The sequence below is a fragment of the Xiphophorus couchianus genome, chromosome 7 (genome assembly GCF_001444195.1).
Source record: "Xiphophorus couchianus chromosome 7, X_couchianus-1.0, whole genome shotgun sequence".
Lineage (NCBI taxonomy): Eukaryota > Metazoa > Chordata > Actinopteri > Cyprinodontiformes > Poeciliidae > Xiphophorus > Xiphophorus couchianus.
In genome coordinates, this window is record NC_040234.1 from 1132149 (window position 1) to 1193096 (window position 60948).

Genomic DNA, 60948 nt, shown 5'->3' on the forward strand with positions numbered 1-60948 from the left:
TTTCTCTGGTTTTCTGGTCACCAGACCACAGCCTTGACATCTCACGCCTGAATTCATCATCCACGGATATCTAGCAAAGCTCCACAAACTCTCTGCCTGCATTCTTTCCATCAACCTTCCATCGCCTCTGAAATCAACAAACCTCATGAGAACCATCCAGCCACCCACACCAAACTTACCTTGTCCTCCAGGATCCAGCCATCCTCATCTTAGCAGACCCACTCCACCCAACAGGAAGAAAATAAACTTAGACCTGTAAACACCATCTTTCTCTGCGATGCTTACATCATTAACTTCTTACTTTCCATCCAGACACTGCTGCTGTGCTGGAGCTCTGCACCAGAGCATATTTCTAGTCCCTTTTGTAAATAAATCAATGAAGTTGCAGTCATCCATCCATCCATCCATCCATTTTCTTCCGCTTATCCGGGGTCGGGTCACGGGGGTAGCAGCTTCAGAAGGGAGGCCCAGACTTCCCTCTCCCCGGCCACTTCTTCTAGCTCTTCCGGGGGAATCCCGAGGCGTTCCCAGGCCAGCCGAGAGACATAGTCCCTCCAGTGTGTCCTGGGTCTTCCCCGGGGCCTCCTCCCGGTGGGACGTGCCCAGAACACCTCAGCAGGGAGGTGTCCAGGAGGCATCCTGACCAGATGCCCGAGCCACCTCAACTGGCTCCTCTCGATGTGAAGGAGCAGCGGCTCTACTCTGAGTCCCTCCTGGATGACTGAGCTTCTCACTCTATCTCTAAGGGAGAGCCCAGCCACCCTACGGAGAAAACCCATTTCGGCCGCTTGTATCCGCGATCTCATTCTTTCGGTCATGACCCAAAGCTCATGACCATAGATGAGGGTGGGAACGTAGATCGACCGGTAAATCGAGAGCTTTGCTTTATGGCTCAGCTCTCTCTTCACCACGACGGACTGGTACAGCGCCCGCTTGACGGCAGACGCTGCGCCAATCCGCCTGTCTCCCGCTCCCTTCTTCCCCCATTCGTGAACAAGATCCCGAGATACTTGAACTCCTCCACCTGGGGCTGGACACCCCCCCTGACCCAGAGAAGGCACTCTACCCTTTTGCAGCATGTAATATATTTATTAAAACTGTCACTATGTTGTGACATCATAACATCAGATAAATAATCGTTGAAAAAAACTACTCTCCCAGTCAGAAACAACCAGAGTGTCTTAGCGCTGTCAATTATGCTCATGTATGCATTGTTAACGGTGGAGAAACAACTTACTGTAGTTACCAGAAAACTGTTTATTTACCATTTTGTGTGGCTATGCTTGTTAGCTTGAGCATTCACAGCAGGCCCCATTGTGGGGAAGGAGCTGTAGCAGAGCAGAGAAAAAGGGCAAGGGTGTGAGCAGCATGTAAATGAAGGTGATTGACAGCACTCAGACCCTCCTTCTGGCTCTTATTGGTTGTTTTGATTGGCAGCTGTGTATTTCTGCAGATTGATTTTTTTCATAGATTATGTGTCTCATACTGTCACTACATGGTGACACTTTTTAAAAAAGCATATTGCTTACCTAAATTGGTAACACTTTATTTTAAGGGGTGTACATAAGACCGACGTGACACTGTCATAAATATGAGAGGTGTTATGTTGAAGGAGTCTTTATGTTTATAACTATTGTCATGAAGTGCCATTTGGTAAATAATGACAGTACTAATTCAAAGTTGCATTATAAAGTGTATTGAAAGTTAAAGTGTGAATTTTGCATTATTCAGACAATAATGACCCTTTTATTGCAAAGTTCTGTTAAAATTTGCATTAAAAGTCGAGTAAAAGTGTCAACTTTGCAATAAACGTTTCATTATTTACCAAATGACATGTCATGACAACGGTCACAAACATTCATGAAGACTCCTTCATGGTCATGACAGTGTCATGTCAGTCTTATGCACAACTTCTCGAAAAAAGTGTTACCTAAAAGTTACCCACATTCAACATTTGCATGTGGGTCAGAAAAACTCCCTCCGATTGTGACACTAAAAACCAACCCTTCTCCATTTCTCTTGTGATAATTACTGTCTAAGGAAATTATCTAAATAATAAATATATATTTTAATAATGTTATCAGATTATAGTGCTCTTACTCTCCACTTTTTATGTCTAGGAAATTTATATGCAAGTAGTAAATCTCTGTCCTTCATAAGACAAATTGTCTGCTATATAATTAACCACTATTTTGTAATTGCTGCTAGCGGTAGTGACACACATCACCTCTTAGCAATGCAGATTAAAGTGAAGAGCACTGGCAAGGGGTGGTTCTGGTTGTGCTGTAGGGCAGACAGGTGGGGCAGAGTTCAGCATCAGGGCCAGGTTAGTCCGCTCCAAACTGCTGTGGGGCTTCATTAACCAGACTCACTTTCTTTATCTGTAGCAGTGTCCGGGGGTCCTGGATTGCCCCGACAGACAGCCCACAGCCAGCCATTGTGCAACCAGAAAGTATTCTGGCTGCTTACCAGCTGCAGCTCATCCAGTATTAAATATTATTTGTTTGAACCAGGGATACTGAGAAAGCAAAGTGTCTGTGCAACAAAAGCTTAGGTATGGGTTATTTTTTTAGCAAAATGAGTGCAAACGAATGCTCTGCAATGCGACGTCAAGGCTGTCTCTTTGTGTGTTCATGGAGAGAAACGAACAAATCACAGCTACCTAAACATAGGTATATGCCTAGAATAACACCACTAAACCACTATTCAGTTTAGAATCCATAGCTCAACATATTAGGCAGTTTCTAAATATAAACACAGTATTAAGAGTTTTACATTTTGCAACAGACAAAAGTTTTTCACTTGAACAATGTAAGAACCCCAAGCATGCCAGAGTTAAAAGAACACTTCTAGTTGCCAGGGTCTACTGGAAATCCCACTTTAACCTGGTGCCTATCTCCAGCTACGTTCCAGGCGGGGTACACCCTGGACAGGTCGCCAGTCTGTCACAGTGCAAAGACATACAGGACAAACAACCATTCACACACACACACCTAGGGAGAATTTAGAGAGACCAATTAACCTAACAGTCATGTTTTTGGACTGTGGGAGGAAGCCGGAGTACCCGGAGAGAACCCACGCATGCACAGGGAGAACATGCAAATTCCATGCAGAAAGACCCAGGCCGGGAATCGAACCCAGGACCTTCTTGCTGCAAGGCAACAGTGGTACCAACTGCGCCACTGTGCAGCCGCCTGATGATCAGTCTTTGCCTAATTTGTAGCCCACTTTGTAGTACAGCCTCCATTTGTTTTTTTTCTTGTTACTTTCTCCAGATTAACTGTTCTTTGTAGAAATTAATTTTGCATGTAATCTGATTTAGCTCAGCTCAGCCTGACCCCTTGTGTTACCCCTGTAAGTTGAAGTTCAAGCTGGTTTTCACACCTGATATGTTGAGCTAGTGCTTTAAGTGGGGGAGAATGTACTGCTACTCTGTTAATGTCATAAAAACATGGGGCAGAAGAACATATGTAATAATTTTATATAGATCTGTCTATTAATCTATAAATCAGCATTGTACAAAAATGACAAAGAACGTCAATTCTTAATCAAATTCACATGAGACAAATTCAAGTGTCTTGGCGCACATAGTCATTAATTATTTTTACCAGCAAGTAGCCCATCTACCTGCCGACACCAGATCTTCAGCTACAGAACAGTGGCTAACCAGAGCCGTACAGACCCACTTGAACCCACCTTCGGCCTGAGATGAAACTGTGCTGCTGACACCCTGGGCTATCAGAATCGAATCATTGAACATTCTACACTGACAATGAGGACAGCCTACCAAGTGTTAGCCAGCTAATATGACCCAAACAAAGGGATGCTTGGACCAAAGGCATGACCCCGACTAGTTGGACCAAAGGGATGACCCCGACTGGTTATGCGGCAAAACTAATGGTGTATGAGGGCCGTACTGGGTTATCTCGGGAATCTCAACTGTCCGACACATGCTTTGATACCGCTTCTTCAGGCCGCTTCTTTGTTCAGTCACAATCATCAATTTATTCCACTTTGATTGTCATACTTCAGACTTTACACAGACTGACATTTACTGACCAGGCCAAACAATGAAATGGTGCCAACAATAAATGGTGTTACAGCAGGGTCAACAGAAATTTTGACCACCCCAGCGCACCTGCTTCCTCATACACACAAAGCCAGCGCGAAAGTAACCTTCCCATTCATACCTTGGTGACAGCCACGCCCACATCGACACACCCACCATCCAAGTGTCAAAACCATGTGCTCCTGTCACACCAATAGCTTATTTCATTTATATGGCTCTTACACCGACCTACCTCCTGCCCTCTGAGAAGCATAGGAAACCTGGGAGAGCGAGCTAAAACATCTAAACAACGTACCCATTCATCGATGTTATTTACCACTCACCGATAAAGGTATAGATACAAAGTGTGACCGTCACATATTTTGTGATGCCTTGAAGTAGCTTACCTGACAGTTGATGCAGGAGACACCATCCATATCTCCTTTGTGATGGCCAGGTCCAGGGTTTCTCCAAAACGGCAACAGTCCATAACCCGCTTAGAACTTTGCGCAGCATTAGCTGGAGCTCAACTGTCCAAGTTCATACAAACTGAGATGATGCTTCCCATCTGACAAAGAGTTCTTTGGTCAGACTCCATCACAGTATTGGAATGGATTCAATCAGATTCTTGTCGTTATAAGGTCTTTGTTGGAACATGTGTGTCGGAGACCCAAGAAGTAACTGACCGTCAAGCTTGGCGGTACATTGACAGTCCAAACAATTCTGCAGATTATATAACAAGGGGAAAACCACTGCTGGAACTAACAGGACCTGGTCGCTGGTGCCAAGGACCTACATTTCTTAAACAGAAAGCTGAAAACTGGTCAAACAAACTAGAGCAAACAGCAACAGTGGACTTATCTCAATTGAAAGGTATCACTTTCTGCTGTTTGACAGCTATAGGGCCCAACAGCATCATCCCTGATGTTACATACTACAACTCATGGAAGGAACTAGTGGAAGTCATGCGACAAGCAACAGAACGGGTCCATAACCAGATCATTAGCCACCGAGATGAAGAAGTCTTATTGCAGAGAAGATGCCAAGCACATAGCTTCCCAAGAGAAGTTTTAAAGGACAAAAACCTGTACCAAGTAACAATAATCTGCTCAACCTTGTTCCAGAGTGGGATGTAACAACATGTCTCATCTGTGTGGGTGGAAGGCTACACAGTTTGGAGAACCCAAGCGTTGTAGGGACCCATCCAATTGTGCTTGATCCAAGGCACCCGGCAGTAAAACTTCTCATTAAAGACATGGATGAACATTTATTACACCCAGGCACAGAGTAAGTCTATGCTGAATTAAAGAAACAGTACTGGATTTTGGGGTACGATAGGTAATTCAACACCACCAACTCAACTGCTCCACCTGCCAACCCTGAAGGGTTCAAACAATGGTGGCGATTTGGACCCCATCACTTCAAGCATCTTCCAGCAAGTATCGGGCGGCATACATGGCAACACTGTCAGGAACTAGTGGATCAGTTTTGGCTTCAATTCATAAAGAACTACTTACCAAACCTCCAGACTTGTCAGAAGTGGCAAACTGTGCTCCTCTACTGCGCATGCGGGTCACTGTCAGGTTGTTTGCCCATTCAGAGTGCAGAACATATGCAGGTTGCATATGTGTGGCAGTGTGAATGCCCCAGGCAAAAAAATCCGATTTGACAAAAAATCGGAATTGGGTCACTTCAGCCTGCAGTGTGAACGCAGCCTTAGAGATTAATTCCAGGTACTATTCTGCGTCATTTAAATTTAAACAGCACTTATGACAAAGGGAATTAATGCTGATGTTTAGGTCTATTTACTCACTTGTGTTGATTTTTAGATTTACTTTATCACAATAGTAAGTTAGAACTTTATTTCTTATTTCTGTATTTCGGGAACTGCTTCATTATATATGCACTGTTGTAAACTGCAGTTCTTCAGTAAAGCCCCTTAAAACATTTGATGACTAGCGTGCTTTCTGACCGAAGCCCTGTAGCGGTCAATTAAGCAAATCCAGCAACAGAGGTCAAATCCTCAACAATTACCATGAAGTATCTCTACTCTTCCTTGAATAAAAGTTCTGAATAGTCTACGGTGAGTCACTTCACTAACTGAAGAACAAACATGTTTTAATCTGGCAACAGATCTCCTTTTCTATTGCAGGGTTAAAACATGTTTGAGACATGAGACAGAACCTTGGAAGACGCCGGAAGATCGTGAAGACTGGAAGACTGGAGGGCAAAACCTGCGAAGAGGCTCTGGAGATCAGTCGTGAGGACTGCTGTAATTCACTACTTAAGAAGGTAAAATTGTGAATTATGCTTTCATTTACAACATGACTATCTGTTTTATATGCCCTTAAGCCTACATCCTAATCAGGGATTAGCATCTATTCAGAGTTTTGTTCGAAATGTTACAGTTAATTAAGGCTTTTACAATTGACACGTGTGAAATAGTAATGAACCCATCTGGGGTGAACAGATGCATTCATCTGTTTGAAGACAAAAAACTTTCTTGAATGGAACAAAATCTCTTTGAAAAGGCCTCATTTAACTCTTCTATGCATATGTTAAAAACGGTTTCTCATTAAATTTTCAACCCTTAGAAAATGGCTCAATTTAAGACTCATCTGTAGTAGCTGCTTGATTGTGGGAGAGTTGAGCAGTTCTGTGAAGATGCCAGTCAATAACTGTTTCAGAGTCAAAGTGCAAGTAAGATAACTGACTCATAAACATCTGCTGTTGAGCTTTCCTCCTTCTTCTGTCGCCTGTTGATGTGTTTTTCCTCTCTCTGCAGACTTCACTTCAGTTTTGATGCAACAATAACAAGCAATCCAGTCACATGGCAGAAAGGCTAAAGGGGCTGAAGGTTCTCTGTTTATGGCAAGTGACTTTTAAAGCAATTTGGATTTTAAAGGTTTTGAAATGTATCAGTGACTTTTTGGTAGAAGATTATTTTTGAGGGAGGCAGTATTGTTTTTATTGCAAGGTAATCGTGCCTTGTCATGCTCATTGCTGCAGAAAGGATATCTGAACTGGGCTCAGCACTTACATGTTACTGAAGAACAAAATAAAGAACTTACTGAACTGTTTATCATGTCAGCACTCTGACAGGTCTGCCAAACAGATGTGTTCACATGGTCACAGTTTAATTCAGCTCTGTATGTTGCTGTATTTTCAGTGGATAGGTCAAATTCAAGAAGCATCTAAAATAAATACTGCTGATTGACTTTCTGACTGATGCTGCATACATAATGGGAAATTTAACATTCTTTCTAATTAATTGAATGAACCAAGAAGTACAAAAAGGATCAAACTCATGCTGTTCAATGTGCTAATGGCAGAGAAACAACTAACAACAGGAAAACTGTTTATCCACCGTCATCAGTGGTCATGGTAACTAGCCTGAGTATTTATTTCAGGCTTTGCTGTCAGGGAGAAGCTGTAGCGCAGCAGAGAGCAAGGGGGAAGATGCAAGCAGCACATATACACTCATGATTGATAACTCTAAGACCCTCATTCTGGCTCTGATTGATTGTGTCCGGCTGAGCTGTGTATTTGTTAGTACTGCACTCTATCTGGTTGTGGAAAAAAATGAGGCGCTCAATTTCTTTCCAGATTGTCTTTCTCCTATTATACTGCTATGAAAAAGTGACAGTTTTAACAAATATATATATATATATGTTATACACTGCAGCTTTAACTAAGAAGTTGTTCTGAAAGCACACTGCATGTCGTGCTTTACAGGATTTTGACGTGGCAATTTTTAAATCCTAATATGAAACATATAAAGACGTTATTGATAATATGGGAATTTCAAGCATGAGCTTCTTTGTGCACACACTTTTATTGGTTGTGCACAAGGGACTCCTTTCACAGTGGAGCTTCATAGAAACTGGCTACTAAGAGGAAGACAGGTATTAGAAAGTACTAATTCAGAAACAAGCTGAACTGAAACGTATCCGGGGCAGAAAACCTTGAGTTGAAAATCCTAAATGAATGAGGCATTGTAATATTATTACCAAATCTCCTTTCTCATAGGATGCGGCAGGCACTATGCTCCACTTCTAAACCTGTAGCTAATAAAGCTATTGTATTGATCTGACATTAAACATGGTAGTATGTATGATAATTGTGCCAGGATCTGTAGGATGTTGATCTCAGTTTGGTCATCTTGGTCCTTTTGACTGGTTTACAAGTAGCTTACTCCTTTCTTTCAAGTAAACCTACTGATCTGTATTGATACACAATTCACTCTGTTGGTAAAATTCTATTTTTTTTTCATGGTTGTTTATACTACTAACTAAGTACGACTACAATGAGACTTCTGCGTAAACGGTTTAAGACCGCTGTTACGCCCCCCAAGGTCTAGGGGTTCAGGGACGGTAACATAAAATGTGTCCAGAGAAAAAGGGGAATGAAAATATGATTTATTACAAAATGAAAGTTTTCACAGAACCAAAACACAATACAACTTAACCCAATTAAACAAAAGTAAAGGACCAACAAATGCAGAAATCACTGAGTGCAAATTAAATAACAAGATGTGCAAACACATCAGTCTAAAGTAACTCAAAACAACCAAAAAGATAGGACAAAAGGGAGAACCGAAACCTCCCAAACACAAGCCTCTAGGTTGTTCAAGATTTACCTAAAGCAGCTTCAAACCACTTAGCGAAATAAGCGAGAACAAAATTGTTCAAACTGTCCAAAACAGTCACCAAACACGGAAGGTGGGGGTCAGCTGTACAAACCTCTTCCTGCTAGCTGCCCCACTGGAGGAATGAACTCAGACGTCTTTTATACGGTGCAGGTGGCTCTCATCAACGCCTGATTGGCTTTGCTGCTCCAATGTGGTGGCTGCTCTCCTGCAGCTTCTAGGCAGCCAATCAGAAAGCTGTGCCCGCACAGCTGATCCTGCATAATAGAAAAAAAACAAAGAGCCTGCACAGCCTCAAGAGGCCAGGGGCCGTAACACCGCAAAGCAACCTAAAGCGCAGAGGAACTTTGTTGACATCACACAACTGCGCTCTGTTTACAGAAGTACTTATGGATGCTACCATCTATGGATTGTTTTTAAAGTTATTCAGCAATGGGAGCTAACAGTATTATAACAATATCATAATAAGAGAAAGGAAGATAGTAAAAGGAAAGCACAATCAACAGCAATGGTCTTCAATGCTCCTCTACAGAAGTTGGTGTCAACTTCTGTAGAGAAGTTTGTCTGGGTGTGTATTCAGAGCCAGGAGAGTTGTGATATGATGCATTTCACTTCATTCATAATTTCAAACCTATAATTTTCAGCCATTGTTTATGTCTGGATTTACTGCGTCTGGCTTCTGGTGCAGAAATATGATGCATGCCTCATTTTGATGAGATAAAAGCTGGATAAAACATGATATGGCCATTCACACTGCAGATGTTTTGAAAAATAAGTGATATGTATCTGATTTAGCTCCACACATGGAAGTGGAACAAATCAGATGTTTCTCGGTGAAGTGATTGGAGCCGGGTGGTTCAGTATGCCATGAAAAGTCATATGTAGGTTACAGTAAATATGACTTTGGAATTTCAGAGACCAGTGGCAACAGTGTCATCAGTTTGGAGTTCTGTAGAAGTAATGGAATTTATTCCCTTTTCAAGAAATATCTATAAAACATCCTACTGTTGTGGAAGATGTCTCAACTGTACCGATCTGTTGATACACTCAGAATGAACTCATGCTTTTATGCTGCTTCCACCGAATTCTGATCCTACCATCTGAATGTTGCAGCTGAAATCAAGACTCACCTGAACAGGCAACTATTTACTAATCTGTTATTGTTGGATGTTAGTGAGCCTGACTATTCTGCAAATCTTGGTTGCAGTGAGTGGTGGAAGTACTGTTATCTGGCATTTGAAACCAGTTGACCATTTTCCTGTGACCTTTGGCATCAACAAGGTAACTGCTGCTTAATGGTTGTTTTTTTAAGCCATTTTATGTAAATCACAAATGATTGTGTATGAACATCCAAATAAATCAACAGTTTCTAAAATACTTAAACCAGCCCATTTTGAACCAACCATGACAGACTAAAAGTAACTAAAATGTCCCTTCTTCTCTATTCAGATGTTTGGTTTGAACACTAAAAAAAGTCATCTTCAAAGAACTTGCTGGTTATGTCAACTGGAGGTTGACATAACCCAGTGTTTCTCAATTATTTTCTGTCAAGCTCCCCCTAGGGATCATAATTTTTTCCATAACCCCTAGTGCCCTTCCCTCCCCAGAATTGAAATACTATTTCAAATCTGTTCATATTTAATAATTTATCTGTACAAACTACCGGCTCCAGCATTGTATGACCTTATTGTCAAAACCGCTGTTTTATTGTTCATTAGTTTCAAAATAATTTCCAAAATCAGTATATTAAGTGAATCAGTAACATTTAATCAACACTACTCAGTTTAAAGAGAAAAAGTGCAAATCATTCACTGGGATGTGAATATTTAGACTTAATACAGTAAAACCTTTTACATCTATCAGCATTGGTTACTTGTCAGCTTCTTCAATTTAGTTTTTCACAAGGTATGTAATTTTTAACATTTATAGTGGAAGAATTTGCAGCAATATTGCAAATTGCAATATTGCAAATATTCTCTTCTCTTGTCAGAAGAGCTTGTCAGCTTATCTGACAAGCTCTTCTCAGCAACAGTTTGTCATATGAGAAGAGATGAAACCTTTAAATACAAAATTGGACAAACAAAGTTGTAATTTTATTATAACGTTTCACTATACTGCACTAAATTGAGGAATACTGAGGGTCTTGTAAGGTTACAGTTGGTATTTGTTCAACAAATGAGTAAATACTAAATGTTTTAGCAAATCAGAAGCAAGTTTTCAGCCCCAGGACTTTGAGACGACTGTCTAAACAACTTTTTTTTATTTAATAGAAAGAACCAGACTTGCTGAGCGGGTCACGTTATATATCTCTCTATAGAAGCTTTTTCATTTAACGACTTTCTTCCAGCAATAATGCGAATTTATTCTGCCAATAAATGATTCTGCTAATAGGACTTGGTTCTTGTAGTATGATGACTGTATTATTGTACTTGAAAATAAAAATCTCTTACCCTGGCCATAAAACTCCGTCATACTTGCTTTACTTACATCTGCTGCCGTTTTTCTTTTCACTGTCAAACTCCATCTCTCCTCTATGATGGTAGATATATTTCAAAAGATCCTCCATTGTATCCCCCCCCGCTCCGATTACAACGGTGCTGTAGAGTTACTTCTACTGGCTTGAACAGGCAGCCTGTTGATTAATTTGAACACTGCTGCCACCTCGTGACTGGAGGCTTGTTTATCAGGTAAACATGAATAAAGACAACTATAAAGTCCTGCTTCTCGCGCCTCCACCCCCTTTGACACTTCGCCACAACCCCCCGGGGGGAAGGCGCCCCACTATTTGAGAAGTACTGCCATAATCCATTCAGTTGCTACCGTGTGATTGGATGGCTTACTATTTGTGTTATCAAACAATTACACATGTGAACTAATTTGTTGTTAACCCTCTATTAATGTCCATGGAATGGACTACCAGCATACTTTAGAGACAGAGAAAACTACACATGTCTTTATAAAGAACCTAAAGCATTGGCTGAACGCAAAGCAGTTGCTTACCCAGTCATAATGTCTTCTGCTGCTTATTGTTGAGGACTTTACATATTGTTTTTACATCATTTCTGTCTGTTTGTTATACTGTTGTTATTCTTGTGTAAATGTTGTTTTTGCTTCTTTTAACAGATTATGTGTACTTTGTTCTGTCCTGTGAATTGCATAGTGAGGTGTTTTATTTTTTTTGTGCTTATTTGTCTTAGGAAAAGGATGAAATTTAGCTAGTATGTGAATTCCTGTATATTTACAGTGACATGAGTAGTAATGTTGATTAATTTACACCATCCTAATCAAATCAAATAACATTAAACAATAACCCTACAATGGTCACTGGTGGTAACAACATTTTTGTCCACAGCTGTACTCAGTGATATGCATACAACACTTTGAGCCTTTCAAAATCTGGAAGAATGTGTTTCTATAGGAATGTGGAACTTGCTTTCATGCAGAGGAAGCATGTATTACCCTAAAATGTCATTAGATCAAAAGAGCAATGTTAGAAAAATTATCTAAGTTCATTTACTTGTAAGTTTATTTGAAAGGTTATGTTTTCATATTATTATTTTGTGTGTTGTTTCCTTGACTTATTTTCTTCCGTGACACACTATTAACCAGAGGTGTGACCAAGTCACTGTGTTGCAAGTCTCAAGTAAGTCTCAAGTCTCTGTCCTCAAGTCCGAGTCAAGTCTCAAGTAAAGACAGGCAAAAGTCGAGTCAAGTCTCAAGTCAGGAACCTTTAATTTCAAGTCATTTCGAGTCGTTTTTATTTTATATTTTTTTTATAATTTGCAATTATACATAAAATTCCAATAATAGACCATTTGTTCGTTTTAAAATATGTATTGTTAAGGAAATATGGCTATTTTTGATTGTTTAATATAGTTAAGCTAATCCCATGTGCGTTTAAGTAGATCAACATTCCTATTTGGACAAGCTGATGCAAGGTAAAAAAATCAGAGATAAACATTCTCCTGGCAGGGCTGTAACTTAGAGCAGCCATAAAATACTATGCTCTTGAAAGGCTTTAAATTAGTAGGCCATAAAGAATATCTTCCCCGGCTCACAGGTCAGAGGTCGGGGGTTTCCCAGGAGCTCAGAGTTGCATCTGGAGTTGATCACAGCTTAGGAATCTTGGAAACACTTAAGGTTTAATTTCTGATACACCTTTTAATATTGGTAGCAATAGTGTGTTAGATTAAAATATATTACCCAAGCTACAAGTACTAATCTAGTAAATGGAATGTATTTGAAAATGTACTAACTATGACAATATCGGAATCAAAAGGGAATGATTTGAATGTTATGTTTCACAGGTTGGAAAAGACTTCTATCTCATTATTGTTTGTGATAAGGCAAAAATTCAAATCTTTGGAGAAGCTGACTGCAGAGGAGCAAGATAGGTTTTGTGAAAATAACTTATAACTTTAATAACTAAAATGACTCTTGATATTTGTCATTAAAACTCAGGGGAAGGTCTAAGTTTTTTCCAAGGTAGCTCTTGGTTGGTCAAAACAGAGGTACGCCCTATTTGCATATATTAACAAAGAGAAACGCCTTCACTAGAAAAGGGAATGCGCAACAATAAAAATTCAGACAACTGCCCTGTTTTGCTTTTAAGCAACCAGCTGTCTCCAAAGGCGCCTTTGTTCTTTTTAATTCTTTTGTCTCAGGTAAAGAATGTACTTTTTGTACTCTGAAGTTTCTTGTTAAATTCATACGGTGTTTTCTATTGAATTAAACTCTGTATCTCTGTGACGTCATCGAGCCTCGCCGTCTGTTTTGCCTCAGCCGTGACGGCATCCGCTCGGGACCCGGGCTAACAGGAGGAAAAGAGAGCCATGCTTTTTCCAAATCTTAAGCTAACCTAATAAATTTCCTCCTTAATAGTATTTATCTCAAATGATAGAACATGTGTAGCTGAACACAAAGTATAAAAAACATTTTTAAATTGGACCACTTTATTGCCCAGTTCTGTTAAACTTGATATTCAATAAAAAAAGAGGAAAATGCTGACATTTCCACAGCACAATACAAAGAACCATAACAGCAGTTTTTTTCCTCTTTTCTCTCACCTGTCAAAACAATATATTGTCAATATAATTTCCCAACGTAGATGTCTTCAAATACACCAACCATCCTTAGATGATACTAGACCCGGCTCATCATCATGATGGGACAGAGAGACTCTGTTCCCTGTGTTCAGGTCCAGAATCTGCTTTCTGTTCCGGAGCCCCACTCACTATCCACCGGCTTCCTGAGCTAACACGGTGCACATTATTTGTGGAGGCATTTGACGGACCGGATTTATGGTAAACAATCACCAATTTAACCCGGAGTACACATGCTAACACAAAGTTAGCTAAAGTCAACTATCTTACAGCAAAAGAAAAGTGCCACCTACCGATCTTTGTGAAGCTTCAAATGCCGGACAAAGTTGGACGTCGTGGCATCTCCATCCGATATTCTCTTCTTGCATGTTTTACAAGTTGCAGTTCGTTTTTTAGTCGAAAGTTCATAACCTACGTAGCCAAAAGAAATTACTCGCGGAAGCATATTCGAGCGGTTATTTCGTATTTCGTTCCCTGAGCTCTGTAGCTTTGCCGCGTTTTTTTAAACGTCCGAATCCTGTTAATTTGATTGGTTGTGCTGCAGCTACGTACACATACATACATAAGGAGAGAGGAAAACCATAGTGACGGTCTGCGCATATTGATGCGGAATGAGTGACATTAATTAATGACGCCACTTTATAAATAATGTGTTTTAAATTTTAAGACTTTGAGTAAAAAATATCAAGTCTTTTCAAGTAAACAGCTTCAAGTCGAGTCAAGTCCCAAGTCAATGGCATGAAAGTCAAAGTCAAGTCCGAGTCTTTGAGCATTTTTTCAAGTCAAGTCTCAAGTCGTGATTTTAACGACTCGAGTCTGACTCGAGTCCAAGTCATGTGACTCGAGTCCCCACCTCTGCTATTAACTATTTTTAGGATGTTTGCCTGGAGGCTAAAAACGTTTACACATTCCTGTGTTAACAGCTTTCTGTGAAACTGATTGGTTGCGGTCAGCCTCATACCCTTATAAGGGCATGTCCACAGAAGGTTCCAGAACATCCTGTAGTAAAGGTCATTGGTCAATTCTTTGTGTGACTGTGTGAAAAAGCCCAACCTCCTTCTTTGTTTTTTCTAATAAAAGGCAGTTGGGGACAAAGAGCTGACAGAGTTGATCCCAGACAGTGTTTGACGGCGGTTCTCTGCATCTGGCTCAGTTCTCCTCTTCTGCAGAAAAGTAATTTGTGTCTCTGGTTGATTCCTTGCAGGTTAGGAACTAAAATAGACATATCAAGCAAAATAAACTACACATATGTTTTACTTGAACTGGAAGTTATTTGCACTGATTTAAGCTATTTGTGATTTTTTTATATATTGGTATGAACATGTAATAAAGTAGTCAGAAGATTAGTTTAACACTGGTGAGTGACAACACATCAACTAAAAGTTATCTTTGTTAAACTGAAGGTTCACACCATTCAGGCCAACACTATGGCTTATTTCCACAAATATTCATATATTGTAAATATCTTGAAATATTAATTGTTTTTGAAACTCAGCAGCATTCTGTGACACAAATACATCAGTCTGTGCCAGCAGAACATGCTTGAGGAAGATGAAAGCATTGCTGCTTTTTCTGTTTAATGGCACGTCTTGACGGAGCAATATAGAATATTATCAGCCTCGTGCCTTAATGAGGGGATCAGAGATTGCTTAATGAGGGAACACTTTCTCTACAAATAAAGAGATTCCTTGTAGATACATTCATTCGATTCACAACTTCTCAGAGACTATCCGCCCTTTTCCTGCCCACAGCTGAGCTCCTCAACCGGCACATTGTGAGGTGTTGTCACAGCGTTTAATCTCGACATTATTAAATGTGAATTATTTTATTTATTTTATGTGAGTTTATTGTCTGAGGATAAATGTGGTTCAGTTTCACCGTTTATGTTTAAACAATAAAATATTAAAATCATTAAAAAAAACATTGGGTTTGTGGCTTCTTGGTCTAAATAACACTAAATGTAGTAAGATTTCAGTGTATTTAAGTGAGTTTTGATGCTTTGTAGTTTGATATTGTTCACAGAAAACGTTTGCATGGCTGCCGTACATTTTCACGCTAGGGAAAAAGCGTGCTTATATTTATGCAAACTTTGAAGCAAAGTTCATTTTTATACATGCTGACTTGAGCGTAAAATATGACAATGCACAGTTTGGTGCGTACACATGCCTTATACTTGAGGCCATTGATGTTTTTGTTTTTGAAGAGACTAACCTGGCACTTGAAATTTGTACCCAAAAATGCACATTTTGGGGGTAAATGATGCTCTCCTTAGAACATTCTTATTTGCTAAAGAACTTACTTTACTTAGAAGTTGACATAAACCAGTGTATCTCAATTATTTTCTGTCATGCCCCCCATGGGTCATAATTTTTTTCATGACCCCTAGTGCCTTTCCCTCAGCAGAATTGAAATACTATTTCAAATCTGTTTAATCTGTACAATCGACTGGCTCCAGCATTGTATGACGTTATTATCAAAACCACTGTTTTATTGTTCTGAGTTTCAAAATAATTTCCAAAATCAGTTTATTAAATGAATCAGTAACATATAATCAACATTTTCACTGTCAAACTCCATCTCTTCTCTATGACAGAGGAGAGATGGAGATATATTTCAAAAGATCCTCAATTGTATCATTCGCTTGCTTTTTTCCGATTACAACGGAGCTACTTCTACTGTCTTGAACAGGCAGCCTGTTGATTAATTTGAACACTGCTGCCACCAAATGACTGGAGGCTTGTTTATCAGGTAAGCATGAATAAAGATAATTATAAAGTCCTGCTTCTCGCGCCCCCCTTTCCCCGTTGATACTTGTACAAAAATTAACTTTGCGTCAAAGTTTGCGTATATATAGCCACACTTTTTCGCTGGCGTGAAAATGTGCGGCAGCATCGCAAATTTTTCTGTGGACAGTATCAAACTACAAAGTGTCAAAACTCACCTAAGTACACTAAAATCTAACTGCATTCAGTGTTATTTAGACTAAGAAGCATCGAACCTGATACTTTTGTTTTTTCATGATTTTAATATTTTATTATTTAAAGTAAACAATGAAACTGAACCACATTTATCCTCAGACAATAACCTAACACCCACACAAAATAAAGAAAGCAAAAATAAAAGGAAGCAAAAACCTCACTAGAATGTAAAAAATACATTTTCTCAGTTTTTGTCTCATAAAGATGTAACGCAGTGTTCTGTTTGCCGAAGCGATTGAAATGCATCTATGCAGTAATTTCATTCTCACTAAAAAAAATAAAACATGGTTGGATCAGCAGATTAACTCCAAACAGGTTTGATTATTTTTAAAGTGATGGAGGTATGTGGACAATCACACGTATTTAAGTAGCTGCATAAAAGTGAGCCGCTTTGGCTCTGATGGAGAACATCACCAAGGGAAGGATTCAGAGGGAGCGATTGATCATATTGATCTGCTGGGAAATGTTGATGATGGTTTATTAGTTTTTAGATTAATCCAGACTGATTATCCTTTAGCTCTGAGCAGAACTTATAGAAGGAGCCGTGCGGTACCGGTACTGGTCCAGCTGCAGTCATCCTTTCGTGGAGCCGCCATTTTTGTGAATGCGCCTTTCTGGACAGAAAGCATCTCTATTCTGTAAATGTACAACCTATGCACATGATTCCACTATTTATAATAAACGTCCATTTTACCCACTCAAAGGACTCTCTGACTCTGTCTGTCTTTTAATCCCAGTTGAACGCTCTGATGTTCAAACAGGCATTTGCACAATCTCTTTATTTTCTTTTATTATTATTACTTGAATTTTTTTCTTTCTGTAACAGGTGGCACCATTAGGTGTCGCGCTCTCTCCAGTCTGTGCCTCCATAAAAGGGAAGTTGGAAGGGTGGTGGCCAGGTGTCAATTTCCCGTGTGTTAGACCAACTGTGTGTTGGGCTCACGCTGTTTGCTGGCTGTGGTAGGTTGGGGGAAACCGTTTTAAAGTTGTGCTGATGTGGTGTTTTTATACAGGACTGTATTGTTGATGGTGTTCGGCTGGTAGCGTTACCTGGGTGTTCGACGCCGCAGGTAGGTTTTATACATTGATCTTTTTTAATTAGAATGAATTGTATGTTTATATATTGTTTTATTTGCCAGGTTTGCACCAGATCGGCTACACAAAGGTTTGATCTGGGAGTGTTGATTTATGCAATGCAGGTAGGCAGTGTTTTAATGTTTTAGGTTGATTTGATTAAAATAATTTAATAAGCATTCAGTAATTTTTGTGTCTTTGTCTTACAGTTTTTGCACTGCCTCCTGCTGTCCTTTTAGCGTTTGGTTTTTTCTTTTTTGTTAGTCCGCCCAGTTAGGATCATTTTTCTGCTTGCAGTATTTGTGAGGGCGGGCTAACAATTTTTTCATTCATTTTGTTTGTTTTGTTTTTTGTTTATTTTGTGGCACTTCCCTGAATTTTTCCATCCTGTTTGGTGTGATCCCCATGTTGGGTTGGCAACGAACGGATAAAGCTAGCGGGGAATCCTTCATGTATTCAACAATAAATATCAATAATTAACTTAATTCCTGTTGTTGATTATTACGCTTTGGCTTGCCCAAGCTATAACATTTCTTTAAAATGTATTATTTGTATTTTTGTAAGATTACCTTATGTTTCCTGAAATTACCTTTTAAATAATATATATAATTATTATTATTATAAATACTTACACTGCTACAAACAAGGACGTTGCCATGGTTATTGCTTCACGTGGTGGCAGACTTTCGGGTATTTATACTAATTTACTTATGTATTTATGGAGGCGACAGGGCGGACCAGCAGCTGCGCTCTGTTTCTCGCAAATTTTGATGTATAAAAGAAAGGTGAGCAGACGTATATGTGCGCACGGCTTTATACAGCCAAATTTTTTCCATACTTTTCTAAATTTTTCCGTACGCTAAGTTTTAGTGTGAAAACTGTGCACTCTTTTATGCATGAGGCCTAGGTGATTTAGTCATATTCCATCAGTTATTATCAAAGGATAGATTTTAAAATGCTACTGTTGTCTATAAAGAACTAGATGACTCTAAACTCCCTTAAGAGCTGAGATGTGCTGAAAATGTTCATTCCTTTAAATCAAGACCAAACACATTGTTTATAGCTTTTGATCAAACAATTAACCTAATCAATCTAATGAACTGTTGGATTGTGAGACTGAAGGCTAGTCAAAGGTGGGACTTATGTAAAATTAAACTTCAATCAGAAGTCAGGCTTAAACTTCCTTTCATTATATGTATATTAAAATGTACTTATTTATGTAATGCTCTTACTTGTAGGATTTGTTATCTATCTCCCCTTTGATTTCCACCAAAGCATTTGGATTCTCTTCTGTGTGAAACTGTGCTATTGAAATAAACTCCCAGTGCCTTGCCTACAATCAACATAAATTCTTACCATGAATAATTATTGGATTGACGGAATTCTTCTGCCTCTTAACGAGAAACATCAATCATCCTTTTGCACATAATGTAGATTTGACCAGTTACATAATGAATTGCCTGAAGCATACGAACCTAAGCATCTTATCTTATCAACACAGTATTATTCAATTCCTCAGCTGTATGATGATATTTGATCAACATGATACAAACACTTTATTCACATCATGTTAAATATTTTAAATGTGATTCAAGACAGATTAACAACCCTGTAATGTCTCTTTAGCCATCAATAGTCACATTCAAAGTGTGTATAGTTGCTGGCCATTTTAAAGATCCAGGTCAAGTGCACCTTCCTTCCAGACAGGATGTCACTTTCCTTCAGAATTTTACAGTATTTGATGATACCTGATACATAATGTGGGATTGTATACTCCAAGAAAGCAACCATTGAAAAACACAAAACCTACTATGTGAAGTCTTTACTGGTGTTGAAGGTGTTCTGAATATTTTCAGTGCTTATTTTTTCCTACTCCAGATTATTTTATTATTTCACAGAAAAGCAACCAAAACATAGATGGCTTGTTCCTTCTGTGGCTATTTTGTTTAGTAATTATACTACAAATTAAATAATTACATTCCCATGTATTTTTCTTAACTCGACACATTTTAGTGCTAATGGAAGTCAGATGTTTCTTCTTGACACCACCTTGTCTCTTGTTAATTTGTGTTTCGGAGATATTAAAAATTGTGCACTAATTTAGGTCTAAGTTGGATGTTTAGTGTAATTGATATGCTTTTGCATTCAATTGAATTACATCTATGAAACTGTTGGTTTTGAGAAAATGGTGAAAGTATTTTCTGTAGTATTTTCAGTAGGGACATTGAATTACATATTGAAAGACAAACCACTTCATGCCTTTTGGGACATGTAGCAATTCAATCAATAATATCAGTGATCTCACTATACTTCAGTACCTGCATGAGAAAGTATTCTATAATTATAAGTTATGATGAATGCAGCTAAAACAATATATCTAAATAATTGATCTCACTACACAATTCGTTTATGTTCAGGAGACATTGGACTCTTTTTGTTTTTTTGCGACCCTCATGGTCACTGTCACATGAAATATCATTTTCTTGCTCATAATCCCTCCTGCCTGCAGCTGCCATCAAACTAGCTGCATCCCCTGCAGATCCTCCTTTTAAAACAACAATGCCTTAAAGCTCTAACTTGTATCAAATATCACAGATTGAGCTAAAGCTCTTCTTTGACTTGACCTACTTAAAAAGCAAAATTGGAGATTTCCCTGACCTGCTAACTAGACTGGAATGTCACATGTTGTTATGAGTTCTTCGTTCTTCGTTCTTTTATTTAATAATTACTGAATGAGCTCCAGATTTCCAGTTCATGTAAATCTGAGTGAAAGATCTAAAACTCTTCCATCCATGTTATGGCTATCACATCTGCATCATGCTGTGTGGCTGTCTGTATCAGAAACTGAACCTTTCACTCTGGAGTCACCATGTGGTCGCAGCATGACTTTGGTCTGGCTCCATTTTTTCCAGCGTGGAAAAACAGAAATTTGATAACAATGCTGACAAAAAGCCTGTAATTATGAGGATTAAATCCAACAGGTTGGATAAGATTGACCACTGTATCAGCTGTGCGGAAGATTACAGGGCAGATGACAAGTACCAGATGATTTAAAGGCTCCAGTTGAAGCGTTTCATATTGATGAGGCTGAAAATAGACAATTTGACAACTCCACATTTGGCTGTGTATTATTTCAAATTTGGTATTCAGATTTAATTATATTAGCATAAGTGGCATGGAGCCAGGGAACAGCTTGTATTTGTATTCACGGCACAGTGGCCAAAATGCAAAACACAGTCTGTCAGGGTGAGTATGACAACCAGGTCGAACTTTCAAAAACATTTCCTGAAAATGTGACAGGAGTATTCAACAGAGTTCAGGACAAAAGCATAGTAATACAATAAATTATAGATTACTCAAAGCTGACTCTTAAACTGGGCTAAGCATCTAAAGAATTCAGAGCAGACACAATGCTGACAGGTTTGCATTATTCAAGCCTCTCTCTCTATCTCTCGCTATCTCTCTCCAGAGCGCACATGGACACACACATTTACACATTTCTTTGAATGGTCAGTAACATAGTTGAAACAGATGGATGAAAACTTTTTTATTACTAAAGACCAGCTGATGCGCTTAAAAAATTATTTATTGAAATAAGAGCAACAGCATCACCTCCAAGTCAACCACACTTTTACTGCACTCTCTGGAAGGCTTCGGAGCACAAAACTCAGTATGAAATTAAGGAGACAATACTTAGTTTCTGTTTTTCACTCTGCTTTAGAAGGAAAAGCCATCTTCAGAGACAAAGTGAAGTTTACACATAGTTTAAGTAATTACCACATGCTATTGTGCAATAGCCAGCCCCGCTCTAAACCTCACAACTCCCATGGACTGACTACTGGCCAGCTCTCCATCTAACGGGTCTGGAAAATCTCTAAAACCATCGAGTCTTACCCTGAGACAGGTCTAGGAGAGATAATCTGTCTAAGCTGGTGTCAAGAGAGACTCATCTAGACTTTAACTACCTACATTACAAAAGTTATGACCACTCTATTAATTTCACTGTCCACAAATCTCATTAGAAATTTAATGCATCTTTATTAAGCAAGCTTTTAGCATGGGTAAGTGACAGACAGGTTAATTATCAATGATTACAAATTAAGAATAAAAATTTAAAATGATTAAAATCACCTTCATACTTTCCTACCCTCTTTCCCTACACTGTGTCACTAATTTACTGAGCAAGGCTTTGGGGTGCAGATCAACTGATACCCAGATGATGGATGATCTCGGCAACAGAAGGCTTTGATGTCCTTGGTTAGAGTCTTGCCTTTGTATGGCAAAATCCTGTTCTGAATATTAGCAAAGCAGAACTGGTTGTTGTCTTCCGAACACTGAGATCTTCATCACTCAGTGACCTTTGTCCATTCACCAAGTCTATTGCAGCAGCCTTGAGATCTTTGGGTTGAGCGCAGAGCGGCGGTCGAATCAGGAACCAGGATTGAGGGTCGATGGGTGTTATCCCCTTCTACAGTTCGGAGTCTTCACCTCCCCTTGGTTCCAGGGTGTGGTCCTCTGCTGATCTTCTATCTCAGTCTTCTTGTTGGCTTGACTTCAGCACCGGAGATTAAGAACACTTGTTCCTCCTTTCATGGGTTTTTATACTTTCTCACCCCATAGTTGTGTATGAGGTGATGGCTTATATGACTTCTTGAATGTTCGATGGCTTTGCGGAAAGCAACAAACCTTTCCACGTCGGTCAATGCCTTGTTCACTTCTCCTTTTTTGATGTTTGTCAACTGACCATCTGGTTTCACTTCCTTATTCTGGTTCGGAGAAAACCTTCCAGTTCCTTTTTGGAGTTCCCCTGCCTTCCTGCTCAGCCCAGACCCTTTACTGGCCCTGACCTCTGCTCTAATTATAACACAGTCTGAGAATTACATGTCAATATACTTCACACAATATATGCTTACTTCAGTTACAATTCTATATATGTTGTATGATCATCATAAATCATTAAACACTTTCATCTTTTTAATTTAATTCTTCAAACATAACTTCTTTTAATAATCATCTGAGTTTAATTCTATTTACCATTTTATTAATCATTTTTTTCATTTCTTGATCTGATTTTTATTACATCAAACTCTTTGTATAATCATCAATAAATCAAAATACAAGATTACTTATTTTATAACCATCAATAAGTCAGAATACAAGATTACTTATTTTATAATTATCAATAAATCAAAATACAAGATTACTTATGTCTTTCAGGCTTTTATGATCTGTTTTCTGCGTTGACCTGGAAAGATCTCACCACTTTATGCCAGTTTTCACTACACACTTAATTACTAATGAAAACCTCCCCAGTGGTGTCTTAAGATGTTTTCATTACCAACAAAGTGACTACAAGGAAGAAATCTTTTATCTTGTGACAGTGAATTTATTTGTAATTGACAATGAAAATGTTGTGGTTTGATTAATGAAAACATTTCAGTGCATGTGCCTTAAGCAATTCCAACATTATTAATAGTTGTTAATATGCCATAAGGGTGCTTCTTTTTTCTCTCTGTCTAAAAATGGAAAATGTGAAAATAACACACATGCACACACATTTAAAGTGTTTTTTTAAATTAAATGAATAATTTTATACATTATGGAAATATTCTCAAAAACATGAAAGGAATTATAGAGGGAGCATAAAAACCTGTAGAACTATCTGTCCTTTTAAATACCAAAGAATTCCTGTTTGATGTCAAAATTTATTTAGAGTATTTTCTTTCACTTTTGGTGATTTTTGCTCATTAATTTCTTGACATTTCCTTTATTTTTGTTGGGCTTGGTTTAGATTTTTCTCTTGCTTGTTTTATTGTTTCCTCTTTGTATTCTCTTCCTTTACTCACCGACAAGACCAGAAGTTGGTGTCCTGTGTAGGAACAGTTCCCCTGGTCCCTCAAACAGCATCTTACCCTGAAACTGATGTCACAGTGTCATTATTTTTGGCTGGTTATGCACAGCTCAATGTTTGTGAGGAAGATGTTCTATTGTATGTATAGAAGGTAAATAAAGACAGAACCTGTTGGTGTGGGGGTGAATCTCTCACAGGTGGCCAATTATTTTCACAGCACCGAATTTGTCAGGGCCATATGTCTAAATATTAACCATGTCTAACTGACTCATTGTTTTCTGATCAGAGTGAGCGCTGACTGAACAGATAAGGCTCCAGGCTTAACTAAGCCTGGCTGCTAACCTTGTATGGAGCAGGTTAGTTTATTCCAGTCATTGTGGTGAGACAGCGCCCTTGTGCCCTCTATTGCCCAAACACTATTGATTAGTTCCCTTGTCCATGCAGGAGGAAGAGTTGGAATCATCCCATAATTCACTCCAAAACCTTGGAGTGTGTGAGCTACCATTGTTACAGCTGGGGTGCCCACACTGTACTACATGCAAGACTGCATGATAGGTGACAAGAGCAAAACTGCAAATTTACCATGTTTGAGCACCCCTGGACAGTTTACATATTGATATTCTTGGGACATTCCCTGTGTCCAGCACTGGGAGCAAATACATTCTCATTATTATTGATCAGTTCACAAAATTGGTTGGAGTTTTTCTGTCCCTGACCAAAGAGCCAAAATGACTGCAAAGAAGCAGGTCTACTACTCTATTGCCAGGTTTGGAGCCCACCAGATCAAGGTTGTACTTTTGTTGGGTCTCTGATTTTCGTAATGTTAGCTCCTGCAGATCACCAAGACCATCATACCACCCTTCCTCCAACAGGCAAGTAGAACGGTTCAATAGAACCGTGTTGTAGATATTTCAATGTTATGTTAATTAGGACCAAAACAACTGGGATGAACAACTTTCTCTGCTCACAATGGCACTGAAGTGACAGGGCTCACATTCAACAGGCTTATGCTTGGCAGGGAAGTCTGTCAACCACATGATTTTCAGTCTGGTCCTGCAAAACTGAAGGATGATGCACTGGAAGCTGCAGATTTCCTCTACAATTTGGAAGACAGCCTAAAAGAAGTACATTACCTGGCAAGAGATTATACTCACACTGGACAAAAGTGGCAGAACAAGGTGCATGACCTTCAGGGCAAAGAACACACCAACAATGTAGGAAACCTGGTGTTTGTCAAAGATGATGTAAAGAAGAAAAGGCTAAGACCTAAGTTTCAGATATAATGCAGAGGACTAAGACTGCAGCCCGCCATGGTCCTATATACTGTACAAATCCTAGATTCCAAGCACAGGACAGTGATGCACCATGACTGGCTTAAACCATTTGAAAGTGATGTGATACCAGTTTTACACCACAGAAGTAAACTGTTGCAGCAGTGTCAAGACACAGAATTACAGTCAAATAAAGAGGACATTCTCTGGGATTCAAGTAAGTAAATTTAATGAAAGAAATCCTTTTCTTGTCGTGTGTCTTCCCACCTCCATTGCACCAGAAGGCAAAACATGGCAATACTACAAAACAAAACATTTTTGGGAGTGAAGGCCTAACTATAAACTGTTAAACAGAAGAGCCATTGCTTGTGACTGCGTTCAAGTGACACTTTCCTTACTCCTTAACTAATGTTTTTAAAACAAAGGTTTGTGCTCATGTGTTTCCTCATTGAGAGTTTTATAGGACAATCAATGGCACTCTCATGTGTGCCAGATAAACAGCTTGTTAATTTAGCTTCGCTAAAAGGTAATCGGGGAAACAGCTTGCATGTGCAAAGAGAAGCCCGTCCGCCCACCGGCCCTCTGAAGCTCACTAATCACCGTATTTCTTTGCTTCCTTCTATCCACACAAACCCAGAGCATAAAACAGCATCTTACCAGTTAACAGAAGTTATGTATCCAAAGATTTCTTACTCAGGACTAGTTGCTAGGCAACCGGCTTCAGGCAAACACTGTATTACCCTTATAATTCAAAGTTTTGCTTTAATCAATGGTTGGGCATTGTTTACCATTCATAAAGTTTTGACTCATAGGTGATCTGAACACCCACAGCTCGGCCACCCTGGACCATGTCACTGGTGACTTCTCTGTCTGATGGCTCCTACCAAGATGGACTGAACAGGTTATTGGAAAAACTTTCTGCAGCCAATTTATTCTTCCAGGCATCTGCTCAGTGGAGCAGCAGTGCCAGTGTCTTCCAAGACATTTCGCACATGAGCAGAGCAGCTTGGATTCAGTCTGCCATCACTGGCATATGTGGGTCAGGAAGGACAGAGGAAAGTAGAGCGGTGCTGAGGACATGGGAAAGATAAGATGTATGAAATTAACCTTCTACGCATTGTTCCTATGAAATAAAAAAATGGGGAACAAAATCTTTATGACAGTCTCAGCAGTAAGATAAAAAAATTACTCCATTTCTTTTCTCATTTAAATACGACAAATTGTGAAATAAATATTAGATTAAAAAATAATGTGAGAAAATGATGATTTAAGTAAATGATGAGAAAACACATTCCTAACCAACTTGGCCTTGAGTGATAAAGTAAATAGAAGAGCTCTAAACCTAATAATTGATTCTGCCACCCTTCTTGGTATCAGTTGCCAATAAGAGTTTGAGGTAACTGGCAACTAGTGTTTTACTAGTTGCCAGTAAACTAGTACTTGTACATTTAGTAAATTTGCAAATTTACAAATTTGCAGTGTAAATTTGCAGTGCAATTTACACTGCAATTTTTTTTACACTAAAATTTGCAGTGTAAATTTTAGTCCTCTTTTTATCTGGAGAACTGTTTTAAATTGAGCCATATTAAAAGATCTCTGAGCATTATCTACTTACTTAAGATCATGCCACACATCATTTCAATTGATTTTAAGTCCAGACTTTGACTAAGCCACAACAGTATCCTCATTGAGATGTTTTTATATTTTTTGTTGAACCATTCACAAATGAACTAGATGGTCTTGCTGTAGGAAGGCACTGGGATCTTTCTGCATGGAGTTTCCATGTTCTCCCTGTGCATGCATGCATTCTCTCTGGGTACTCTGGCTCAGACCTGAACCTTCAGAAACACATAAAGACAGTTACAATGTCAGCCTTATGTTACCTGAAGAACATTTCCAGGATTAAAAGAATAATGCTCCGGTGAGATCTAGAGAAACCCATCCATATGTCTACCTTTAGGTGCATTGATTACTGCAACAGTGTCTTCACAGGGCTGCCTAAAAGAAACAGTCCTCCAGCTGCAGCTGGTCCATAACGCTGCTGCTGGTGTTCTCACTAAAACCACTATTTGTCTTGTAGTAAAAGTAACTTGCATCCAACTGTAGTCACCATGTGGAGGATTATTTTGTGTGGCCAGCATCCAGTATCAGCTCAGGGGTCTCCATTAGGGGACCTTAGTGGTTACAGTAAGTAAATGAATAAGAAGTATTTGGGAGGTGGCTGCCCTTTGCGTGTTAACATGCACTCAATATTATAGATGGTAAGATGAAGGTCTATTGACATACTGAAGCAAGTAGCAATGATACACTTTCAGCTGACTGTGAGCAGGGAGAGCTACACTCTTAACTGCTATAGCTCTGCTTGAGCTATAGCTGCTATTATACTGTACATTATATAATTCCATTTTATAACATATTTGGAAAAATGTATATATCTGTAAATTGAATTCTTCACTTTGTTATACAGTACATGAGTGTGTCTGCAAATGATGCTTCCTCATTTTGAGAAGAGCCAACTGTTACTAACACTGATTCACACTAATCAAGTTTACAAGAAAAGCAGATAATTACTTTTGGAACAGATTTATTCTGGAGAATTGTGGAGCATTCTTAGTCAATTTAGAAATATTTCTAGTAGAAGGTTAATAATTACATTAGATATTGAATTAAAACATTTATTTGCACTGAGTTTCTGAGCCTTGACTTCTGCACATAACTAATTATGAGGAGAAATAAATGAAAAGTTTAAAATTTCATAACTAAAATGAATATAAGTATATAAATGCATATATAATAGAAAAAATATTGATATTTTCTCTTTTTCTCCACATTTTCTTGAGAAAAAAACATATTTTATAGCCACCTTTGAAGGAACCACTGCATGCCACACCATCCCTCTACGCTATTGTTGGAGACTGATCCTATTCCTATTAGTCAGCTTTTATTAGCCCTCTGTAATGCACTTTCAATCACTTTTAAAGTCATGTATGACCCTGACAGTTGGTTTAAAATGTATTCACTGAAAAGTTTGGAAGTTTTACACCAAAGTAATAAAACATTTTTGGAAATTTTGACATTTTTACTCACAAAACTAACATTACGTAAGTCCTTGACTAAGGCACATTTTTATTACATTTTTCTGGCATTCCTAGTAATTACCAACAGGAGTTTAAAAACGTAACAACTTTGTTTTAATCAGTAGCTTGCCATTATTTACACAATTTTGTTGACCCAAGGTGAAAAACTCTCTGAGAAGGAAGTTATTCCAATAACAAGGTTTGATCTACAATTATGCATTTGAATGTGTGAAGGAGCCAAATATCTAATTAGACGTCTGGGAGGACAGCTTGGGACAGGAGAATTCAATTAAGTTCAATCCAATGCTACTTTATTAATCATAGAAGTAAATAAAATGTTGTAACTCATATTCTCTATTCTTCATAGAGTTATTGCAGATGGTGATGACAGTTGGCAGGAAGAATCTCTTGTATCAGAATCAGAAAAACTTTTATTGAAATTGCCATTAAAGAAGTTCACAGCCCAGGAAATAGTTTTGATTTACTGATGCAAAAATTAAAAATAGAATAAAATATGACTGTGAAAAAGAATGAGATATATGCATGTGCAGGGTAGCAGGTGGATAAAAAGGTTGTGTTATGCCAGAGTCAAATAACAATTGTTCATCAGTCTAATGGCTGACTGAAAGAAACTGCTCTAGTTGAGGAAAGTTCTTGTCCAGATGGACCATAGTGTCTTGCCTGAGGGGACGAGCAAAAGTGGCTGTGTCTATGGTGATAAAGGTCAGCCACAATTCGACTTGCATGACCCAAAGTCCTGGAGGAGTACAAGCCCTCTAAAGGTCAGAGGTTGTAGCTGATCACCTTATCAGCAGTGCACATGATGTCCCTGCTTGTGGCCCCAGTGTACCATTGATAGAGGAGGTGAGGTTGGACTCCAGGATGGCTGTGTAAAACTATTCACCAACAGCTCAGTTGGCAGCTTGAGTTTTCTCAGCTGCTGTAGGAAGAACATCCTGTACTGGGCCTTCATGATAAGGCCTTCACTTGAGCCTTCACTTGAGGTTCTGGTGATGGTGGTGCCCAGGAAGAGGAAGGAGTCCAGAATGGAGATGGAAAGGTCACCGAGGACAAGAGGGGATGGAGGTCTGCGACTTTTCTAAAGTCCACAATTCACTCCACTATCTTCTGGGTGTTGAGCTCCAGGTTCTTACAGCTGCACCTGGTCACCAGCTGATCTACCTATGTCCTATAGACAGACTCGTCTCTGTCTGAAATTAGGCAGATGAGAGTGGTGTCGTCTGCAAATTTGATGAGTTTCACAGATTGCTCGAAGTGCAGCAGTTGCTGTACAGGGAGCAGAGCAGAGGTGAAAGTACAAACCCCTGAGGAGAACCAATGCTGATGGTCTGAGTCTCCCAAGGTGTTCTGCCCCAGCCGCATGTACTGCCTCCTGTCTGTCAGTAAGTTGGTGATCCACCTATAGCAGTCAATATTACATCGTATCTGAAGAAGCCTCTGATTGAAGACACTCAGTTTTTCTATAACAATCCTATGAAGAGGATGCTCACGATTGTCCATAATTTCTTGATTTTATGAACAATCCTTCTTTGCATCATCATCTCCAGAGGTTCCACAGTCGTTCTCAGAACAGAACCAGCCTTTTTATCAGGTTATTGAACCTTTTTAAATCCCTGACTCTAATGCTGATGAACCAGCAGATGACAGCAGAAAGAAACTGCTCTAGTGGAGGAAATCTTATATAAGTTTGTCCTCAACAAACATAGAAGATCTGCAACATCTTGCTTGCAAACCTTGAAGGATCTTAACTTCCTCAACAAGTCCAGTCTGCTCTGTTCCTTCTTATAGATTTTTCACTGTTGCGTCTCTAGTCCAGTCTGTTGTCCAGATGAACACCAAAGTATTTATATTCCTCAGCCACTTGCACTTCTTTCCCCATGATGAAAATGGTGTTTGAAATCTACAATCATCTCCTTTGTTTTGTTCACATTCAAGATGAGATGATTGTTCCCACACCATGACACAAAGCAGTCCACCAGATCTCTGTACTCAGCCTCTTGTCCATCTCTGATAAACCCAATAACTGGAGAGTCATCTGAGTATTTCTGTAGATGACAGAAGTCAGACTTGTCCTGGAAGTCTGAAGTGTAGAGAGTGAAAAGGAGTGGTTAGAGTACAGAGCTCTTTGGTGGTCACATGCTGCGGACAACCTGGTTAGATACATCACTCTTCAGTCTCACAAAGAGTAAGACTGAATTTCAAAATCTGTGTTAGGGAAAATAGTGGCTTGTTCTCAGAAAGATGTAAATGTTCAAAAAATACTGTTTAAAGTGAACAGATCCTGTAGATAGGGTTCTTTTCAAAGAGTCATAAATTCTATTCTTATAGTGATTGGTCGCTCTTAGATCTACCATTATTTGCCGATTATTTTTAATGAGTCAAAACTCTCAAACTGCAGTCTTCAAGGTCTGGTTTTCTTCAGCTTTTAGTTGTTTTTCTGCTTCAGCACGCCAGGAAGAGGAAGGAGTCCAGAATGGATATGGAAAGGTCTGCTAATGAGCTAATACTAACTCATTAGCAGAATTCTGTATAGAACTAGACTGCATGCTAGTGAGGTAGTTTAGCCATTTAACTCAAGTGTGTAGGACAAGGGACATGTCTAGAAGTTGCAGGACTCTGCCCCTCAAGGAATGCAGTTTGACACCACAGATTTAGAACATGTATGATGATCAAGTAAATTGTTATTCTTCAGCTCAAAGTTATTTTCATCATTAATGAGGACCTTCAATCCTGAAGAATGCCAGCTGAACCTTCCAGATAATGATAGAGTCTCCTTTACTGGGCTGTGTAGAAAACCCCTGCAATGGAATTTCCTTTGTGACATTGAGCCATCAGGACCATCAATTTTAAACTTTTGCATCCATCCATCCATTTTCTGTACATCCTTGTCCTTAGTGTGGTCGGGAAGGGTGCTGGTGCCTATTTCCAGCAAACGTGTCAGGTGAGAGGCGGGGTCACCCTGGGCAGGTTGCTAGTCTGTCGCAGGGCAACACAGAGACAGACAGGACAAACAACCATGCACACACTCACACCTAGGGAGAATTTAGGGAGACCAATTAACCTAACAGTCATGTTTTTTGGACTGTGGGAGGAAGCCGGAGTACACGGAGAGAACCCACGCATGCACAGGGAGAACATGCAAACTCCATGCAGAAAGACCCCAGGCTGGGAATCGAACAAAGGACGTCCTTGCTGCAAGGCAACAGTGCTGCCTACAGCCTAAAGTCTAAAATCTCAGACTTTTCCTGTCTTTCTCACCTTCTTTGATGAGACAAATTTAACATTAAATAAGGGACATGTTGCTGCAATATGGCTGAATATTATTGATTATTCAGCAGTTTCGACTCTCTTCCTTTTGACAGAAACATCTTTTTATGTCTGTCACCACAGAGAGATAAAATGATATAACCTGGCACAACCCACTTTCTGTGCCAAATTATGTGTGTAATTTGAACACGTTAGGTTGGAGATTTTTCATTCATGTCAACTTTAACATTCAATTTAACTACTTGGAGGCATGCTATAAAATGGTTTATAATGCTTTGTGTAACAGGAAAAAATCTCAAGAAGCCAAAAGAAAAATTCCTCTTGGTCCAATGCAAAAAATTAGCAACAAAAAAAGAAAATGTGCTGTGCTTAGACCCTTTGCACAAATAGCAGTGTGGGAGGCACTCTGCGTGATAGAACATCTAGCTGGGAAGAACATGCTAATTTAATGAGCTTGTTGGGAGAGCAAGTTCTAAGGTCTTTTGGCTGCACTTCAAATATAAAATGTAATTGCCTTGCGGTCAAAGAGTCTTGGCATTTTGTTTAGCGATGATTAGTGAAAAGTCCACAACAAAACACAGTTTTGGAGCCAAATTTATTCAAGTTGATGAGTCTTAGTAAATGTAACAGGAATACCCCTCCTCCAAGCCCACAAAGACACACATGCACACACACCCCTGCAAACACATCCACACCCCTTCCCCACTGCAGTAATCTGGAGGCTAAATCTGTCTCCAAGGTTGACTCAAAGATGGACAAATCTGTATGAGCCTTTTTTTCTTGGATTTTGAAGCAGATCCATGAATTATGACTATGTGTCATTCCTTACTTAGACTTTAGATTTTGAACAACAAACTGTGCTCCGTCTGTACTGTTACAATCAAATGAGTTGCAGAAATGGCAGGTTGATATTAGATTTAGCTTGTTAGCAGTAAAAAACAGTTTTAGAGAATAAACTTAACTACTGTTCATTTCTACAGTTGTCTACACTACTGTACCTTAAATCACTTCTTCTGTAAGATATGTTAGTGTTTTATTTTTGGAGGATAAAAATAAATATTTAGAAAAAAATGCTAAAACATTAATATGAGCTGAAGTGGTAAATGGCCTGCATTTTACACTACATTCACTTATTCACACACGGATGGTGGTAAGCTACACTGTGGTCACATTTGCCTTGGAGCAGAGTGACAAAAGCGAGGCTGCCACCGGCCCCTCTGACCAGGGGAGAGTGGACGCCCTGGAACAGCGTCCACTCTCATCTCAAACCCCACCCACCATTTCAAGGGTTTTCAACCAACCATACCACATCATTTACATTTTCACCGGAAACTTTGAAAAATATGGAAGTTATGATGTAGCACAGGTTTATGGGGTGTTAAACTGAAGCAGAAAATAAAGGTGCCATGGTTGCTGTTACACAGTGTTAAAAGGTTAAGGAAATATTTTAAATCTGTATGACATTGGTAAATATCGGCTATCGACCCAGAAACCACATTTTCATATCGTTGCATTTGTATTTAACACTTTAATACTTAAATTTCAAATTTCCGCCTGGATATTTTTGCTTATTTTAATTGTATGCAGTTCTTTAAATGTCCTGTGAGTAATTATATTTGCCTATTTATCCATAACAACAGGAACTTTCAATATCTAGCTAGTTATTTTTGTAATTTACCGTCTATTAAGAGTGCCCCTCAGATTAGTTTCACTTCCTGCTACAGTGGGCTGAAATTACCTTAATAGCCCAATATTTGCTGGAAAGCACAACATCTCCCCTTTCCCAAACCCTTGGAATTTTTCAGAAGTGTGGCGAAATTAAGATACTGCAAATTTGGCTGGATTGGCCTTTTTCCTAGATATTTGTAACATTTCAAATAACTGCATCTTTAATTAACTTCATATACTGTAGCTTATAGTTATAAGACACCTTTGCATGTCCACTTTCCTCAGATTGTTTCTGTTTTTGGGAGTGGTCACAAGTAGGTTTTGGTTTTTTTTACATGACACATTTTTTTTAAATCAGTTTCTTGATGTGGTTCATCAGCACCTTCCTGATCACAACTGGCTCCTTGTTCCTGAGTTAACAAGTCTTCATGCAGAGTGTGTGCAAACTGAAATGTCTCAGAGTTTAGTGCAGCCACATATGTCTAATTGTAGTCATACTGGTTTCGTCTATATGTGCCTGCATGGCCCAGTGTGCTCATACAGGGCAGCTACGTTTCCCTGTGTGACGCAGCTCTGCAGCAACGACCCAGAGACCCACAGCCTCACATAGCTTCACACACTCCAGGGAGCAGCTTGCTTACTGACGCACTGCCTCTCCATGCCTTTGACAGTGTTACACAGAGATTATTTTTTTTATTGTTCAAAGAGATCTATTATTGCCATCAGGGTTTCTGTCTCATCACAGAAAGATATCAAAGGGAACAAAAGCATCTTACTTCTGGAGGAAACCAGCAATGTCTCTTGGGCCACTTTGAGAAAATTTTCCTGATCTTGTTTTTAAAGGTTTTGTGTGGGTGTGAGCTTGTGTGTGTGTGATGCCAAAGGGTGTGTGCTCACAATAGAAAAAAAGGAGCATGCATTTCTTTGATGGGTGTAGTAATGGTGTTTCACCAGTAGGTGGCGCATGGAGGCTCTGAGCTGCCTGTTGCTCTACTGTTTCTCATAAGCTGAGAGAAATCGGAGTAACACAGACTGCGTCTCCCGTGTGCTCATGCGTCAAAGTGTAAAGATATCGAAAGAGTTTTGTTGTATTTCGGAGCCAGCAGTGGCTAGAGGGAGTAGCTAACATGCCGTGATGCTAGTTGGTTAGCACACTGTAGCGGCAGATAATAGCAGGATATGTAGATCAGGCTCCAGGGTTTATTTGTGTTCTAAACAATGTTGAAAGGTTAAATTGTGATGTAATGCATTCACTTAATTAAAGTAGTTTGAATCCTAATATAGTTATGCCAGTTTACAATAACTTTAAGATACATGCCCATTAAATATGTCACTGTGTGTGATTAAATATGCATATAAAGTGCAGTGAATTGAAGGTACATGTTACCTGAGGGAATTGGGACAAAATATGAGGTTTTTTGATTATTTAAGGAAAGCGAATGTTGATGTTTATGTCAATGATGGAATATGTCTAATATGTACAGTAAATTACTGAGTTATAAATTGGGCTGTATTGACAGTTAAATGAGCTGGTTTGTTCAATAAATAAGCTGAGAGAAATTGGAGTAACACAGACTGCGTCTCCCATGTGCTCATTTCCATTTCCATTTTTCAGCTTCATCTGCTGCTGACGGGTCCGGAACCCTGGTACCCATTACATGTGCTTTTGGTGGGTGAGGGCACATGCCTGGAGTTGTTGTGTACTACAAAAATAACTGTACAAACAAATGACCAATTCCCATACAGCAGCTGTGATGGGGTCAGTCTTCCAACAGAATTCTGTTGATTCCAGGAAACACCATTTTCTAGGTGTTTCTGGAATCATGCTAAGGAAACAGAACAGCTGTGTTGGAGCAGGGACATCTAAAACATGATGGCCCATCACCAGCTACAAAGGACATGAGTTGGATACCTCTGTTCCACAGAAACTATTTTTTGCATTTATTTCCAGGAAACCTCAAGTGTAGCTTTGCTAATCCCAATAACTGTAACCAAACGTTCCATGCAGCACCAGCCTAAAGACGGATATTCATTTTCAGAAGCTTCTCATGAAGCATTTCATGAAAATGAACCACAATCTTCAATCATGATAATCATGAGGTTTGTAACTCTTTCTCTTACCGCAAAACATAAAATCATTGTATCTATCAACTTTATTTCTACAGCGCATTTAAATAACAAGGCAGTTCAAATTGCTTTACACCATAAAAAAACACAAAAATAAAATCTCATACAAGCAGCATACAGTCAACAATTGAGAAACCAGTGACAAACATTATATTTTGTTGAGTGTCATCATCAAAACACATCAAATATATTTGTCAATGTTTGATTTATTATGGTTCAAAAGGAACTCTAAACAGGTGGGTCTTAGCCTTAATTTAAAAGGAACTGTGTTTCAGGTGTTTTGCAGTTTTCTGGAAGTTGTTCCAGAAGCTGAAAGCTGTTTGGTTCTGGTTCTGGGGATGCAGAGCAGACCAGAACTAGAAGACCTGAGAGGTCTTAAAAGTTGAGACAACACCAGCAGATCTTCAATGTATTCTGGTGCTAAGCCATTCAGTGATTTATAAACTAACAACAATATTTTATTAAACTTTCTGATCTCCAGGGAGCAAATGGAAGGACTTTAAAACTGGGTGATCTGCTCTGTCTTCATGGTTTTAATCAGAACATCAGCAGCAGAATTCTGGATCAGCTGCAAATGGAGGACTGATTATTTTAGACAAACCTGTGAAGACACTGTTGCAGTAATCAATGCAACTAACAATAAAAGCATGGAAGAGTTTCTCTAGATCTTGCTGAGACATTATTCCTAAAATCCTGGAAATGTTCTTCAGGTAATAAACTTTGACTTTGTAACTGTCTTTATGTGGCTCTGAATGTTCAGATCAGAGTTCAGCCTGATCTCTAGTTGCCAGTTGTAATAACTGAAGCTGTGCGTTGTCTCTAGATCTGTAACTCTAGATTGTTCCTTGTTAGGTCTAAAGATAATAACTTCAGTTTTGTTTCTGTTCAGCTGGAGAAAGTTTGGGCACATCCACACATTGATTTGTTCTAAGCATCTATTCTGTGCATGTATGGGTTCAGTCACCTGGTATTGCAATGTAGAGCTGGCTATCATTCTCATAGTTATGGTAACTAATCTTATTTTCTGAGCTAGTGGGAGTATATAGTAATTGAATAAGAGGGGTCCTTAAAGTTCCAAAGATAATTTCTCTCATAAATCCTGCCTCTGAAGGTTTAGGACATCTGGAAAACCATTTATGTTGAGGCAAAGGATGAGAGCCATGAGTCATGTATTACGAACAGTAAAGCTCCTGATACCATCCTTGTGTGGGGTTGCTCCCAATCCAAAGAACTGGATGTATTCCCAATTCTGTCCAAGAACACTGTTGTGAATAAAGAGTGAGATTAAAATGTCTTCTGTCTCTTCTTCAACAAACCAGGAGCATTTGATGATTAGCTCTGTGTTTTCCAGCATATTTGAGCGCCACGTCTCAGGACAAAAAGCACAATGAGGCTCAAGGATCAAAATATTGAGAACCTGGACTGACAAACTATAGTCAGTTGTCTAAAAGCAGATGGAGAAAAAATGTTAGCAAACTATGATCAACTCTGAGCATCAAGAAAGAACACTGAGCATTCCTGTTTGAGCCCAGATTAACAGCTTTTTGACACTTATGACACTCAAAGCAAGTTTCTGCTGTCTTGCATCTTCTATGCCAACAACAAGCTACAGTAAAATTTGCCTAGTGCAGCACATCATATAGAATAAAACAGAGTCCAAAATGTTTTCACCATCCAACAACTCTGAACAGTGTGAGACAGAATAAATCTGACAGCAGATCTTAGTTTTTAAGCAGAAAATGCACTGATCAGATCAAACAAAAAATCAATCACCTGCTTTGTGCATAAAATAGGTCAGCAGATCAGATGTATGTATGTGAATTAAGCTCATCGGTTATTGTCATGGCCTTAAAAGCATTTCAACACCTGACAATTTCTTGCATCAGTTCTTTCAGTCCGAATTGTGACTTTATTGCTCCTCTATTATAGAGGAGCAAAGGTTTTTGCTCCTCTATAATAACAAATACAACCTGCTTTCCTATGAATGATCAATGTTCTTTTTTTAAGTATTTGTATTTTTAATTCGTTTCTTATTTTAAAACTAATGTCCTTTAAACCAGTGGTCTCCAACATTTTTAGTACCGCGAACCGGTCAAGTCTTCGAAAATTCGCTGTGGACGGGGGGGTACCAATTGGTCCACGGACCGGTACCGGTCCGCGGCCCGGGGGTTTTGGACCACTGCTCTAAACTATAGAAGCATCAAATGACATGTGCCATCATGTGAATGTAGAGCCTGGCCACACAGGAATGATACCTGCTGTGATATAGCTGTTATCTCCAGGTGGAGTTTTAGTTCCAGTAAACCAGTCTATCCAAATAACCTTTCTTTGCAATATATTCCTCTGGAGAAACAAATCAAGACGGCTCGACTAGAACAGTATTTGCTCACTTTCATTCTCTGAATGCACAAACAGCCACTGAATTCACCAAAAAGAAATGAAAGAACTAAAATACAGAGTGTATTTAAGAGATTCCAGGCCCAAATCAAACATGGGGCTTCTGCACAGGAGACACTTTGAAACTTTCACTATGAACAAAAACATCTATTCTAAGTTTCAAATTACTGTCATTATGTGTATTAAGTTCACATGTGCCATTGCACTTTATTACATATAACCTATTTTATGGACTGTGGTTTAATCTGTTTGCACATGTGGATTTCTTGGATTTTTACCAACATCTGTTGCTGTTCTTTTCAGTTTTAACTCCTCGCTGCATATGACTACAAACAAGTCCATGTTTTTCTACTTTGTTTATTTCTTTTTATGCCAGAGATGATCAAACCTGTTTGTGTAGTTCCCACACAGTTTCACACTTGCCTTTGATTTGTTTTGTGCTTTTGGTGTGTAGGGTGAAATTGTAGCTGACGGTCGTCTCTGTGAAGGTGTAAACACCTGAGAAAAGCAAACATGTTTGTGAATAAGAACAGTAGCTGTTATAGATTGGCTGTATAGAGAAAAGTATCTGATTCATACCTGTAGATGGATGTCAGAAATGCATCATAAGTAACAAAGAAGAGATTTGATGCTCTGACATTTTTACCAACAGCGTGTTAATCTGTTAACACACTGCTCAAAGCAAACCTGTGGCGGTAAATTAAATTAAGCCTCATCTTGAGCAAATGCTACTTTGCAAACAACCTGTGCTTGACTCACTGAATGTTTCATTGTCTTACTACTGACTGTGTGATGATTTTCTATAGCAAAGGTGCATTTGCCCTAATGAAAACAGGCATCTATTTAGACAACTCGTATAGGCATCACTGATGATTTGGTAGTAGATAATTACATTCAGGTTAAAGCCATTTGTCTGCACAGAGCTTTTATTGGCAAAATCACACTTTTAGACATTTACAGTCACAACCACGCCTTGTGGGAATGAGGTTTTGCTTTCTGCAGCATTAACAGATTGTAGGTGGTGATATATCAGATTAGAGATGTCCTCAGGCAGCCAGAACACACATTAATCCTGTAATGACCCCCGTGCTAAGCTGAACATCATTATTTTTCACATGACATGGAGCAAAAGTTGGCACTGTGTCGGATTGCTCTATCAGGTGTTCACATCTAAAGTGTTATGCCTCAGTATGGCGGCTTGGAACACTGAGATCTGAGGGAGTTTTTGTAGTTGCATAACCTCAAAGTCACGACTTTAAAAATATTTTACACAAAGTGGACAACAGGGCTGAGAACAGAGACCAGATAATAATTTTCACTTTTAAACATTAGAATTTAGAGTAAATCTTATGTTAAATAAAAAATTTCAACAATACATCTGATGAAGAGTAATTATATTCTTAAAAGTAAAGTAATTTAATTAGCGAGGGAAAGAATGAAGAAAGCACAGCAAAGCTTTTAACTGACATCACAAAATCTTGTGCCAGATAAATACATCCATCTTCCATATCTGCTTAATCTTTTTAGTGCCATAGAGGGGCTGCTATCGGTTTCCTGCAGTAAGAGGCTGAGAGGCGAAACACCCTGTGGACGGATAACAGGTCCACTGCAGAAACACAACCATGCATCCACACCAAGCATAAAAAGCATCAAAAGTAAAAAAAAAACAAAGTCAATTCACTCTAATCACAAACATACTTATCAACTAATCCCATTTATCAAACAATAAAGTCAAGTTCAGTTTATTGTTAAAAGTGATTGAACAGCTTTCTATCCCAAGGAAAAGATACAATTATAGTAAAATCTAGACTTATTCAGTATAATCAGCCATCTGCTACAACCAACTGAACATTTGAGAAGACAGAGCATACACGCAAAAAAGAAACAGTGACACTGATCCAGGAGTGCTGTCTATGTTTGAGAAAGAGAAGAAGTTAATGACTGGAGGAGCTCCTTTAGCAGCATTGTCTGGGAGAAAAAAAAACACATCTTCACAGATAAACTAGGATGTAGGATGAATGAGAGCAAATACTGTACAGTTAGTTAAAGAAAAGGCTCAGCTATTATGTGTCTATGTGATAGTCAGGTTTGAACTCTGTAAGAAAACGCCAAGTGCATCACCTATAGAACGACAATATTAAGTTATTAGCAGCAGTAGCTCAGCTGATACCTCTCCCTAGGGAGGTGTCACAACTAAATAGAACACCAGAGCAGATGAAAATGCATACTTCACAGATGTGAAACATAATTCTCATGCTTAGACCCACAGATTGTGTGTTTGTTTTTAAATGGCACCATTCAAGGCAACGTAGGATCAATGTATGACTGTAGCTTTAGATTTGAGTAAGAGAGGGCAGGAAGGAAGGCAGAAAGGAAAATAATAAGATTTTAAATGTATAACTACTGTCATCTCTCTTACAAACAAACAAAACTCATTCTACATTTTTATTATTATTTAAGTATAATTTCATTGTTCAGAATTCAACTTCTTCATTTAAGACATACAACACAGGTAAAGCATAGCCGACAACTATTTTTCTAACCCCCCGCCCAAAAAAATGCAATGTTATTACAGAAAGCTGATTATGTGACTTGATTTTAAATATCATGTATGAAAATGCAGAAGATTTTTTTTTATCAATCCCTGTAAAAAAGTCTTGGAGGATTTATGCCAACAAGAGAAAATCTATGAACTCTTCAAAGACGGTTTGGAAATTGCATATTTTCATATTTCCATATGTTTTCCTCTGCATAATGCCATCATATCAGTCAAGGAATCTGCAAGAATTTCAATGTGCAAAGAGCAAGAGAGGCAGACACATTCTCTAATCCTGACACAACTTCATGTCCCATTCAACAGTGTTTGATGTATTTGTAGGAAGAACTCATCAAAATAACATCTGGAACATCCATCCATCCATAATCATAAGCTATGGCAAGTGACTAAAATAATAAAATGTCACGATACCACAACAGGCTTCTCTGACTGGCGGCAAGAATATAAAACTATGAATGCAGAAAAGAAATCTGAGAATCTGCAATTTCACAACATGTTGACACTATCTTGATTCTTGTCTGACTTGGGTTATAAAAACTTCTTCCATACAGCCAGCAAATATTACAGAGCTGGTTTATTTATGCTGCTTCACTGCATTTTAATGAGAGTTCACTCCTCATCTTGTCTGCACAGTTTTACAGGCGTTGACATGTCTGATAGGTGGAGCTACTGACAGGAGCTTTTGCCAGGGGCAGCTGTACAGGATCATTACACTGAGTGAAGTCTCAAGAAATATCTTTCATGGCTGCTGGATTGTTGCAGAACTCTGAACACTGCCAATGCCTGTGGTAAATCTGCTCCCAGAAAGCATGATGGGAATTGGTGAAGGCCACTCATAAACACTTTGCAAGCCCTTCTTGATGAAAGTGACAGACTTTGGATAAAAAAGCATCTTTGTCAGAGGAAAAATTCAAGCTGATGGAGAAGGAAAATTATGAAACAAGAGCATCTTGAGAGATGTGTGAACTGAGTCATTGAGCTGGCACCATGAAGATATAAAACTCCATGGCTACTTCCATGAATCATTTTTTTAACAGTTGCCCATCTGACCTGTGTGCTTGAGGAACCACCACTTTCACAACTTTCATTTCCCTGTTGTGTTTATCTGTGGCATTTAAAATAAGAAAATATGTAGTTCAGGTAACATATGTCAAAACTGCAATGTCAGATGTTAAACCCATTCTAGTCTAGATTGCCTGTTGTATGAAATTTAATTTGTCTCCTTGGGATATCATAGAGTTTGACTGCATATTTCAGTTCAGGTTCATGCATAGTCCTTCAACTAGGTCAGCAACTGGTAGTTATTTAATTTTAAGTTTAGTTTAATTTCATTAAATCTTGTTATTCATGCTAAATTAAACAGATTAATAAATAGTGTCATGAAGTAATCATTTTCTAATTTATTTGGCTTTTATTTATTGGCCTGCTGGGCAGAGGAACTGCTGGCTAGCTGGATTTTATTAATTTTATGCCCTGTGATGGACTGCTGACCTGTCCATGGTCTACCTCACCTCTCACCCAATCAATCCTTGACATAGATCCGACTCCTCCCCGACCTTCATAAATTATGAGCAAGGAACCTGGGAGATGATGGATAGATGGATGAATTGTTTTTTGATTTGAAAACAAGAAATCAACAACAATATTTTCATTACAGATGTAGACTATGAAACTGACATGGACCCAAAGGTTTGCTGAAACTAATCACCACAATTTATCAGTTCTGATAGTTAGATGATATTGTTAAGTTTAAAGTGAAGACATCTGGGTTAATAATAGTTAATAATAGGTACCCATAAGTGTCTGACTGCCTGAATTGTGCCCATGTACACCTGAACACTGCAGTCAACAAGCTCTTGCTCTTTAGTCAGAGTTACAACTGAGAGGTCCAAAACTGCTTTCTACGAGAGAAGTCCAAAAACTAGAACGTGAGGATTTTCAAGTCTCTGTATTATATGTTCAACCTTATTTACTATCTAACACCCCAGAATGCTGAAGATGAACAGTTCTAGTGGTTTGAAACAAGAAACAAGTGTAAATATTGTATATAAGTATATAATAGATAAATACATAAATATTTATATAATATAAGTATTTAAGGGGAAATGTTGTACATCTTTGCTGCAGATATGTCTTCAGTTCCTTTTCATTGTATCAATCAGAATTACTGTCTGAGTGTCAAGGACAATCTAACGGATTTACATTAACAAGTGAACCAGGGTTAGCTTAAATGCTCCACATGAGATAATCTTAGTGTTTATCTCAAATGCAATATAGAGGGACAGGAACCTCCAGAGTCTGCTATGCTCCCCTTGTCCTGTTTTCAGTTCAGGTAGAGAGAAATACTTTCAAAGTTTGTAGTTCTGCTTTTCTCCTTCCTTTCCTCTTTAATACCCAAATAATAAAACTCATGATAATATAACTTTACAACATAGACTTGCTTGCAACAGCGGAGCCTACGAGCTTCACCACCACAGAGATCGACTGTGTCATTGTGAAGTCCATCAAACAGACATGACAAACAGACAAACCAAAACAACAAAAATATCAGAGTAAAAGTATTACTGATTAAGCTTTAAAAATTATGTAGCTTTATGTTATTAAAGCTAAAGTTTAATCAGTAATACTTTTATAACAAATTTATGTCAGATCATAATTTCTTGGTTAATGTCAAGTTGTCATAACGAAGACATTTTGAATAATGTCAACTTTGCATTAAAAGTGTCATGATTTACTGATCATTTCACACTTTATGACAACAGTCATAAATATTCATGAACACTTACTCATGTTCATGACAGGTGTTATGTCATGTTTATGACGGTGTCATGACAGTCTTATTCACAACCCGTCAAATAAAGTGTTACTGTAATATTTCACAGACTGTGAACTCTCACACCGACTCTGCTTAGATCTGCAGTAACTTAAAAACAAAAGATTTTACATAGGTATTAAAATTTTTGCTGTCCTAACATAAGACAGATAATCTCTGAAATTTTTTTTTTTACTCCTCTGCCTCCTCCTGGCATTCTGCAGAATTACTCCGCTCAGTCTGAAATATCTGAGCCAGCACAAAATAATGCCAGGCTCTGTTTTGTGCTGGCTCAAAACAGAGCCTGGCTCTAAACAAATACAGGATTGTTTATTTTGATGCAACCTGTATTTGACTTTGAATGAATGTTTCCTTTTTTTCTTGACATTATTTGATATATGTAGTGTTGTGAGATTTATTTGACTCAAGTATAATTTAGGGTACAGGCAACCTTACTGTTAAATATTATTTTACTAATTGCAGGTTTTTAGTAGTCCTTTTGACTGAATAGCTGCTGTATTTTGCCTGCAAGTATTTTGCATGTTTTGTCTAAATTAGGTGAATTTATTACCAGATCATTTCTTAAATTCTGCCAGTTCACATAGTAGCATTTGTACCTAAATCTAAAAATTAACAGCCAATCCAGGTGATTGGCAAAGATTTCTGATCGGCAGTGATCAGCCCTCATGGGTGATCGGTATCGGAATTGACATCAAAAAACCTGATCGGACCATCCCTAGTCTATATTTTTTTATCAGTAAACAGAGTTTTTCACATAACAGACTGGTTCAGGAAAGCATCAAGCTCAAAACTAAAAAAGGAAAAAACAAAAGCACAATTTTATGGACTGTGGAAACTAGAAGACATGACAGGACCTGAATTTCAGGTAACACAAGAAAAGCAAAAAATATTGCGGGTAAAATTTGACAAGAATGGGGAAGGAGATGTAAACTCTTCTCGAGGGAAAGAAAGCAATATTTAAATAATCAAAGCAGTGATTTTACCTGTGTTTTTACTGACCTGTTCTGTTTTTATTCCTTCTAGAAGAGTGATTTTAGAGCTGCAACAAGCCATTTTTTACTTCTTGTGGGGAACCAAATGGGAAAGACTGAGAGGAAACATCTTGACACAACCAAAGGAGAAGGGAGGCAGGATTTCCCTGAGAAAACTTGCTAAGCCCGGTGATCGGGGCGCCGAGAATTTCCACTGGCGGTTCACCGTGTTTTTGTATTAAAAGACGTTAAGTAAACAGGAAATGTAAAAATATTACTGGATAATGATATGTTATGGGAAAACATTGCCAGCGAGATGCTATTTAAACCTACAACTAGTCTTAAAACAACAAATCAAAAAATCCAATTAAAATGAATATTAATTATTTGCACTTCTGTTTAATCCAGATTAAGTCAACTCCATAAAGCCCCAGAAATGCTCATATTGTAACACAGATATATAAATGTAACATTTGTTTATTGAAATTATCAATGCTGCTAAATTTAATTTTATGGTCTCAGCATACATAAATTAAAAGATTTTAAATTGTTTAACATTTTAATGTAAGATTTTTAAGGAGCTGGCAAGTTTACTTTGTAAAAGTTCAAAGAACAATATTCATAGTTAGACTGTTTTGTTACCATAACTACAATCTGATGCTATGAGTTTAATCTTTGAGTTTGAGCTCTGTTTGTTCACAAATACAAATTAGTAAACTGCAGTTATAACTGATTGCTTTTTAGGCTGGCCATTTAAACTGCTCCCCTTCTCCCAGATTTCACTAAATCTAACAAAGAAGCTGTTAGAGGTGCTGATGTTTTTAGCAGCAAGAGGGGCCCCTAAGTCAGATTCTGCTCAAGGCGTAAAACAGCCTTGGACCGGCCCTACATGATGAAATCTGCTGCACTGCACAGAAATGTGCAACAAACGGGAGATTTAATTTAATGCTGCTGATGTGGCTTTAGTAGCTCTTCCATTTTGTGACTGTTGAGTTTTTAATATGAGTCACAGAAACTGTTTTGGTTGCTGGAGTTTATGGGAGAAGATTTTCAGATATACGCGTAGTCACACTCATTACCTCTGGCTGACTAAGTGGAAAAAGCATTTCATATGGTTTGTTGCATCGTGTAACCGGAAAAATAATACCAAAAAATTATAAAATAATATAAAACTAGCATGAAGCATGACTACGAGGAGAGCGTGAAAGCTCCTCAACAGGCTGAACCTGAATGGTGAGTCGCAGTTAGCGCTGGTTCATTAACCACCAACGCACCGGCCAACCGGGAACACATGTAACTTTACAGGGAAGTCAGAGCCACACTCTGGGCAGCGTGTTGATATGTAAATGCCCCACATAATTCTTTGTTCACAAAGATAAGTCATTCTCCCAGCTCCCTCAACGCACCTCTGAAAGCGCAACTACAAGTTATTACTGCGGTTCACATAGAGCTGCGCAACCAGAGCTAACGAGGTAGATTTTAAACGCTTACCTTGATTTCTCCAAAGAAACATAATTTCTCACAGGAAATTGATGTAAATATCTATACAGGTGAGCCTGTGTCCAGTTTGAGTGAAAGGAGGCGCGCGATCCGCGCTGAGTGTGAATGCCTTTGCAATTAACTAAATGGTTTAATTTGCAAGGAGGCCAAACATCTAGGTGTTGCAGTATTTGACATGTTCTAAGGAATTATGTAATTTTCACAATAAAGCATAGAGACAGCTTCCTGAGCAGTTTAAACTGGGCATGTCAGCTCATAGAACTCTGAGACTGTGTGGCTCTAAGGACAGCCTGCATGCTGAGGAACAGCTTTGTAAAACCATGACCTGACCTCTGCTTTAACACACTGGATTCAGATGAATGTAGTGCAGCAAAAGCCTGTTAATCAGCAACAGCTTTTACACTGTAAACAAGATAAGATAATAATTCCTTCAAAGAGTAGGAGGATGACCTCATGAAATGGAGCCTGACTATATATGCATATTACACATGATATGACAAATCAGTGGGTGAATGTGCTCTTTGAGATTTCAATATAATGAACATTATTAACAAAATTGATTATTATTATTATATGTTAGCATATTTAGCTACTTTGTCAATTGCTACGGAGAGAGAATAGAGATAGAAACATAACTAAATTTTATTACATGGGAATTACGCTATAAGTTCCAAATAGAACTAATTCTACAGTCTCAGAAAAAGGTGGATAAATTAGGATCCTGCATTTAAAATACATGGCAACTAAAAGTTAATAGTGTTTATATGAACCATTAAAACAGTTTAGTTAACTGATATAAAGGAAACAAAATAGCCCACTGTAGTATTCACATGTGACTCCATAGAAGAGCAGTTTGTAGCAGTCTGTAGGTTGAAGAAGTTTCTCATTCTGAGGCATTCAGTAGGGAATAATTACAGTGGGGATGATAGTGAGAATGTAATTGTAAGGAAAGAGCTTTTGTTTTGTCTCAGCAGAAAGAGAGCTTTGGTTATGAGGAGGATGTTTGATATGCCAGTGTCAGCTGGCTGTGGTGAAGAATCCCCAGTTGGGAGCTTAGCTCTCAATTAAATCCACAGCCGAGCACTTTGATGGTGGAGGGCTGCACTGTGAATTAGCCTCTGTGTGAAGCTTATGTAGCTCTGCCACTGGCTAAGTGCACTTCCAATGACCTCCCTTCTGTCCTTAAACAGAGACGGAGAAAATTAGAATGAAAAGCAGCAGTGTCAGTTTTTAAAACTATCATAGAAGTCTGCAAAAGCGCCGAAAATTACAGGATCCTTCATTCCTTTATCAAGTCTTAATACCGTACATCTGAAAACTTGTCATCAGCGAGTCAGCCTGACGGACCATTTCCTGCTGTGATGAGATTGAGACTCTCTCCCTGTAAAGTCATGGCAACATAACATAGCCTCCTAGTCACAGTCACACATTCTCTGTGTGTGTACTGTATTTCTACTTTCAGAGCCAATCCTTTACCTCTGTGGGAATAAACATCGCCATACATGACCTTTGCAGTCCTTGACCGAAATGTATTCTATCACAGCCAAGCTTTTGAAAACAACATAGCACAATAATAGCTGCTATCAAAGCAATAAATGCTTTATTAAGACACTGCTATTGATTTGTGGAAGACTTTGACTGTGTTGGTTCTTTATTGTTGGCCTTTGCTGGGGATCTGAGTTGGTTTTCAAATTACTTTTCAGCAGGAAGAGCCCACCTCTCTCTTTCCCTCCCTGTATGAAAAGACATGCCAAATGCTTCCAGCCTTAAATTACACCTGCTTGAACCTGGTTTGACAGGAAAGTCTGAGGTAGACTAAAACACAAATACTTTTCACAATTCTTGTATTTGGTTTGAGCTGCCTTTGTGTCAGGCCCAGTGTGACTTTCAAAAACATGAATTTCTCAGCAGTCAATGTGCTGAAAGAAAAATGATTCTTAACATAAAACAGATATTGAGACAGTATCCCCCAATACTTTTCCCAATTAATATATCTTCAAACTATGCAGAACAAAAAAGGAGAGAGTAAAATCTAAACCAGAGGAATTTGTACCATTTGGTTTTTTGCCATTAAAAGATGTCTTGTTATTGTAATGTTTTTAGAACTTGTTTTAAAAACAAGTTAATAAGATTGCTTCTGTAATCACATAAAAATAAACTTAAAGGTTCTTAGATCTTGTTCACATAAAAATAATGGTGACTTTTCTGGAACACTTCCAAAAGTCTTCTTGAGAAACAGAACATTGTTTTTTGAAATATCTTGATTTATACAAAGGAAAGAACCCAAAACTGTAATGTAACAATGTCTGGCCTGTATGCCGTGGTATATAGCAATCACTAAAATAAATCAAAAACAACAGATGAACCATGAAGCTTGCCATTCAGGGTGAATTCAAACCTACTAATACCACTCACCCATGAAGCCAAACCATGTTTTGTTTCAATGTCCACTTTAGGGTTGATTTTCATTGTGTTCTTGTCGTTGTACGTCCAAAACTTTTGATTTTACAAACAAATAAATTGTTTCGTTTTAAAAAAAAGAGGAATCAATGTCGGCCATGGACACAATATCACCGAAGTTAAGTTAGAAAAACACCAGAACAAATCATTATAATTTTTTTAAAAATCAAATATCAATATTTGACACATTGTGCATTTAAATAAACTGGTTAATTATAATATCAGCAAATGAACATTATTGATTCAAATTCTAATGATGTGCAGCAATTTCTACCTTGACATAGAGAGAATCAGAATGTTGGACTGTAGATCCCACATTGGTGAAATATTATAGCAGCATACACAAAGGAGTAACGTGCCTCTGAATGACACATGGTAAAATTCCATTAATGAGAGTGCAGAATAATGGCTTTCCTTTCATGCTTTGCTTCATCTATTCATGCAGATCAAGATGCTACTACATTTACCATGTAAGCAAATCAGTAGCTCTATGAATATTACTCTTCCACAGCATGTACCTACACCTACAAGTACAGTATTGGCTCACCTGCCTTGACTCACACATGAGCTTAAGTGACATCCCATTCCTAATCCATTGGGTTCAATGACATTGGTCCACCCTTTTTTAGCTAGAACAGCTTCAACTCTTCTGGGAATGATGTCAACAAGGTTTAGGATTGCGTTTATGAGGATTTTTGACCATTCCTCCAGAAGCGCATAGTGAGGTCACATGATAATATTGGACAAGAAAACCTGGCTCTCAGTCTCCGTTCTAATTCATCCCAAAGGTGTTTTATCAGGGTAAAGTCAGAACCCTGTGCAGGCCAGTCCAATTCATCCACCCCAGTCTTTGTCATCCATGTCTTTATAGACCTTGTTTTGTGCACTGGTGCACAGTCATGTTGAAAGAGGAAGGGGTCAGCTCCAAACTGTTCTCACAAAGTTGAGAACATGGAATTGTCCTAAATGTCTTGGAATGTTGAAGCATTCAGAGTTCCTTTTACTGGCATTAAGGGGTCAAGCCCAGCTCATGAAAAACAATCTCACACCTTAATCCACCCTCTACCAAACTTTACACTCGGTACAATGCAGTCAGACTGGTACCGTTCTCCTGACAACCGCCAAACCCAGACTCATCAGATGGAGAAGCACAATTCATTACTCCAGAGAATGTGCCTCCACTGCTCTAGAGTCCAGTGGTGGCTTGCTTTACACCACGCTCTGCATTGCACTTTGTGATGTATGACTTGGATGCAGCTGCTCTACCATAGAAACCCATTCCATGAAGCTCTCTGCGCAATTTTAAAAATTATGCGACATTTTTGTTTGAGCTGCATTTGTAAAAAGATGTTTGAAATAGCAGACATACAAAATTAAACATTAAAAAATAAAAATAAATAATTCAGGCATTTAAAAGAAATGATGTGAAATAAAAAATAACATTATAAACATCCTTCAAGGCATTGAGGCGTTGTCGGTTTGGTGCTTACACAAAGGCAACATTTAGGCTTTGGTGGATGCCTAGATGTTGCTCTTGGGCTAATCTGAAGGCTCATGAAGTTTGTAGGTCCGTAGTAATTGACTCTGCAGAAAGTTGGTGACTTCTATGCGCTTTCAGCATCAGCTGACCCCCCTCGGTCAGTTTATGTGGCCTACCACTTTATGAGTTGCTGTTGTTCCCAAACACTTCCATTTTCTTATAATACAGCTGACAGCTCTGGTCATAAGATAATTTACTCTAAACATGTGATACTGCATAAGTTTTTTTCCAAACACTCTATTCTCTCAATATTAGCGGCACATTAACTGAAAATTTAATCAGTAAGCTTTTAAAGTAAATTTCATGGTCACTATCATGACCAGGGAGTGAAATGGAATGGATTTCACTTGATAATCCTCTCAAAGCTGCGGTTCTCCCTGTTGCTGGTGCAACTTTTCCTACCACACTTCTTTTCACTCAGTTTTCTGTTAATATCCTTGGTTACAGAAGTCTGTGAACAATCAGCATCTTTAGCAATGACCTTTGGTGGTTTTCCATCCTTGTGAAGGGTGACAATGATTGTCTTCCGGATGGTAGTCTTCCCCTGATTGTGTAGCCGACTGACCCAGAGTCAGGACGGTTTAAAGGTGCAGAAGACTTTGCAGTTGTTTTGAGTTCAATGTCTGATGAGGGGGGGACTCCATAAAGTTTCATTAATGACCCTTTTCACGGTATTAAAATTTTCTGACACTGAATTTGGGGGTTTGCTTGACTGTCTTTTGCTTTAGAGGCTGGATTTACAGTAAGGCGGAAACAGCAAAGGTTTATTTAATCCTTACACCATAAGCACCATTATGAAACACCAGAAAAACCCACAAACCTTACTGGCTAAAGTAATGCAACGTTCCAACCAAAACAACCAATCAGAACCAGGAGGAGGGTCTTAGTACTGAAGTTTATAGGTCAACTTCATTCACTCACTGCTAAATGTGCTAATGGTGGAAAAATAACATATTATTACAGAAAAATTGTTTATCTGCCATCACTGGTAGCTATGCTAACTAGACTAAGCATTTACAACAAGCTATGCTAGCTGCAGCATAGCACAGAGCGAGGGGGAGAAAGGATGAGCAGCCACATTAGATTGTGATTGACAGCACTAAAACTGCCTAAAACCAGTCACTGCTACTGACTGGTTGTTTCTAGCACTTTTAGAAAGCAGAGGAAATAGATTTTTCACAGATTATCTCTCATACCATACTGTCACAACATAATGACAGTTTTAACAAATATGTAAAAAAAAAAAAAAAAAATAAATAAATATATATATATATATATTTAAGTTACATACTGCTTGTTTAATTTCACTCAGGAGAGGACAGGTCAGGAGGGACATGGGTTAGAGCTGCTGCTGACTGACTAATCTGTTGTTAAGTGGTAAAAGGTACAGGGACAAGTTAAATATATGAATATCTTGGTAATTTTATTCCTTAATTCATTAGATGCTAGTGAAATGGAGGCAAACAGTAGTCTGTAGCTAAGCTAACTATGCTAATGGTTGATAATCTCACACAGTCTACCCACCTCTCTTGAAGAAAAACTGGGTTATAAATTGAGACTCTTGCCTTTCTCTCTCTCTCTCTAAAACCCTAACCCTATCCCTTTTTATTTTTTGAAAACCTGACTGTATTATTTTTTCTTAGCAGCATAGTATCAGCCACAGTCGTTCTTGTTTTCTACTGACTGCTGCTGAACACCGTCACCGTCAAGCGCTCCATGCAGGAACGAAACATTTCATGCAGATCCGGGGGGGGGGGTTCAGGGTGTTCAAATATGGATGTGTGTTTTTTGGTCTGGGAGGGGTAACATTTAATTTTTACTGCTAAAAACAATCTTCAAAAATACAATATGATTAATTTTGTAATTGACATGGCCCCAATATTTTTTTATTTATTTCTATGAACAAAAAACACATAAATAAATTGTAGAGGGCTCCCTGTTGGTCAGGGGCCCTTAGAATTGTCATAACTTTTCCCCCTATACGGCGCCCCTCCTTGCGATAATTGTAGCCGATCATCCTGCAGTGTATGGTGTGTTACGTAGAACGTCGGACCACTGAGATCTAAAATCGGGCATATTCATCATGTTGGATTGCCTTGACCCTTTTATAGCAACGTGTAGGGTTTTCCCTGACTGGGAGCAACCTGTTGAATGTGACAGGTAGTCAATCAGAATGCGCGGTGACATAAGCAAGGACGGGAATGCCAAACAGCTGACATCGCGCAATAAACAGAATAAACAGCATGAATGTTGCTTCAGCATTTCATACAAGGAATATCATCAGAAATGGCAATGAGAGGAACTGGAGCGAAACTGGGACCACAGTTGATAAACCCGGTAACTTTTCATCATTAACGTGACATAAATAGGTTATAAAGATAAGGCTATTCGTTCAGTCAGGGCTTGATGATGACACTATAGCTCGCTTAAAATAAGTTCACAAACTGTCACTATTGCTTCTACATCATCATCCGTGTTTGTTATTCTAAATTCATGTATGGTATGTTGGGGGTTTTACGGGATTTTCTTCTGGAATCAGAATGTTTGTGAGTGAAATCGGTTTGTGTGTGGTGTGTTGTAGTGATGGGATTTTCGGCTCCTTTTCGAGATGCGGCTCTAATGGCTCTTCTTACTGTGGAGAGCCAGCTCTTTCGGCTCCCAAACGGCTCCCCATATATATTTTTGACATTATTAATTAATTAATAGCTTAAACCTAATTTTATAATATTTTGTTTTATTATTGACATTGTTAAGCACTTATGATGAGTAAAAATGCCGCATAACAATGCTATAGCAATACCGATGCGTGTGATGTCCGCATGTGCCTGTGCAGGTTGTTTGTCGAGCCTGCAGATAGGAAATGCTGACTTTGCACAGTCTGCACTCTGCCCTGGAGCTTGATGTAGCATTAAAATGAGTCCAAATCTTGCTCCGTTTTCTGTCACTCATTTATTTTCACCTATTCAGTTCTCACACTGACTCCCCTTCTTTCTGTGCTTCTTGACAGCTGAGTGAGTGTCTGTACATAAACACCTGCTGACGAACGCTATACAGCTTGGCCAATTGCCTGCCGTTTCCACAAAAAAAGTGGAGATAAACTTTTTTTCAGTGTTTTCCCGCCACATTATTAATTGAAACTATGTGTGATTGGTCAGATGTGTGGAGCACACGCTTGACATGAGGGCAGTGGACCGACCGAGGGAAAAAAACTCTCCGCTCTAGCACTGGCAGAAGAGCAAAACGTGCAAGGAGAGGGAGAAGGAGGGGAGAGACAGCGAGGCACCGCAGGACAAAAATAACGATGTGGGGAAAAACTATCGGCTCTGGCACTTGCAGGGCACAAGCACAACGACAGGGAGGCGGAGAGACAGCGATATACTGTAGAAAAAAACCCGGCTCCCAAATAGGATCCTAAAACGGCTCCCATTGTGGAGCCGGTTCCAATCGTTCACTTCAAAGAGCCGGCTCTTAGAGCCGGATCGTTCGCGACCGACACATCACTAGTGTGTTGCTCCTGCCGTGTGGCTGGACACACGAACTGATCGAACCTGTTGTACTTTTATTGCCTCGTGTCGTGTGTGGTCACAGAGGTTTGGAAAATCAGCCATCAATTCTAAAATCGGGCCGTGTGAACCAGACCTAAGACTCACAAGCTCTACTCCTCTCGTCTCGACCACTGCCCTAATGCTCTCTGACTCTGGTTGCTATGGTAAAGTTTACACCTTTAAAATAAGATACAGATGTGCAACAAAAAGGAACATTTTACTTCCATAAACATTTTAACTCACGATAACGACAAAAGTGATGGGGAGCCCTGAGCTTGTTTCTCTGCAACGAGACGGTCCCACCTGTGAGTGATGGGAGACAATGACACCCGAAGTGTTGCTTATGCACAGCGTGCTTGGTCTATCGAGCCGGTCGACACACGTCATGCAGAGCAGGCTTGGAATGTGAGAATAACCTACTGGGATAAATCCATTCTCCTGTCTCTTCTCTGGGCCTTTTCCCTTCCCAAAGAAACTTTCCAAAGAATCTGATCCGTTTTTTACTCATTTTGCTACTTGTGGGCTCAATGTTTGCGTGCAAGACGTAACCCATAGAATCCGGCTAAAATATTTTCAAAATAAAAGATCATCCAGACCCAGATAATACATAATGGAAATATTTAACTATTTCTTGTGCGGCCCTATACCAATTGGTCCATGGACCGGTACCGGTCCGTAGCCCAGGGATTGGGGACAACTGGTATAAATGGTGTCTGGACCACCAGGGAAGCATTTGTCCTAACACCCTCTGTGGGGAGGACACAGAAAAGACAGGTTAGTCACTTCATCTCAGCACTTAACATATTAGGCCCAAACATTTGCTCAAGTTTTACAAACCAGTAGCTCCTTGCCCTGAGTAACAATTCTCCTCCTCTTCACTGGCCACCACCTCATGTGCAGAGCTCAGAACAAAAGGCTACATGCTAATCACTAAAATACTCAATAAATATAGTTAAAACTTATTGTGTGCAAATTGTTATTGATGTGCAAATCTATGCTTAAAGTGCAGTGCTAAAAAAGTACTTATTAATAAAATGCAAAAATGCTCTTAAAGTGCTATGCAGTGGCTTACGTAAAAGTAGTTCCAGTAATGAAGATCTTTTCATTACAGCACTACATATGATTCCATGTAATACATGAGTTTCACTTCCTGAAATGACTGGAACGAAATATTGCCCTTTCACTTCATATTATTTTCATATATAATAATGATGATAATCCATAAAATTTTAATAATGCTTTTTATTGAACTTCTGGCTGTGGGAATGCGGCCGTGTTATTTACCGAGGGAGTTTACGTCCGCCATTTTGATCGCTGTTTACATTCCCCCATCAGCTGATGCAGCGGTGGCCTGTGACGTCATCAGCTCTACCACAGCCAAACTCCAGACTCAACACCCGGACGTTGTTATTGTGTCTTGTCTCTATGCTGTAACTGCGAAGTAATTTCCCTGCTGGGATGAATAAAGTACTTCTATTCTATTCTATTCTATTCTATTCTATTCTATTTTTAGGACACTCAAAGCCATTTACTGTAGTATAGTGTAAATAAAATTGATTTAAAAAGCGACAATGTGCAGTTCAAACATAAATATCACCATTTGATGCACTGTACCGCATTAAAGCAAAAATTAATTTACAACTACAGTCCCTTGACAAGTTACTAAAATTACTATACAATAATAAAATAAGACAGAAAATGTGTTTCCTTCTAATCATAGTACACAAACACACTGTCATACAGTTATGTTCCCTCCAATATATTCAAGTTAGACTTGAACATTTTCAGAGAGATACACATTAATAAATTATAGCAATATAGCAATATTATACAGCACATTATATAATTTACTTTGTACTTGGATGCCTGGCTGTTCCCCAGATAAGTTCTTGCTAAAGCCTTGATTCCATACATCAACAACACTAATGTATCCAAGGAAAGAAACATTAATATTTTCCCTCAATTTTAAATTTTTAAGGTGCTCTTTATTTTCCAAACTCATGCATTTTAGTGTAGTTACTGAATCAAACCTGGCTTTATGATAGAATGGTTGTTTGTTTTACCACTGCTCTACTGGCTATCTGTCCTGCTTGCACCCCACCTCTCCCTTTGTGACTTCAGGGACATGCTCCTGTTCTCCTCTGACCATGAACAGGACAAAGTGGGTATGGAAAATGGATGGAAGGATGAATTACCTGACATAAAAGCTGACATTTTACAATATTGTGTTTTCTATTTTATTACTAGCTTTGAGAATCTCACACATGACTGTTGTTTCACTGCTGCCATACAGACTGCTTTTAAGCTGTGCTTTTTTCATCATGTTGAAAGCTCTCAACATTTTCCAGTAAAAAGCCCATTCACACAGTCTCACCTACATTTTTTTATGCCTTGAGTGCATTTTTTATGGTACACACAGATACCAATTATCCTGTTCAGCATGTAGGCCAAGGTCACTTTTACATGTGAACTGAAAAGCTGAGAATTGAAACAGTAAGCTTCTGATAGGTGGATAGCTTTCATACCCCATAACCTCCAGCTGCTTATAAAAAATGCAATCTCTACATATCAGTAGACTTGTGACATGTAGGAGTAGGAATGTCTGTCCAAATGTGTCCTTAAAATTGTCCAGTCTTATCTCGATAAATGTTTGTAACAGTCCTGATAATTTGATTTTACTCCTATGCAATTCTACAAATGTTTGTTCTCAGAGTTAGTTAAGGGACAGTTAGAGATTCTTTACATATGGTGCATTTTCTTCCTGATGGGAAGTAGAGATGAGAAGAAATGTAAGTGGAAGGTCAAGTTCAAATGAGGAAGAAAATTGAAGCTTTTATGAGAAAGTCTACTCCTCTGCTGGCACCTTTTTGAAAGTGTAATTGATCTCTTCCTCATTCCAAGGGCTGCAGAAAGTACTTTCAAAGTCTCTGGTGCCTCTGAGATGAAAAATGTGTCTTTTGACCCCCAAACGCCAAACATTTCAGCAATCATAATAAAAAACAAGTAGATAACATGCTTGAAATGTCACATAATGAACCTTTTTTACCAATACTCAACTTGTAAGAAAGACAAAATAATACGTACAATATAGTAATCATTTCAGTTATGCCAAAAAAGTTTTTACTGAGATGCTAAAAGACAAAAATATGTCTCTGCTTTAAAAAAAACCCTGTGCTGCTCTTTTTTAACAAAATATTGTTTTGTCAACACTACTTACTCAAATATTCTACCTTGATCTGGTTACTGATTTAAAACTAGATCTTTTCATCCACTACTTAATAGGCTTTGTTTTTTTCTGAGATGAAATCAAACTAAATGTTTTCAGTTTTAGGTCAGTTAGGATAAACTTAATTATTTTACTGCCAAAGAGACAGACTTGTCTTAATGTTTCTTTTACTTATTTTTATTGAATAGTTTCCATACACTATTTTAGTATTTGGCAAAATTAATTCTAAAACTTGTCAAATGTTTCCTTAGAGTTTTGCCAAAACTTTACCAGGCTGAACAGATCTGTTTGTATTATTTTAAAGCTTCAGTTATTTCAGCTAGAAATTAGATATCATACACAAAACTGGGTGTGTTGATGGATCAGACCTGAACCCTAAGAGCCACATAAAGACAGTAAGAGAGTCGGCCTTCTATCACCTGAAGAACATTTCCAGGATTAAGAACTAATGTCTTAGTTTATCTTTAATCACTTTGATTACTGCAACAGTGTCTTTACAGGTCTTCCTAAAAAGATCAATTGTCCAGCTGCAGCTGATCCAGAATGCTGATGCTGGTGTTCTGACTAAAACCAGGAAGATAGAGCACATCAGCCAGTTCTGAAGTCCTTCCACTGCCTCCCTGAAGATCAGAGACTTTAAAATGCTTCTGTTATAAAATAAATATTTATCAATAAAGTTAATGTATATTTGTTGATAATTAATCTTGATGATTTTGACAATATATGATATGTTTTGCTTGTTTTGTAATTGATTGGTGTATTCTTTAAAGGTGTAAAGCACTTTATTGTCATTAAAGCCCATTTGCTGAAATGTCCTATATAAATCAACAACCTGATTTGACTTTCACCAGCTTCTCAGAGCAGTTTGGTGAAATTTTCCAAACCTCCTGGGGGAACTGATTACATTTGGAGTTGGTTATTCTGAAAATGTAACTGGTTTCAAACACAGCATTTACAATGTAAAACCATGACATGGTTACCATTTGACTATCTTTAATGACTTTATCAATGTAAAGCAACCAGTTATATATAGTTATATATAGTTATTTAACATTTTTCCAGCATTGTGGCTCTTACAGAATAGCTGTAAGGGCTTGTAGGCTAAGCAGGAAACAGGGTGGCACTATGAGAATGTGTTGGATAGGCAGATGACAGGCAGAGATGTGATTTTCAGGTCTTGTAAATTAATATCTAAGGGTTGTTCAAAAGCCTAGCTTATTTTTACATGTTTGTTTTAAAGAAGTATACCATTTTATTTTTGAAATTATCACCTTTCTGAATTATTTTATAATGTACACTTCAAGGACATGTTTTTCATTGCATTGTGAGTTTTTCAAGCATCCATACAATTCAAGTTCAAAACAAAGAATTTATAGAACAAATTTACAAAACAAAAATAATACATGTCTGATTAGTCAGACATGTATTATTTTTGTTTTTTGTTTATTAAATGTGTTCATTTTGCAAAGATAACAGCTAAGAACAATCTTAGAATTCCTTCCCCAATTAAAACAAAATTTTTTAGATGTTTAGAGAAACTGTTGTATTTCTGTTAATTATTACTTTCTGCTTATAGCAAATGAAAACACAACATTTAAGATTAGAATATTATGTCAGACCAATAAAAATATTTCTAATACAGAAAGACTGGCATAAGGAAAAGTGTGTTTAACACTTTCTTGTATAGACTATGACTGTACGCTGTGAGTTGAAATGATTTTAACATGTATCACAAATAAAATTGTGTGAGGTTTAGGTCTATAAAGAGAGTAGGGATTTAATACTTTCAAAGTATGAAATTATTTGTTCTTTTGTCTACATCTTCATACATTTAGCCACTATTGTTTGCCACTGCGTCTCAATGTTTATCTAATCAGTGTTGTAGCTAGACAAATGTAATTATGCTGCAATAATGCACATTGTCTTTCAATAGAACGTATTGATCTTCATTTTTTTACTCGTGTTGAGTGTGAATAATAGAATAGAATAGAATAGAATTCAACTTTATTGTCATTGCACTGTCACAAGTACAAGCAACGAGATGTAGCTCTGAACTCAGCACTGTTCCACAGTCTTCATTATATTTGCTTTCTTTAGGTTTCATTTTAAAAGAAGACTGTGGTTTTGTGTGAGCAAACACTGCCATCCGCTCAGCCACCCACAGTTAATTGCAGCAGATGAACCTCAGCTCTGGCTTGTTCAGCTTTGTGATTTTCAGCCAAGGTCGTTCCATTTCCTCTCTCTCTCTCTCTTAGTAATCTAAGATGGTGAAAGCCCAAGTATGACACACTGTGCATTTCTCTCTGTTTGACAGGATGACCCTGTGGGCAAGGAAAAGCTTCTCTGACTGGGGGAAGGATGTGACCAACGTGATATTATGACAAATCTCCCTTAAAAACCGGAGCATGCTTGCAATATATTACACTGCCAGGATGAAGCCTTGTGGCCCTAAATGGTTGCAGCACCTGCGTCCCCCTACTATCTCCATTACGTGCCTCAGGAACTGACTCGTTCTTCAACAACTACTTGTGAATATGATGCTGTATGAGTAACAAAACCGCTATCATTATCTTTAGTTTTAAGATAACAGACAGAGGTAGAAACAGTTCAGTCATTCTAATTATGAAATATGAACAAGAATTATTTTGTCCTACTTTATTTGAAATATTGATTTAGTTAATTTTCTCATAGTTATTCTCTTCATCAGTTGCAACTTAATATCAGTACTGCCTACAATTTACATAAAGCCAATCAGAAGTATGATATTAATTTAGAGATTAATAAATTACCGGGTTGGTAAAAACCAAAGATGATAAAAGGGGATATTTTACATCCATATTGGTTAGAAGTGGGTTGAAAAGAATGCACTTTATGTGATTACATAAAGTGCATTCTTTTCAATAATACAACCAGGTGACTTAGTCAAGGATTACATTTTTAATTTTCACTCTTTAATATTTCCAGTAACTAATTTCTTCTGTTCCATAAGTGGAGGTGATGGTGGTTTTCCTGAGAAATGACTGAATTACCTCCAGAGTCCTGCTAATGATCTGATTATTTGACTCAGATGTTCAAGCAGAGACACATCTGAAACCCGGCAGGACAACAGCCCTCAGGCCTGGATCTGAGAACCCCTGCTCTACAGCAAGCAGTCAGGTCTGCAGAAAGCATTATCAGGGTGACCATCCCTCCATTCAGGACATGCACAGAACTAGACTCAGGAAAGGAGAAGCTAACGTCTCTGCAGATCCCAAACATCCTGGACACAGCTTGTTGGGATTTTTAGTTTGAGGTTGGTGCCTCTGAACACTATTTGCAAACACCGACTGCAATGGAGGAGGTTCCTTCCACCATGCCGTCTCTCTGATGAACACTTACAGTAACAGTCAGAATGTCCACGGCCTCATGTATAAAAGAGTGAGCAGCTCTAATACTAAAAATTGATGCACGGACAAATTTAGAAAAGTGCAGCACACAAACAAATTCAGATGTACAGTATAAAACTATTCGCATGTACATACCTGCACACCTTTCCTTTGTTTGTGGGAAATAGAGCACAGCTGCTGGTCTATGGGGGAACTCCCATACTGGTCCGCCATGTCACCACCCATATATACATCTTAGTGTAAATTAGTATAAATACCCAGAAGGCTGCCAATAACTATGAAAACGGTCCTTGCTTGTATCAGTATAAGTATTCATGATAATAATTCTTATATATCTTACAGGTAAAAGCCAGTAAATTAGAATATTTTGAAAAACTTGATTTATTACAGTAATTGCATTCAAAAGGTGTAACTTGTACATCATATTTATTCATTGCACACAGACTGATGCATTCAAATGTTTATTTCATTTAATTTTGATGATTTGAAGTGGTAACAAATGAAAATCCAAAATTCCGTGTGTCACAAAATTAGAATATTACTTAAGGCTAATACAAAAAAGGGATTTTTTAGAAATGTTGGCCAACTGAAAAGTATGAAAATGAAAAATATGAGCATGTACAATACTCAATACTTGGTTGGAGCTCCTTTTGCCTCAATTACTGCATTAATGCGGCGTGGCATGGAGTCGATGAGTTTCTGGCACTGCTCAGGTGTTATGAGAGCCCAGGTTGCTCTGACAGTGGCCTTCAACTCTTCTGCGTTTTTGGGTCTGGCATTCTGCATCTTCCTTTTCACAATACCCCACAGATTTTCTATGGGGCTAAGGTCAGGGGAGTTGGCTGGCCAATTTAGAACAGAAATACCATGGTCCGTAAACCAGGCACGGGTAGATTTTGCGCTGTGTGCAGGCGCCAAGTCCTGTTGGAACCTGAAATCTCCATCTCCATAGAGCAGGTCAGCAGCAGGAAGCATGAAGTGCTCTAAAACTTGCTGGTAGACGGCTGCGTTGACCCTGGATCTCAGGAAACAGAGTGGACCGACACCAGCAGATGACATGGCACCCCAAACCATCACTGATGGTGGAAACTTTACACTAGACTTCAGGCAACGTGGATCCTGTGCCTCTCCTGTCTTCCTCCAGACTCTGGGACCTCGATTTCCAAAGGAAATGCAAAATTTGCTTTCGTCAGAAAACATGACTTTGGACCACTCAGCAGCAGTCCAGCTCTTTTTTTCCTTAGCCCAGGTGAGACGCTTTTCGCGCTGTTTCTTGGTCAACAGTGGCTTGACACGAGGTATGCGGCAGTTGAAACCCATGTCTTTCAAGCGTCTCTTGGTGGTGGATCTTGAAGCACTGACTCCAGCAGCTGTCCACTCCTTGTGAATCTCCCCCACATT

General features: G+C 38.6%; 2 long non-coding RNA genes across 2 annotated transcripts; both read left to right on the forward strand.

Annotated features, from left to right (window-relative positions):
* Window positions 1-17583: 17583 nt before the first annotated feature.
* Window positions 17584-18335, forward strand: LOC114148402 (uncharacterized). Its single transcript, XR_003596274.1, has 2 exons — window positions 17584-17736; window positions 17790-18335. It is a non-coding gene; the product is annotated as an uncharacterized LOC114148402 (long non-coding RNA).
* A 13102-nt stretch (window positions 18336-31437) lies between these two features.
* Window positions 31438-51945, forward strand: LOC114147710 (uncharacterized). The gene is made up of 3 exons (XR_003596108.1): window positions 31438-31450; window positions 42441-42443; window positions 51812-51945. It is a non-coding gene; the product is annotated as an uncharacterized LOC114147710 (long non-coding RNA).
* The last annotated feature ends 9003 nt before the right edge of the window (window positions 51946-60948 follow it).